The sequence below is a fragment of the Coregonus clupeaformis genome, chromosome 10 (assembly GCF_020615455.1).
Source record: "Coregonus clupeaformis isolate EN_2021a chromosome 10, ASM2061545v1, whole genome shotgun sequence".
Lineage (NCBI taxonomy): Eukaryota > Metazoa > Chordata > Actinopteri > Salmoniformes > Salmonidae > Coregonus > Coregonus clupeaformis.
Genome location: NC_059201.1, coordinates 24482235 through 24554323, shown reverse-complemented (window position 1 = coordinate 24554323; position 72089 = coordinate 24482235). Strand labels below are relative to the sequence as shown.

General features: G+C 43.5%; 1 protein-coding gene and 2 long non-coding RNA genes across 6 annotated transcripts in view; 1 reads left to right on the top strand and 2 right to left on the bottom strand.

Annotated features, from left to right (window-relative positions):
- The first annotated feature begins 20745 nt into the window (after positions 1-20745).
- LOC121574925 (complement decay-accelerating factor-like) lies at positions 20746-45274 on the top strand. Of its 4 annotated transcripts, XM_041887616.1 has the most exons (11): positions 20746-20932; positions 21115-21306; positions 21421-21523; positions 21648-21718; positions 22031-22216; positions 35888-35977; positions 36125-36175; positions 36262-36303; positions 38749-38800; positions 44804-44885; positions 45036-45274. In XM_041887616.1, exons 1-10 carry the CDS (start codon positions 20869-20871, stop codon positions 44865-44867), a joined length of 915 nt encoding a protein of 304 aa, XP_041743550.1. In that variant the 5' UTR covers positions 20746-20868; the 3' UTR covers positions 44868-44885; positions 45036-45274. The 4 variants fall into 4 exon arrangements, with proteins under 4 accessions (XP_041743550.1, XP_041743551.1, XP_041743549.1 ...); XM_041887617.1 differs by lacking the exon at positions 44804-44885; XM_041887615.1 differs by having other exon boundaries at positions 44804-45274.
- A 4448-nt stretch (positions 45275-49722) lies between these two features.
- Positions 49723-50622, bottom strand: LOC121575835. Its single transcript, XR_006002384.1, has 2 exons — positions 50492-50622; positions 49723-50390 (listed from the first exon to the last, which is right to left on the bottom strand). It is a non-coding gene; the product is annotated as an uncharacterized LOC121575835 (long non-coding RNA).
- Positions 50623-60251: 9629 nt separating this feature from the next.
- LOC121574924 overlaps positions 60252-72089 on the bottom strand; it is a 12987-nt gene continuing 1149 nt past the window's right edge. Inside the window, exons 2-6 of the long non-coding RNA XR_006002265.2 lie at positions 70012-70106; positions 69657-69802; positions 68337-68588; positions 67364-67469; positions 60252-60538 (exon numbers count right to left, since the gene is read on the bottom strand). This is a non-coding gene — a long non-coding RNA (uncharacterized LOC121574924). The remainder of the gene's footprint in view (positions 60539-67363; positions 67470-68336; positions 68589-69656; positions 69803-70011; positions 70107-72089) is intronic.

The window sequence follows — 72089 nt, the reverse complement described above, 5'->3', positions numbered from 1 at the left end:
CACACTATTTACCAAGAGAGTTTTCATCTATATTTTTCATAGCTGTCTATTTACCACCACAAACCAATGCTGGCATTAAGATTGCACTGAATGAGTTGTACAAGGCCATTAATCAACAGGAAAATGCTCATCCAGATGCAGCGCTCCTAGTAGCCGGGGACTTTAATGCAGGGAAACTTAAATCCGTTCTACCTAATTTCTACCAGCATGTTAAATGTGCAACCAGAGGGAAAAAAACTCTAGACCACCTTTACTCCACACACAGAGACGCATACAAAGCTCTCCCTCGCCCTCCATTTGGCAAATCTGACCATAACTCTATCCTCCTGATTCCTGCTTATAAGCAAAAACTGAAGCAGGAAGCACCAGTGATTCGGTTAATAAAAAAGTGGTCAGATGACGCAGATGCTAAGCTACAGGACTGTTTTGCTAGCACAGACTGGAACATGTTCCGGGATTCTTCAGACAGCATTGAGGAGTACACCACATCAGTCACTGGCTTCATCAATAAGTGCATCGATGATGTCGTCCCCACAGTGACCGTACGTACATACCCCAACCAGAAGCCATGGATTACAGGAAACATCCGCACTGAGCTAAAGGGTAGAGCTGCCGCTTTCAAGGAACGGGACTCTAACCCGGACGCTTATAAGAAATCCCGCTATGACCTCCGACGAACCATCAAACAGGCAAAGAGTCAATACAGGTCTAAGATTGAATCATACTACACTGGCTCTGACGCTCGTCGGATGTGGCAGGGCTTGAAAACTATTACAGACTACAAAGGGAAGCACAGCCGCGAGCTGCCCAGTGACACAAGCCTACCAGACGAGCTAAACCACTTCTATGCTCGCTTCGAGGCAAGCAACACTGAAGCATGCATGAGAGCACCAGCTGTTCCGGACGACTATGTGATCACGCTCTCCGTAGCCGATGTGAGTAAGACTTTTAAGCAGGTCAACATTCACAAGGCCGCAGGGCCAGACGGATTGCCAGGACGTGTACTCCGAGCATGTGCTGACCAACTGGCAAGTGTCTTCACTGACATTTTCAACATGTCCCTGACTGAGTCTGTAATACCAACATGTTTCAAGCAGACCACCATAGTCCCCGTGCCCAAGAACTCTAAGATAACCTGCCTAAATGACTACCGACCCGTAGCACTGACGTCTGTAGCCATGAAGTGCTTTGAAAGACTGGTCATGGCTCACATCAACAGCATAATCCCAGAAACCCTAGACCCACTCCAATTTGCATACCGCCCCAACAGATCCACAGATGATGCAATCTCTATCGCACTCCACACTGCCCTTTCCCACCTGGACAAGAGGAACACCTACGTGAGAATGCTATTCATTGACTACAGCTCAGCATTCAACACCATAGTGCCCTCTAAGCTCATCACTAAGCTAAGGATCCTGGGACTAAACACCTCCCTCTGCAACTGGATCCTGGACTTCCTGGCGGGCCGCCCCAGGTGGTAAGGGTAGGTAACAACACATCTGCCACACTGATCCTCAACACGGGGGCCCCTCAGGGGTGCGTGCTCAGTCCCCCTCCTGTACTCTCTGTTCACCCATGACTGCATGGCCAGGCACGACTCCAACACCATCATTAAGTTTGCCGACGACACAACAGTGGTAGGCCTGATCACCGACAACGATGAGACAGCCTATAGGGAGGAGGTCAGAGATCTGGCCGTGTGGTGCCAGGACAACAACCTCTCCCTCAACGTGACCAAGACAAAGGAGATGATTGTGGACTACAGGAAAAAAAAGAGGACTGAGCACGCCCCCATTCTCATCGACGGGGCTGTAGTGGAACAGGTTGAGAGCTTCAAGTTCCTTGGTGTCCACATCACCAACGAACTATCATGGTCCGAACACACCAAGACAGTCGTGAAGAGGGCACGACAAAGCCTATTCCCCCTCAGGAGACTAAAAAGATTTGGCATGGGTCCTCAGATCCTCAAAAAATTCTACAGCTGCACCATCGAGAGCATCCTGACTGGTTGCATCACCGCCTGGTATGGCAACTGCTTGGCCTCTGACCGCAAGGCACTACAGAGGGTAGTGCGTACGGCCCAGTACATCACTGGGGCAAAGCTCCCTGCCATCCAGGACCTCTATACCAGGCGGTGTCAGAGGAAGGCCCTCAAAATTGTCAAAGACTCCAGCCACCCTAGTCATAGACTGTTCTCTCTGCTACCGCATGGCAAGCGGTACCGGAGTGCCAAGTCTAGGTCCAAAAGACTTCTCAACAGCTTCTACCCCCAAGCCATAAGACTCCTGAACAGCTAATCATGGCTACCCGGACTATTTGCACTGCCCCCCCACCCCATCCTTTTTACGCTGCTGCTACTCTGTTAAGTATTTATGCATAGTCACTTTAACTCTACCCACATGTACATTTTACCTCAACTACCTCAACTAGCCGGTGCCCCCGCACATTGACTCTGCAACGGTACCCCCCTGTATATATAGCCTCCTTACTGTCACTTTATATTACTGTATATATAGCCTCCCTACTGTCACTTTATTTGACTTCTGCTCTTTTTTTCTCAACACTTTTTTTGTTGTTGTTTTATTTTTACTTTTTTTGTTTAAAATAAATGCACTGTTGGTTAAGGGCTGTAAGTAAGCATTTCACTGTAATGTCTGCACCTGTTGTATTCGGCGCATGTGACCAATAAAATTTGATTTGATTTGATTTGAAGACCACGCAGGAGTTGCTTCGGGACAAGTCTCTGAATGTCCTTGAGTACCCCAGCCAGAGTCCTAACTTGAACCCGGTCAAACATCTCTGGAGAGACCTGAAAATAGCTGTGCATCAACGCTCCCCATCCAACCTGACAGCGCTTGAGAGGATCTGCAGTGAAGAATGGGAGAAACTCCCCAAATACAGGTGTGCCAAGCTTGTAGCATCATACCCAATAAGACTTAAAGCTGTAACTGCTGCCAAAGGTGCTTCAACAAAGTACTGAGTAAAGGGTCTGAATACTTGTGTAAATGTGATATTTAAGTTTTTTATTTGCTAAAATTTCTATAAACCTGTTTTTGCTTTCTCATTATGGGGTATTGTGTGTAGATTGATGACGGGGAAAAAACTATTTAATCCATTTTAGAATAAGGCTGTAACTTAACAAAATTTGGAAAAAGTCAAGGGGTCTGAATACTTTCCGAATGCACTGTAGATCTACTTGTAACTAGCAAGCTACCTATATTACTTAGGTTGCTGTGTTCTAAGTTGGGAGTCATTTTACAGCTTACATTGATGGTGTCACGTGTCTATAACTAAATAGTTAGCTATAGTTAAATAAATAATACTTTACCTGATAGCAGTTTGTCAGACAGAGATCTCTCGAGATGGCTTCTTATTCTTCTCTGGTATAATGGCGGTCGCAACAATTGGAAGTCCATTCTGCCCCCCTACTGTGCGGGTGGATAATAAAAAGCCCAAAAAGGAAATAATGCAGGGTAAAAATTATACACAAGGTATCAAAAAGAAAGTTAAACAAAATCAACATGCTTTTCTATTAAAATCCAAATTCTAATCAGGTCTCTACACAGACTCAGAAGGATCCTGTGAGGATGGGACATTTTCTGGTGACAGTAGTTCTTGCAGTCCTTCTGCCGTGAAGTCACCAGCTCTCTACTACCTTAGGATACGGATTCACGATTTTAAGGACCAGCCATTGAAATAGGTTTAGAATATGTATTAAGGAAATTGAATGTATTTGAGAAGGAGTCAGGAGGGGAATGAGAATGGACTGGATGAAGCAGATGAAGGATCTGGGGGGTGGACTCTGTAGAGTTTGACTTGGAGTCTCAGGTAGACATCGTCAGGCCGTGGTAGTTAGGCTACTGTGGTGATGGCAATCCCCAAAAAGAGAACTCCAAATTAGTCAGACCCTGGAGAGGAAGTGAGGTGCTGAATGGTTGCCGATATCGTTGAGGTAGTACGGCACATGAATGAGATGCCCACGGAGTGACCCAACCTTAGACCCCAGGAGAGCAAGCAGAAAAAAAGCAAGAAAAAAAGAAAAAAGAAAAAACTCAGTTGAAGGAAGAAACCCTTGTGAAGAACCAGGCTCAGCTAGGAAACCAATCCTCTTTTGGCTGGTTGGGTTGGATTCGGTGCGTGAGGTAGATGGTGTCCCTGAAAGGAGGCAGGGACTAGAAGACAGTGCTTAGTTAATGTAGGTTCTGAGAGATGAGCATGTGGTGTGCTCTCCTGATGTTGTTGATGTCAGAGCGGATGTAGGAATGATAGGCTTGAGGACCAGTGTGCAAGGAGTTGTACAGTATATCTGGGATTCTGTGTCAAGATGCAATGGATGCAGCTCCGATGTGGAAGGAGTGTCCGGAGAATTGATCAGCAGGATAGCCATACAACAATAATATTTGTCCCAGATGGGAATGGAACCTTTGGCGAGGCGATGGAACCAGATTTGGTGATGAACAGTGTATCGGATGGAGAGGCATGTTGAGATTCTCTGAGCTGTAGGAAGTCGGTGAGTGTTGGTGAGGGCTGAGGGTAGATGTTAGGTGAAGAGGTGAAGAGGTGAAGAGAAGTCATCACTGGCAGAGAGGGTTAGCCACCGCTGGAGTGTTGAAGGCAAAGGAAGTCACCAGGTCATTGGAGCATGTGGGACGACAGCTTTCCCTCACCACAGAGGAGAAAGTCAAGGCTGAGCGTTGTCCAGAGGAAGGAAGGGAGGCGGATTGGAGCAGCAAGCAGAGGCAGTGCGGGGGATGCATCATGGGCTGCTGGCATCGGGGCAGACGGGATACAGGCAGGGTGGGATGAACAACCATGGGGTTCACAGCGATGGACACCCTGTGGGCGAAGAGGCGCCCGTAGAGCTGTCGAGAGCGCCCCAGTATGTGCTGACATTTCACTGCAGGAGCCTGAAGGCAGTGATAGAACCAAAAACAGGCAAAGGCAGTCATAGATTGTTGCGCCACCAAAACGAACGGCCAGATCCATAACGATGGAGTGGTAGTCATCCAAGCCTAGCGGCGAGAAGGGTGAGCCGAGCAGATGACATCTCTGTAGTATGAGAAGGTCAAGGACGGGGCCAGGGGGACCCGAGGTGGGGAGAGGTCGGCAGAGAGAGGGTGAGACATTGCTGGAGCAGCGGTCATAGGGCTAGCGGGACCTTGTAGGATCTGCTGGTGAAGCAAGGAAGAGACTGGATTTGAATTGAAGTGGAGGATGTTGGGTGAAGAAAGAGCCAGGGCGGCCGTCGAGAGGGAATGGTGAACCGGAGGGCAGGGCTGGGCTGCGGCCAGCAGTGAAAACTGGATCATCGAGGCAATTGGCTCTGAACAGAGAGGTCACAGCTGTGAGGAACAGGGGCAGAGCCACAGCTGGAGGAGCAGGAGCAGCAGGCACATATAGCTGTCTGAGCAGTCATCGCTGGCAGAGAAGGTGAGGCAATGCAGGGGTGGCGGTCACTAGTGAGACCAGAGGTGAAGATGGAGTTTGTCACTGGTTGAGAGGGAGGGTGTGTCACCGTGGGAGGAACAGTCACAGGCCGGCGGGGCCTGAGGTGGGGAGAGAGGTCATCACTGGCAGAGAGAGTGAGTGAGCCGCTGCCAGAGAGGCGGACATGGGGTCAGTGAGACCTGAAGGTGGGAGAGGAGCAAAAGGCTGTGATGATGGAGCCGGCAAGATAGCCGGGAGGCCAGAGCATAAAAGCGGAAAAACAGTTGTACCGCCAGCAGAGGCAGAACATGAGAGGTAGAGGGTGGAGGAAGCAGGATGCTGAGAGGTCGTCACTGGCAGAGAAAGAGGGTGAGCCGCTGCCAGAGCAGCAGTCACAGGGCCAGTGGAACCAGCGGTGGGATGAGCCGGAGGCAGTGAAGACAGAGCAAGCAAGGTAGCCGGGAGGTCGGTGAGACCCGAGGGAAAAAGAGAGGTCGGGCCAGTGAGACCTGAAGGTGGAAGAGGAGCAAAAGGCTGTGATGATGGAGCCGGCAAGATAGCCGGGAGGCCAGAGCATACAAGCGGAAAAACAGTTGTACCGCCAGCAGAGGCAGAATATGAGAGGTAGAGGGTGGAGGAAGCAGGATGCTGAGAGGTCGTCACTGGAAGAGAGAGGGTGAGCCACTGGGTCCAGTGGGGCCGGAGAGAAAAACTGTTGCAAGAGGCAATGGAGCTGGGGGGCCAGAGCAGCCGTTGGATGCATGTAGTGCACTGCCGGCATGGAGGAGACAGAGGCAGTGAGAGAGAGCAGGGGAGATAGGGGAGAGGGATGTGTACCTGTGTCAGGTATTAGAGAGAAGGCCTGCTGGGCCATCGGGGGGAGCTGTAGCTGCAGGGACTTAGGCTGTGTCGGATGCCAAGTTGTAATTTGAGGCTGGGAGAGAAACCAGGTCCGGAGCTGGTTTGGGGACCTGGGTCAAAGTCTTTGAGGCCAGATCTGAGGCTTGGAAGTCGAGTTGGTGGTCTTGAGGTTGTCATCATGGTGGCCCTCGTGTGCGTGGTGTCATCATGCAGTAGCAACATGGGTGGAGGTGGTTCTGGTCCTCTGCCAAGACATATATTTTAACTGTGCGTTATCTAGTTATAATGGGAAGACTGTGTGTGTGAGTGTGTGTGTATGTGTGTCTAAGCCCGAACCCAGTTGTCTCATGCTGTATTGAGTGTTAAATGAGGAAGGGCAGCAGAGGTTTAGTAGTAACTTGCTCCCTGCTTGGCCTGGCTGTATCATGGCAACTTACATTTGGGTACCTGTTTTGGGTTGTTTCGGGTACTTTGGGGTTGTTTTGGGTACTTTTAGTTTCTGTAGTGTACTTTTGGGTAGTTTTGGTTACCTACACTACATAATCAAAAGTATGTACATCTCATTCCAAAATCACGGGCAGTAATATGGAGTTGTTCCCTCCTTTGCTGCTATAACAGCCTCCACTCTTCTGGGAAGGCTTTTCACTAGAGGTAGGAACATTGCTGCGGGGACTTGCTTCCATTCATTTACATGCTACACGCATTCAGCCACAAGACTAGTAGTGAGGTTGGGCACTAATGTTGGGCGGTTAGGCCTGGCTCGCAGTCGGCGTCCCAAATTATCCCAAAGGTGTTCGATGGGTTGAGGTCAGGGCTCTGTGCAGGCCAGGCAAGTTCTTCCACACTGATCTCGACAAACCATTTCTGTATGGACCTCGCTTTGTGCATGGGGGCATTGCCATGCTGAAACAGGAAAGGGCCTTCCCCAAACGGTTGCCTCAAAGTTGGAAGCACAGAATCGTCTAGAATGTCACTGTATGCTGTAAGATTTCCCTTCACTGGAACTAAAGGGCCTAGCCCGAACCATGAAAAACAGCCACAGACCATTATTCCTCCTCCACCAAACTTTACAGTTGGCACTATGCATTGGGGCAGGTAGCGTTCTCCTAGCATCCGCCAAACCCAGTTTACACTGCTCCAGAGTCCAATGGCGGCGAGCTTTACACCACTCCAGCTGACGCTTGGCATTGCGCATGATGATCTTAGACTTGTGTGCGGCTGCAGGGCCATGGAAACCCATTTCATGAAGCTCCCGACTAACAGTTCTTGCGCTGACGTTGCTTCCAGAGGCAGTTTGGAACTCGGTAGTGAGTGTTGCAACCGAGGACAGGCGATTTTTACACGCTACACGCTTCAGAACTTGGCGGTCCCATTCTGTGAGCTTGTATGGCCTGCCACTTCGCGGCTGAGCCTTTGTTGCTCCTAGACGTTTCCACTTCACAATAACAGCACTTACAGTTGACCGTGGCAGCTCTAGCAGGGCAGAAATTTGACAAACTGACTTGTTGGAAAGGTGGCACGTTGAAAGTCACTAAGCTCTTTAGTAAGGCCATTCTACTGCCAATGTTTGTCTATGGCGATTGCATGGCTGTGTGCTCGATTTTATACACCTGTCAGCAACGAGTGTCGCTTAAATAGCCGAATCCACTAATTTTAAGGGGTGTCCACATACGTTTGTATAGATATTGTATTTTTTGGGGTTGTTTTGGGTACTTGTTTGTGGTTGTTTTGGGTTATTTTGGGTTGGATAAGTAGGACCCGGTGTAGCTGCTGTGGCCAGTAAATATTAAGACTTTCTTGTGTAATTTATCACCACTGACTAAAACTGTACATCCTATGATTCAGCATGCTGCTCTTTCATATTAGGAAGGAGGATTCATAAGCTGCTGTTACCATGGTGGCAGAGCTCCAGTTGTCATGGCAGCTGACGGCCTAGATGCTGGGAATGGAGAAGAGCTTGGCTGCTTACCTGCCTTGTGCAGAGGAGAGAGCTCAGAGGCAGCTCTCGCCAGAACTGTGTCCAGTACATCAACAGGGTTCAGTCTCAAAGGGCTGGCTGGATGCTTCAGGAATGTCTGATTTTTAATGAGAATGAAAGTGTGTTAGCCCATCCCTTTGAATCTGGATGGAAAACGGGTTTGAAATGCACCATGAAATGCTCTCCTTCACATATTGTAACTTTTCGGCTGCAGTCTATATTATAACAAAAATGGGCTCCAATAATGTTGTGTTCATAAACTTCCCATATCTGTTAGCAAAAGATCAAAGTGTGAAAGGTACAGATATGCTGAAGCTACTGAATATTGATTAAAAATAAAGAATTCTGACAATTTCTTGGCATATGCATTTCATGACTTATTTTCTATAATCCAATACACTGAGTATACCAAACATCAGGAACACCTTCCTAATATTGAGTTGCACCCCGCCTTTTGCTCTCAGAACAGCCTCAATACACACGGGAAATTGTTGAGCGTGAAAAACACAGCAGTGTTGCGCCTGGCACCTACTACCATACCCTGTTCAAAGGAACTTAAATATTTTGTCTTGCCTATTCACCCTCTGAATGGCACACATACACAATCCAAGTCTCAATTGTCTCAAGGCTTAAAAATCCTTCTTTAACCTGTCTCCTCCCTTTATCTACACTGATTGAAGTGGATTTAATAAGTGACATCAATAAGGGATCATAGCTTTCACCTGGTCAGTCTGTCATGGAAAGAGCAGGTGTTCTTAATGTTATGTATACTCGGGGGAATACTGTATATGTACTTCTCAGTACTTCTGTAAGATAATTTTCATTACAAAGAAATTGTATATTTTCATGATTATCCGGCCTCACAGAGATTCATACATTAAAGGAGGTCTGAAGTACATAATATTTAATCATATCACATTAACAATGTTGCAAAGATGTGAAATTCCATCACAAGTAAGCATCTTTGGTTTGTTATACACTACCAGTCAAAAGTTTGGACACATCTACTCATTCAAGGGTTTTTCTTTATTTGTCCTATTTTTTTTACATTGTATAATAATAGTGAAGACATCAAAACTATGAAATAACACATATGGAATCATGTAGTAACCAAAAAAGTGTTAAACAAATCAAAATATATGTTATATTTGAGATTCTTCAAGTAGCCACCCTTTGCCTTGATGACATCTTTGCACACTCTTGTGTATATTCACAAGAAGCCTACTGTAAGTAAATCTTGGCAGATAATGTGCTGCACTTTTAAGATTCCCCGTTATTTATGACATTAGTATTTATATATCCAAGCTTAGGTTGGACATTATATATCTCATCATTGGATATATACAGTGCCCTCATCAATCTACACACAATCCCCCTTTATGACAAAGCAAAAACAGTTTTATTGAAATTGTAGCTAATTTATAAATACATAAAAACTGTAAAATGACATTTACATAGGTATTCAGACCCTTTACTCAGTACTATGTTGAAGCACCTTTGGTAGCGATAACAGCATATAGTCTTCTTGGATATGACACTACAAGCTTGGCACACCTGTATTTGGGAGTTTCTCCCATTCTTCTCTGCAGATCCTCTCAAACTCTGTCAGGTTGGATGGGGAGCGTTGCTGCACAGCTATTTTCAAGTCTCTCCAGAGATGTTAGATCGGGTTTAAGTCCAGGCTCTGGCTGGGCCACTCAAGGACATTCAGAGACTTGCCCCGAAGCCACTCCTGCGTGGTCTTGGCTGTGTGCTTAGGGTCATTGTACTGTTGGAAGGTGAACCTTCACCCCAGTCTGAGGACCTGAGTGCTCTGGAGCAGGTTTTCATCAAGGATCTCTCTGTACTTTGCTCCGTTCAGCTTTGCCTCGATGCTAACTAGCCTCCCAGTCCCTGCCACTGAAAAACATCCCCACAGCATGAACCTGCCACCACCATTCTTCACCGTAGGGATGGTGCCAGGTTTCCTCCAGACGTGATGCTTGGCATTCAAGCCGAAGAGTTCAATCTTGGTTTCATCAGACCAGAGAATATTGTTTCTCATGGTCTGAGAGTCTTTTGGTGCTTTTTGGCAAACTCCAAGTGGGCTGTCATGTGCCTTTTACTGAGGAGTGGCTTCCGTCTGGCCACTCTACCATAAAGGCCTGATTGGTGGAGTGCTGCAGAGATGGTTGTCCTTCTGGAAGGTTCTCCCATCTCCACAGAGGAACTCTGGAGCTCTGTCAAAGTGACCATTGGTTTCTTGGTCACCTCCCTGACCAAGGCCCTTCTCCCCCGATTGCTCAGTTTGGCCGGGCGGCCAGCTCTAGGAAGAGTCTTGGTGGTTCCAAACTTCTTCCATTTAAGAATGATGGAGGCCACTGTGTTCTTGGGGACCTTCAATGCTGCAGAAATGTCTTGGTACCCTTCCCCAGATCTGTGCCTCGACACAATCCTGTCTCGGAGCTCTACGGACAATTCCTTCAACCTCATGGCTTGGTTTTTGCTCTGACATGCACTGTCAACTGTGGGACCTTATATAGACAGGTGTATGCCTTTTCAAATCATGTCCAATCAATTGAATTTACCACAGGTGCTCCAATCAAGTTGTAAAAACATCTAAAGGATGATCAAGTTATTTCAGTTTTTTATTTTTAATAAATGTGCAAAAATGTATAAAAACCTGTTTTCACTTAGTCATCATGGGGTATTGTGTTTATATTGATCATTAAAAAATACATATTTAATCCACTTAAGAATAAGGCTGTAACGTAACAAAATGTGGAAAAGGTCAAGGGGTCTGAATACTTTCAGAATGCACTGTATATATATATATTGAACAAAAGTATAAACGCAACATGTAAAGTGTTGGTCCCATGTTCCATGAGCTGACATAAAAGAGCCCAGAAATGTTCCATACACACAAAAACCTTATTTGTTTACGTCCCTGCTAGTGTGCATTTCTCCTTTGCCAAGATAATCCATCCACCTGACAGGTGTAGCATATCAAGAAGCTAATTAAACAGCATGATCATTACACAGGTGCTGGGGACAATAAAAGGCCACTCTAAAATGTGCAGTTTTGTCACACAACACAATGCCACAGATGTCTCAAGTTTTGAGGGAGCTTGCCAATGGCATGCTGACTGTAGGAATGTCCACCAGAGCTGTTGCCAGATAATTTAATGTTAATTTCTCTACCATAAGCCTCCCCAACGTCATTTTAGAGAATTTGGCAGTACGTCCAACTGGCCTCACAATCGCAGATCATGTGTAACCACGCCAGCCCACGACCTCCACATCAGGCTTCCTCACCTGCGGGATCATCTATGACCAGCCACACAGACAGCTGATGAAACTGAGGAGTTTTTCTGTCTGTAATAAATCCCTTTTGTGGGGAAAGACTAATCTGTGGGTGGGCCTATGCCCTCCCAGGCCCACCCATGGCTGCACCCCTGCCCAGTCATGTGAAATCCATAGATTATGACCTAATGAATTTATTTCAACTGACCGATTTCCTTATATGAACTGTAACTCAGTAAAATCATTGAAATGTAAGCATGTTGCGTTCATATTTTTGTTCAGTATATTTTTAGGATTAATAGTAATGCATTTGCCACTGTACAGTATGTAAGTGATCTAATGTAGCTGTAACACTATTACATCACCATGTTGTTTTTAGATATCATGCTTATAGAGGTGTTCTATAAGGTTCAATGTGTCATTGAAGCATGTTCATATATCCACATTTTGTTTTCCCATGTGGCCCGACTTGAACCACTGAAACTTTTAAAATGAGGATGTTATCTCAATGCATATGTATATATTTCTGTCTGCACTATCTCAATGTTTAGACAGTTGGGTTTTTAATTAAGATCCACTGCCTCCGGGAATGAGAAAAATAAGGCTTTGCCCAAGTGCACAGTTTCACAACAGATGAACTCAGAGGCAGATGATCTCAATAATTAATATCTAATTTAATTAGTTCAACTTCAGTCTTGTGATGAGAGTGCTGAGTTTGCACATTACGGACACAGGGAGTGATATCAATGGAAAGTAGTTTGGTTAACAGTTAACTTAATGTCACATTGGAAGGGTAGCATACATTGTGGTCCTCTGTAGCTCAATTGGTAGAGCATGGCGCTTGTAACGCCAGGGTAGTGGGTTCGATCCCCGGGACCACCCATACGTAAAAATGTATGCACACATGACTGTAAGTCGATTTGGATAAAAGCGTCTGCTAAATGGCATATTATTATTGATGACATCCTCGCTGACTCTTGACACATCCTAAAGTAGGCCCAAAAGCATAAGCCTTTTTTGTTATGTACCAAACACAAAATATGTGTCATTTACTATAGATAAGTGGGTTGATTACGGAAGCTACCAGAAAAAAGTACAACCATAGAATTCTTTATTGATTTATTACAAGACCTAAAAAAATGTGAAACAAATTGCTGAGAGAGGGCTTAGAATGAAACTTGAATGGAATATTCAATATACATTTTTATTTCAAACAGCTATTGAACTGATGTATTACTGACCTGCATATTTGGAACAACTTTATCACAAGTCATCATTTATTTTAAAGTACTGACACAGGTAGCCTACAGGGTTTCACATTTTTCACTGTCGTTTCATTCCACCAGATGTCACTGCATCTTAAAAAGTGAACTATTGAATTGCACTCAAATGCTGCGCTACTCAAGGTCATATCCAGTTCCAGTCCATTTATGTAAATAGGAGGTCAATAAGTATCAATGTCAGCAAGAAAATTGAAACATAACTGATGGTTCCAAAATTGAACTTCCTCATAATGGCATTGCAGCTACTAACAGTTGCATCCTCAGCATGCCTGAGCGTGGGTAATCCAGCTAGGCCTAGATTACACAAACCGTTTGGGTGGATGGGAGTTGATCATTTCACCACCACAGTATCAATGAGTAGCAACAGGCCCTGTCCTCACATCCAGGGCCAGATAACGGTGGTGGAGCAGTGTGCCAGCGCTCTATAGGACACAGAATGTCACTGTTTAAAAACGGACATTAACACAATGATGAAGCCTTATAAAGAGATTGGGATATATGTGTCATGAAAAGGTGAACAAGGGACTGTCAGCAAGGGAAGAGACTTTATGAGACAATAGAGAGACTGGTACGATGAATAAGTTCTGTCCAATAACAGTTTAGCATGTTATGTGGATAAAAAAAATGTATGCTGAAACATTATCTTGACAGTTTACTAATGACATTTTGTAGCATATTTCAATTTTAAGTTCATCACGTGGCAGCATGCCTTTGGGGAAGGTTTATAATGTTAAATACTAAGGGAGTGTGCCTAACTTCACTTAAAATAGTGAACTCTTTTCATTCCAGAGCTTCCCTCATGTGAGAGCTATCAACATACTGTATACACATTGCTCAGATTCTGTTGCTGTCGAGCCATCCCAAATACCTCATATGATACACAGCATGTAGTTCTTTATCAACTATTTTTGAGGCAGGTTTCTAAATGTAGGAAAGAGGACAACTGTCACCAATCTACTGAGGTTCTGAGTTTGGAGTTAACACCCTTACATTTACCCAGGGCTCGTTGAGGTAATGAGGGCCAACCCTCATGTTACTGTAAATGATGGAATGTTTCCATGACAGTGGAACCCACAACCTCAGAGAGTGACTCATAGCCAAAATAGTTGATGGTGGTATGAGAAGTGTGAGACACTGTAAGCAGAAAGAGACACAGTAAAATTCCACTACAATACCATTCCTGTTTACTGTTTTTACAAGACCTCAGTGTATGTCTTTGTATTCTGAGGCTAGTATGTCTCATAAGAGTCACCTGTGTAGTCAGGTTTCTCATCAACAAGCCTCCCACAGGTTTTGATGTATTCAAACAACTTTTCCTACATAACTACAGAAACAAATTAAATGTTTTACATTCCTTGGACCACAATATCAATATGCAGAACGTGTTTGACCTGTATAGGTTCTCGCCATTGTCATCTAGTTAGGGATGGATAAATATTATTTAACTTAATGGTAATTTAATTAATGTTGCAGTTTTGTGTTAGCCAACTACTTCTCTTTCAGTTTTCTGAATTTGGAGTGGAGATTGAACAGTGGCAGAGCAGTGAGATTTTAAGTGGATGGAAAGGAAATTAAACATGGACACATGAAAAACTAAATTATTCAGCTATAGAATTGCCCCTCTTTTTTCTTTTAGAGTGCTACAGGGAACACCCATGAGTGGCTCTTACGTAATGAATCTGTTTCTGTTTTTAAACACACAGAGTCCCCCTTCAGGGAGACTTCTTCTAAATACTATTTACTTACCATGGCAACGGTGATGTTTTGGAGACATCTCCACCAGTTTAGGGGAGGATCTACCGATATTTCTCAAACTGTTGGGAAAAAAGCTCAGCTATTCTAATGCAGGAAGTGGAAAATACAATATCATTGTCGTTTGATGTATTACTTGAAATGAATTGATGTCACTCAGAATGGAAGTTTGTATACTTGTTTCCATAGCCGCGGGAAGTAAGGGCACTGAGGGTACTGCAGAACCCCCTAATAAATCATAATACCAATATAGGCCTATGTCCATGCGTGAGCAAATGTTAATTACCATTGTAATATGCAAGTACTTTATATGACAGAGAGACTATAGGGTGTTTTGTTAAAACGATGTTTTAACCAAGCATGCCCAAATCCCTGACCTCTATCCTGTGCAGTTTCTAGCATAGGAAGCACAACAACACCTGTTGACAGATCCAGTGCATTCTTAATCTTCAGATGAGCCAACCGAAACTCAATATTAACCCTTGTCCATGGATCACAGGGCAGGGGAGGATGGAAACTGTTCAATGATGTGTTCAGTTAACTCCACCCATAGCTTTCTCCATTTCAGTGAAAAGTACATGAACTCGAGATCCAGACAGCAGCTATAATATGGCCAATCTCCATTTCCCATTATATGTTATCTCATTTACTTCAGAAACATATCCCACAAACTGGTTGAATCAACGCTGTTTCAATGTAATGTGTCAACGTATTGTGGTGTGGAATCTATGTGGAAAATACAATGGATTTGAAAAAAGTAATCAACGTGAACTGTTGTTTTGAAGGTGAAATTTCAACAACAGGATTGTGTCATCATGGTAACCAATTCTCAACATAGACAAACCTTGTATAAAATACGTTGAATTTGTACTTCGTCAGATCTTCAACATTATCTCCACGATCAGACAAAAAAATAAAATAGGCTGGGCAGCACCTAATGGAGAGTTGATCTAGCTACAGCTATTCATTTGGTCTCCCATCCAGGGTTTTAACCAAGCCCAGCCCTGCTTAGCTTTGACATTTGTCACTAAATACTACCAATGTGCTATCATGAGAATTATTATTGAGAGATCTCTTAATAACTTCACCAATCAGGCCTTTATGGTAGAGTGGCCAGACAGAAGCCACTCCTCAGTAAAAGGCACATGACAGCCCACTTGGAGTTTGCCAAAAAGCACCAAAAGACTCTCAGACCATGAGAAACAATATTCTCTGGTCTGATGAAACCAAGATTGAACTCTTTGGCCTGAATGCCAAGCTTCACATCTGGAGGAAACCTGGCACCATTCCTACGGTGAAGCATGGTGGTGGCAGCATCATGCTGAGGGGATGTTTTTCAGCGGCAGGGACTGGGAGACTAGTCAGGATCGAGGAAAAGATGAACGGAGCAAAGTACAGAGAGATCCTTGATGAAAACCTGCTACAGAGTGCTCAGGACATCAGACTGGGGTGAAGGTTCACCTCCCCCCCATTGACTTTAAAAGACACAGACTTAGATTTAGTCCTCTGTAGCTCAATTGGTAGAACATGGCGCTTGTAACGCCAGGGTAGTGGGTTCAATCCCCGGGACCACCCATATGTAAAAATGTATGTACACATGACTGTAAGTCGCTTTGGATAAAAGTGTCTGCTAAATGGCATATTATTATTATTATTATTTAACTTTGATTTTTGGTTGAGCTGGAGATGTGAATCCAACATATCATATCATGTAGATAAACAGGATACTGAATTGTGTTTGGTTGTCAATGCAACTAAATATCAACATTTGAAGGAGATGTATCTTCTGCCTAGATAGTTCCATCTGTGCCACTGACTTAGTCTGGCTTTAATTCCAGTTTTTCTACAAATTAATAATTTATATGTTGGATCCATGTCTCAATCAGTCTCCATCTCAACTAAAATGACTAAATCAAATCAAACTTTAAATGCACTTTAAATAAAGGTTGATTTGATTTAGTCCGGTTCTTTAACTTTGATTATTGGTTGAGATGGAGACATGAATCCAACATAAAAATTATTAATTTGGAGACTAACTGGAATTAAAGTCAGTGGTACAAAATATAAATCTCCTTCAAATGTTGTGTTGACAACCAAACACAATTTAATATCACTTTTGCAATACAGTAAATAGCCTATTAATTTGTCGACAAGTTAACAAATGATATGTTGGATTCACGTCTCCAACTAAACCAACATTAAAGTAAAGAATAGGATTAAGCCAGTGGCTCAGATGAAACTATCCAAGCATTAGATGTCCTTTAAATGTTGATATGTGGTTGCATTGTCAACCAAACACAATTCAATGTACTTTTGTAATACAGTAAATAGCCTAAAGTTAAGACTCTTACAAACTAAAGTAACAGTATTTATTCAACCTTAAAATGAGTAACACATCAATGACAACATTTTGAGGTTACAAAATATAAATATATTTTATGTAATCATAGAAAAAGTGCATGTTGAAGATAGCAAAGCCTGGTCTCAGAGCAAAACATATTATTTTTAATAATATTCACACTATTTAGTTTGATATGTTACTTTACGTTAGGTTATATTATTTGACCTGTTTAGCATGATATATAATAATATAATATGCCATTTAGCAGACGCTTTTATCCAAAGCGACTTACAGTCATGTGTGCATACATTTTTGTGTATGGGTGGTCCCGGGGATCGAACCCACTACCTTGGCGTTACAAGCGCCGTGCTCTACCAGCTGAGCTACAGAGGACCACCGATATATTACATTCGACTGCTTAGTATGATATGTTATGTCTGGCATGTTACATAAGACAGTACGTTACTTAAGGCGAACATCTAACAACTCAAATCTCATCACGGACAACTTTAGCATTTTAGCTAATTACTACTTTTGAGCTACTTTGCAACTAATTAGCATGTTAGCTAACCCATTTAGTATGATATATTATGTTTGACTGTTTTAGTATGATATGCTACGTTCGACTGCTTTAGTATGATATGCTACGTTATGTTAGGGGTTAGGGTTAAGGTTAGGAGTTAGGTTAAAGGGTTAAGGGGAAGAGTTAGCTAACATGAAGTAGTTGTAAAGTAGCTAAAAAGTAGTAAGTAGTTGCAAAGTTGCTAATTAGCTAAAATGTTCAAGTTTTCCATGATGAGATTTGAATACGCAGCCTTTGGGTTACTAGACATTCACGTTTGCACTTGATGTAACAACATACGCAGAGTGGTTCTGCCCCATAGAGATCTATGCTCTGCCCTTCCCCGAGCCAATGACGTGCAGTGGTGAGTAAATTTTTGTTACTCATTCCATTTCTTTGGAAAGATCACACCTATTTTTATTGAATCCAATGCCAAAGTCTAGACTAGTTGCTGACTAATTCACTACTCAAACACCATATAAAAGGGGTGTATCTGAATAATTTATAGGAGACCGAAAAACAAAGTGAAATGCATTCTGAGATCATCAAGACCCATGCCTCACCCAATTGGCCGTTGGTATAAAGCCTAATAATAATAATAATACCTTGAAAGTAATAACCAAATAATAAGTTATAGTTTTACATACTTATAATGAATCACAAAACCAGCTGGGCACATCACGTCGTTTCAATGTGGAAATGTGGGTAATACTTGGTTGAGACATTGATGAATTACATTTCAACCTTTATTCACCATTTAAAATTCCCAATGTGTTATCACTATATGCTTTTAGCCATCTAAAAGCACAACCAAATTCCAATGGAAAAACTATATCTGATTTTTCGTTTAGTTGTCAACTAAATGTGTTATCACTGCGCTTTCAACCATTTAAAAGCACAACAAAGTTCAAATGGGAATACAATGTCAGATATTTTGTATTTATACAACAACTTAATGTGTTATTATTTCATCTAATAGCACAACAAAATGTCCTGGATTGCAGTTGAGATTACATTAAAAGCACATAGTGCAAGTGATCAATGCTGTTCGAGATTCTGTGCAGATTATTATAGCAATTGTGAAGATCTCTACAGACTTGTTACCTTTGCATGTCCAACCTGGTCTCAGAGCAAAAGTATTATATTTGACAAATATTTGTGCCACTCCATTTATGATGATATTTTACTTTAGGTTAGGTTACATTACATAGGCCTCCCAATGTAATAGCGGTCGTACAATATAATACGAATTGTAGGACATATATTATCCTACATCATATCCTCCCGAGTGGCGCAGTGGTTTAAGGCACTGCATTGCAGTGCTAGCTGTGCCACTAGAGATCCTGGTTTCAAATCCAGACTCTGTCATAGCCGGCCGCGACCGGGAGACCCATGGGGCGGCGCACAATTGGCCCAGGGTATGGGAGGGAATGGCCGGCAGGGATGTAGCTCAGTTGGTAAAGCATGGCGTTTGCAACGCCAGGGTTGTGGGTTCGATTCCCACGGGGGGCCAGTATAAAAAATAATGTATGCACTCACTAACTGTAAGTTGCTCTGGATAAGAGCGTCTGCTAAATGACAAAAAAATTAAAATCTTGATTGCACCAGTTTGCTATGACCCATTTAGTATGATATATTACGCTCGACTGCTTTAGTATCATTGGAGGTTCCTTAGAGGAGGAAGGGGAGGACCATCCTCCTCAGTGAAAAAATTTAAGTAGTGAAACATTAAAGTTATCATTTTTAGATAAAAAATGGAAATAAAATAAAAAAATTAAAAATGCATTGTTGGTTAAGGGCTTGTAAGTAAGCATTTCACTGTAATGTCTACACCTGTTGTATTCGGCGCATGTGGCAAATAAAATGTGATTTGATTTGTCTAGCAACCCAATGGTTGGGTGTTCGAATCTCATCACGGACAACTTTTAACATTTTAGCTAAAACTTTGCTACTACTTACTACTTCTAACTACTTTGCACCTACTTAGCAAAATATAATACGTTTTGCTCTGAGACCAGGTTGAATAGCATGCAAGGTGGAAGGTCTGTAGAGATTTTAACAATTGCTATAATAATCTGCACAGAATCTCGAACAGCATTGATCACTTGCACTATGTGCTTTTAATGTAATCTCAACTGAAATATACTCCCGAGTGGTGCAGTGGTCTAAGGCACTGCATCGCAGTGATCCTGGTTCGAATCCAGGCTCTGTCGTAGCCGGCCACGACCGGGAGACCCATGGGGCGGCGCACAACTGGCCCAGTGTCATCCAGGGTAGGGGAGGGAATGGCCGGCAGGGATGTAGCTCAGTTGGTAGAGCATGGCCTTTGCAACGTCAGGGTTGTCGGTTCGATTCACACGGGGGAAGAGTATGAAAAATAAAAAAGTAATGTATACACTCACTAACTGTAAGTCGCTCTGGATAAGAGCGTCTGCTAAATGACTAAAATGTAAAAAAATGTTAAATGTAAATCCAGGTCATTTGGTTGTGCTATTAGATGAAGCACAGTCATAACATATTAAGTCGTTGTATAAATACAAACTCTGACATTGTATTCCCATTTGAACAGTGATAACACATTAAGTTGTTATATAAATACAAAATTTCTGACATTGTATTACCATTTGAATTTTGCTGTGCTTTTAAATGGTTGAAAGCACAGTGACAACACATTTAGATGACAACTAAACCAAAAATCAGAGTTTTTTCATTGGTATTTGGTTGTGCTTTTAGATGGCCGAAAGCATATAGTGATAACACATTAGGAATTTTAAATGGGTGAATAACGGTTGAAATGTCATTGATCAACGTGTCAACCAAATATTACCCACATTTCCACGTTGAAATTACGTGATTTGTCCAATGGGATATTATAATGAGTTACTATAATTATGTATTACTATAATGTATTATTAGGTTATTACTTTCAATGTATTATTATTATTATTATTATTATTATTATTAGGCTTAATACCAAGGGCCAATGGGGTGAGGAATGGGTCTTGATGGTCTCAGAGTGCGTTTCTCAGAGTGCGCTTTTTTCGGTCTCCTATAAATTATTCAGATACACCCCTTTTATATGGTATTTGCTCAGCAACTGGTAAGACTTTGGCTTTGAAATCAATAGAGGTGTGGTGTGTTCAAAGAAATAGAATGAGTAACAAAAATTCACTCCCTGCCGCACGTCACTGGGTCGGGAGGGGCACGCTGCACAGTGTTGCTAGGTTGCTAGAAAGTGAAACATCAACAGACAGTTGAAGTCGTCGATGGACTGGGACTGAGACTGATTAGCCAGCCAGCTATAGATAAAGTGAACAAGAATAGAGAGAAATTGTTAGATCGAGACACAGACTTGTCTTTACATGAATTCGATTTTAAAATGTTTTATTCAAATTCATGGACCAAGTGCTTGATTTGCCTTATCTTTATAACATGTGGAAATTGTGAGTGAGTTTCTAGCCATGGTAACATCGTAACCCTTTGCTAGTTAAGGTTGATACAAGTTTTTGCTGAAAATGTTTTGCTTAGCTAGCTAACGTTACATACTTTGCTAACTTGAACTGGCTAACGTAACTCTGTCATTGTGTGTGGAGTTTACCTATTTTACTTTATCATATTCTCACAGCTGAATGTCCCAAACCTCAAGTGGAGGGAAATCAAAATGTTGTTCTAACGAATGATGCGCTCCTAAAGAACGATTTTCCGGAGGGCTCGGAAGCCACTTTTGAGTGTGCCAACGGCTACATGAAAGATCAAGGATCTGAAAGTATCACCTGCACGAGTGGAGAGTGGAGCACGCTGGAATTAACCTGCAAAAGTAGGCAGCGAAATACTATTCCTTCTGTTCTTCTGTCAAGTGCGATTGTTATTGAGTGTTTACTGTTGGTTGATTGTTTGCTGCTGCCATTAGCTCGCTGATTATTGATTTCAGAGAAGGACTGCGGTGCACCCAAGGAGATGCCACATTTGACATATGAGTTTGGTGAGGAAGGGACGCTTTTTGGTGCATCAGCAAGAGCATTTTGTGAAAAAGGGTGAGTATGCTTCAATATCTGATGTATCATCAGAGTATGGGGGAATTATTTTGCCCAAAGATTCAATGCCAGACAACCTTCCCCCCACCCCACCTCGTCTCACATGCTCTCTCCCCCTCTCTAGCTATCAAGTTCAGGGGTCAAGTTACAGGCAGTGTTTTGCCACAGGTTGGAGTGGAAGATCAAGATGTGAAGGTAAATCTCACATATTTGCCGTTGACACACCTTGGACATCTAAGGCATTGAACTTGTTTGAATGAAGATCACAAATATTACTGCTGAGCGATTAGTGCTTTTTAGAGTCAGTTCTGTTTCGGTTCAATTATTTGAAAATAATCACGGTTTTTGGTTTGATTCTTTTTAAATAATGACATTAAAATGATTTTAGAACCAACAATAATGAACTTTCAATTGCAGAAACATTAGTTATTTAATAGCCCAAAAATTATAATTTGGTTAATCGCTCAGCACTAACAAATATATTGCACCCATGTATTTCTTCCTCAGTGGTAACTTGTGACGAACCTTTTGAGATAAAGAATGGCACGATCTTAGAGAAGCCTGACAAAGAGTTTCCAGAGTATGGGGATGTCATACAGTACTCCTGTGATGAAGGTTACACCCTCATTGGAAACAAATCCATTGAGTGCAATGAAGATGGTGAATACAACTCATTACCTCCTGAATGCAAAGGTATGGATTCCATTTATGTTTGATAAATTATCTGCCAACTGTGGGTTATATGCTTTACAGAGGATACATAATAAACTAAGGTAATGAATTCAGTGAAGTTCCACCTTCGCCCTACACTGCAGGCATCCCATCCCTAGACACTGCAGGCATCCCACTGGACACACGCTGGTTGAATCAACGTTGTTTCAATGTAATTTGTCACCCTATTGTGAGTGACGTGGAATCTACGTGGAAAATACATTTGAATTTGCAAAAAGTAATCAACCAGTACTGTTTCTCTTATTTCAACCAGCGTTGTAAACATTACAATTTGTTTAAAACTTCAACTTACATACAATTAATTACTTGACTAACAGGTTGTTACATCAATCAAATTTCAACATAATCATCAGAACTATGTTTACGTTGAAATTTGCCTTGAAAATTCCACGTAGAAATTGAATTTCTGTGTTTGCAAACATTGCCGCACGAGGGCGATGCGCGCAAGTTGGTGGCAGAACACGGAGTTCTTATAGAACGCCAGCAAAAAAAGCCTTTATTTACATGTTGCTTATGAGTGCATTTCACACTACTTTTGGATTATAATTGGATTTTAAGGCTCGTATGAATGTCCTGCTATATGTACTATAATGTTTGTGTCATCATCGCAAATCAACTGTATTATACTTAAAAAACACTTAAACTTCAACCAGTAAACTGGCGCTTTGGCTAGCTTTTGCTACAGCCTATGTCAATGAGCGTTAGCATTCTAGCTAACAACTGCTGCATCCAAAATAATTATTTAGCAAAGATCACAACCAAAAATGATCTTAGCGACTGTTCAAGCAAGAATCACGACATCATTGTAAGCGTATGAGAACCCCAAAAATTATTTTGTTTAGAAGTAATAAAAACATAAATCTAGGCTATGATGAATGGGCGCCAAGAGTTGTGAGCATCTGTGCATCTGGAAAAGGGTATATAGTCAATACTGGATGTTTGAAATTATGATTAATTTAATATTTGATTAGACATATTTTATTGTCCCAGGCTATGTTTGGAATATTTATTTATTGCACAGAATAGGTCAACTTTTGTACTATGGGGATAGTATATTGACATAGACAGCCTATGTCAATCTACTATCCCCCATAGTACAAAAGTTGATAGGCTAGTGCTTTTGCTGTTCGTTAGGCCTACTCATTCTTGTTGGCTCACGAAAAGTAAATGTGGACAGTCCTTCCAATATCGTCAATATGCGCCTCGGAATTGGATAAGGACGCATCCCCGATGTGTCTGTCTTAATTTAGCCTGTGAGAAAGACCCGATCACGTGACGGGCATTGGCTAATAAGAATTGAGATATCCGAGAGAGCCATGTGAGTGAGAGGTGCTTCGGAGCACGCAGCCAGGAGGGAATTATAATTATTAAATTCAGCCCAAGGGCACAACGGCCACTGGATTTTTTTAGTGGGCATTACGGCCACACAAAGGGGATGCTGCCGGGTAATTCGAGGCATTATCAAGTGCTTGTCAAATTGTGAATACGAGTCTGATGAAGTGTGTACAGCCTGCACAAATAACAAAGCAGAGCTCATGCCTTTCATGCGACTTTTTTCAAATCAACATTAGTCGCATCATGCAGCCTTAGAATGTATTAAAATGTATTTCATACAATCGAACCCAGAACCCTGGCGTTGCAAGCTACACGGGGCCCATACAGTATAAATATCCATAATTCTATTATGACCTTCCTCATCCTGAGAATAAATACAGATCATTATCTCAACGCATTCTTAATACTATTAATTTAGCAGTGTATATACCTCCTACCCAAATTAGCAAATTTAGATAACTCCAAATGTATTATCAACACAGCTAACCAAATCCCTTCCTTCCCCGGCACTTACATCTTCTGGCGTCTCTTCATTATGTTCTTCAGACAACTTCATAGTTCAAAATGAATTGCCCATGATAATGTCCCACCTTCAATGTCTCATCCGAGTCACCACCATCACTACACCCCATTGTGTCTTGTCCATTTGCCAACCATTATACCAACAACATCAAAAATGTTGTATTTGAACAGATCTTTCTCCATTCTCACTCAATGGTGGACTCCTGTCCCACTCCCTCTAAATAAAAAACATGAGAGAAAATCAGTTGATAGCTTCGATTGGCTGTTGTAGACCGGTTGCAGGTAGAAGTGGTGCTGTACAGGAACGTCTTCAACACCTCTGATGTTCATCTTCAGCCGGTTCAGAGGTTGTTTCTTTTTAAGGTTCACACCATTCTAGGCCAAATTATCCCTACTACGCATCAAGACACCATCTGTATTTACCTCAATAGAAGACAGAACATAACAGTTTAGTTGAGTTCATTCCTAATCCAAGAAATCCATATAAGCATTGACTATATGACAAATTATTATGTTTTACCACTTATTCTTAATACCAATTTCTAATATACTTCCCAATTTCTGTTAGGGAAACCCTCCACAGACAGAGAAATGAATGGTGTGAAAGTCAGGTGATTCTTGAAATTCTGGAAGATCTTGAAGTTCTTGGAGGTCTGTCCCTCCGCCTAGGGAATCATCCAGAACACATAGCTCATCAGTATCATTCCCCTTTCCATCGTCTCCCATCACCTGATTCTTGTCAGCACCAGCATCCTCAGCTCCCTCATCTCTAGGTCGTCGGTTTCCTCGTAGTACTCTGTTGTAGTACAGACACAAAAGAAAACAATGCTCCGCAGTGGTGTTTCCATCTTCCTCCTCTGGGTTGGAACACTCCTACAGTGGGACACATAGATGCAGGTATCTTTCTCTGCTACTTTCCCCTCCATCGAGGTAGCCAGCAACATCTAGTACTAACCTCCCCACCTGGGTTTTGTCCATCTCTTACTTCTGTAATCCTTTAGCGCATACAATGCCCAGATTCTCCTGTTAGGTTTGGCAGAGAAGCCTTCACCCGTGGGAAGAAAGTCTTAGCAACATTGTTAGGTGCGACACCGTATGCTACTATACCCTGTCTTCTTATCAGTCAGGAGAAGCCTTGAAAAGTGCCCATACTTGCAGCTTGTTATAGGTCACCAGTTTCATAGACAGGCCTCCTCTACATCCTGCCTTATACCACAAATACATTTTCACCTAAAACATTTCATCTAACCCATGACACATTATTTACTACTGCTCATATTCTTAATACAACTTGCATATTTACCAAAAAACCTCATGCGGGCAGTACTTCCCCCCTTTGGACACATGACTCACATCGTGATTAATGCATTCAAAAAACCAAAACAACAACATTGCCTGTTAAACTAAAATAATAAATGAAATTAAAATGACAACATTTGATAATACCTTAACTTAATTGTATCACATTAAGTAATTCAAGTAACATCAAACTTGACTAGCGCCAGGTGTTCCTCATTCAGGACTAGCTCTCTCACTCTGACCTTATTATGGTCAGAATCATAGATATGACTATTGCCAAATTATAAACTTCTTCAAAATTTTCAGTATTATAAATACCCTCAACTCTGTATAATAAATTACCATAAATCCCTCATCCCATGCCTATTGGCTTTCCAGTGTGGGTGATCAATTCACACTAGAAAGTCAGGACAGAGTTCAGAGGTCATTCAAACCCTTCAAAGAAGTGTTCCATTCTATAGTATAAACTAATCATTAACAACAGTCAAAACATTTCTTAAATGTTTTGTATCCCCAGTGTACAGTAAGTCCTCATAACATTTATTCTCGAAAGAAAGCACGTATTTACCCAAAACTCACTCATAAAAAAAAAAAAATCCTAAAATCAAAAATATAAACCCTATATAACCATTATAATAGGTGGGTTGTGTGTGGTTATCTGAAAAACCATATTGGAAAACAACAAACAAAAATGGCCAGACGTTATTTAATTCGGTAGCTCCCTCTTATGACCTAATTATAAGACTGCCAAATTTTACTAACTGCTCCACCTAGCCCACATACTTTTGAAACATCCCAATGAGAGATAAGGAAATCCCCATTTTCCTGGAAGAGAAAGTATATATTTAGTTAACATTCAATTATAATCAGCAATCCAAAAATATTAATTTCACACAAAACATGATGCAGATATACCCTGTCCTACCTCACATCAATAATTGTTTGTTTCAATCTAATTCCTCATAACTACTCCAGAAGAAGATTACATCAAATCTCTCAAAATATGAAAACCACTCAAAGTTCTCAGGGTTTACAATGAGTATTGTGAAATTATTACTCTTTATACCTCAAGTCTCACAATGATTATCAAACCCCCCAAATCGGCTTCATTTTATCCCATATCAAATCTTCATGGTATCTGTCACGATCGTCAGGGAGAGAAGTAGACCAATGCGCAGCGTGATGAACGAACATGTTACTTTATTTAATAAAGCACGAAACAAAACAACAAACGACTCGTAACGTCCTTGGTAACAATGACCAACACGGAACAAAAACCCACAAACACAAAGTGAAAAACAGACAGTTTAAATATGGCTCCCAATCAGAGACAACCAGCCAACAGCTGAACTCGTTGCCTCTGATTGGGAGTCACTCAGGCAAACATAGAAAATGAAGAACTAGAACCCCCAACATAGAAAATAAACACATAGAATGAACACACCCTGGCTCAACAAATAGAGTCCCAGAGCCAGGGTGTGACAGTACTCCCCTAAAGGCGCGGACTGCGACCGCGCCTCAATCACGAGCAAAACAGGGAGGGCTGGGTGGGCATTCCTCCTCGGCGGCGGTTCTGGCTCCGGGCTTGCCCACCACCCTCCAACAAACCCCCCATAGCGCCCCTGGTCTGGTCTGGCCCCGCTGACTGGAGCTGGACTGGACGTAGCAGGAACGGTTAGCTTCAACTCCTTAGTGGAGCCGTTGACCGGTACCTGGTTAGGCACCGGTGACCCAGGCACGGGTTGTGCCGGACAGACGACGCGCACCCCTGGCTTGGTGCGTGAGGCAGGAAAGGACCGGACCTGGCTGACGATGCGCACCCCTGGCTTGGTGCGTGGATCAGCAACGGGCCGGACCGGGCTGACGATGCGCACCCTGGCTTGGTGCGTGGAGCGGAACGGGCCTCACCCGGACTGACGACTCGCACCCCCTGGCTTGGTGCGTGGATCAGCAACGGGCGGACCGGGCTGACGATGCGCACTCCTGGCTTGGTGCGTGAGCCGAACGGGCCTGGCGACTCGCACCGTAGACTTGGTGCGAGTGGCAGGAACAGGCCGGGCCGGGCTGGCGACGCGCACCGTAGACTTGGTGCGAGTGGCAGGAACGGGCTGGACCAGGCTGACGACTCGCACCGTAGGCTTGGTGCGTGGAGCAGGGACAGGCCGGACTGGGCTGGCGACGCACACCGTAGGCTTGGTGCGTGGAGCAGGGACAGGCCGGACTGGGCTGGCGACGCACCCCGTAGGCTTGGTGCGTGGAGCAGGGACAGGCCGGGCTGGGCTGGCGACGCACACCGTAGATTTGGTGCGAGTGGCAGGAACAGGCCGGACCGTACTGGGAACACACACCACTGGCCCTACGTGGGGATCAGGAACAGGCCGGACCGGACTGGCAACACACGCCAGTACCTCTCGCCGTGCCTCTACAACCTCCTTCTCCCTGGTGACCAGTGACTCCCGTAACCTGGCGGCCTCCTGCTGCCCCGTCGTCCACGGCGTTAGCCCCCCCCTAAAAATGTATGGGCTTCACTCCTACCCGTGGCCAAGGCCTCCATCCCTCTTGCCAGACTCGCACTCATCTCCTCCCAAGTCCATCCTCTCTCCTCATCACGCTGCTTGATCCAGTTTTGGTGGGTTTTTCTGTCACGATCGTCAGGGAGAGAAGTAGACCAATGCGCAGCGTGATGAACGAACATGTTACTTTATTTAATAAAGCACGAAACAAAACAACAAACGACTGCATGCGTCCTTGGTAACAATGATCAACACGGAACAAAAACCCACAAACACAAAGTGAAAAACAGACAGTTTAAATATGGCTCCCAATCAGAGACAACCAGCCAACAGCTGAACTCGTTGCCTCTGATTGGGAGTCACTCAGGCAAACATAGAAAATGAAGAACTAGAACCCCCAACATAGAAAATAAACACATAGAATGAACACACCCTGGCTCAACAAATAGAGTCCCAGAGCCAGGGTGTGACAGTATCATTACTGGATGACTTACCCCTTAGATTGTTCCTGTCACCCCTCTAAATGTAATATTTGAGACATTCACAAAAATAATCAATTACTACGCGTAAATAATCAATGATATTAGATTCCAACCGTCTATTAAAATTTGTTGAGATGTGATCTCCTACGTCTTCCTTAACATACCTATTGGAGGGTACTTCCACCAATCCTATAACACATAATTATACTCAAAACTCATCAGATAATACCATGTTTAATTAAGTTGACTACACCTACTAATATAAACCTATAACCCCTTTTCGGTAATGTAATCATCTTTACTTGTTGCCTTGATGTTTTAAAATAAAAACCTATTGTTTAATAAATTCAGAACACAAAAAATGTTTACTTCTCCATCAGCCAAATAGTAAAAACGACCTCCCATTATGCAACACACCAGAAACAGATTATCGTTTTTAGGAATTAATTATCCGTCTGCATAACTCACTGGTGGTTAAACAAACTATAGAATTTAATAATAATAATTCAAAATTGTTAAAGAACGTTCCATATTCCACTATTCAGATATCTGCTTCACATTACCCTCTGCGTCCTTTACTTCCCGATATAGCACAGCAAGCACGACTCTCTTTCACCCGATTACTAAATCATGGCATTAGTAAATTATATCCACAAGTCACTACTACCTAATAACATATTTTCATTGACCTTACTAGAAATAATTATTTTAATACCAGTCTACTCAAACAATACAATGCAACATTTCTCATCTCCCAATTAACCTACTTTCCTTTTAAAACAGAAAACCCTCTACAATCTCTATTATCCTCTACCGCTGTCTTTCCATCTAACGGTACTTTAGCAGGTTACAAATGATTGTTAAGTTATAGTCAAAACATATAAAACCTCTATTCACAGAGATTCCACTTAAATTACTATGTTATCCTATACGCCATGGGTTGGTAGGACAATCTCTTCCGTATAATCTTATCAATTCACCCAGTGATCTAGGTCAACAGCATCAATGTAACAGTTTTGCTTCCTTCCCTACATGGGCTTGAACCAGGTACCCTCTGCACACATCGACAACAGTCACACTCGACGCAACATCACTCGTCATTCAACAAAAGGCGCGACCTTGCAGAACAAGGCAAACAACTCCTTCAAGGTCTCAGAGCAAGTTATGTCACCTATCGAAACGCTACTAGTTAACACCACTAACTAGCTAGCAATATCACACCGGTAACACTCACCACCCTTTGACTTCCTCCTTTTCCACAGCAACCATTGATCCGGGTACACCAAACTTAACCCATTATTTTTATTTAACCTTTATTTAACTAGGCAAGTCAGTTAAGAACAAATTCTTATTTACAATGACGGCCTACACCGGCCAAACCTGGACGACGCTGGGCCAATTGTGTGCCGCCCTATGGGACTCCCAATCACGGCCGGTTGTGATACAGCCTGGAATCGAACCAGGGGGTCTGTAGTGACGCCTCAAGCACTGAGATGCAGTGCCTTAGACCGCTGCGCCACTTATGACACTTACAGCTGGCTAACACCCACAGATCAACACCTAGAAACTCTCCAGACAACAAATAAAAACCATTCTCAAACAGCGTTATGCCTTTATCTCTATCGTAGGGTTTAAAAACTAACTTGACACCTTATATAATAAGTAATATTTCTGTAGTGACGTCAGCTACAAGTTCCTATATTCCTCAGTTAATGTTATCTTTCATCCTCTGCTTCCTTCCAACACTGCTTCATAATCCCTGGTGTTTTCTTAATACTCTTTTTATTCTCTTTGTCCCCTTGCTTCACTTCCCATTAAGATAAGACACTCGCTTCTCTGTGCGTCGTCCCTATACTATTATTATCAACGAAGATAATACCAATCCGCCATTACTAGAAGTCAGCAGATCTGGGTAACTGTCCTTTCTAAGTAGGCTACAAGTAACAAACCAAACACTTGCTGTAGTTGACAAGCATATATTGAATTTATATCCATATTATCAATATCCATTTAATTGATAGACATTACGCCACCATTCTCAATCGTTTAATCTAGCAAACCCTTATGCAACCCCAAAAAAATGACTACCTCGAAATCGTCTCGCTATTCCTGTTAAGTGATTCCTTCAATTTGAACCCCGCACGCTGATAAATCTTCCATTCTACATCACCAAAAATAAATACTTTGTAGTATCTGTCTAAGCAACACATACCAACAGTTGAATTACACTCAGAAACCCAGATTTTACTCTATGCCATTGAAATGACAAAGAAATCCCACAAATAGCCCAATTACACTGGTTTATCGTCTTACCATCTGATACAAAATGAAATTCCTTCACTTCATCACCTTAGCTCCACAATGATAATTAGTTGAATGGAAACCCTAAATTGGCTTTGTACTATGTTATACGTTACTTCTATAAATCCCACTCCTTGTTGGCAGTTCATTTCTTAAACCTTATCTCTATCAAATGATCCATCAACGTCTCAAACACAGAAAACCTGTATTTATTATTTCCCACCCTTGACGTACGTCTACGTTTGGTTGAGTAAGTTAATACATACATATTATTCAAATTATTACTGTATCACCTCTCTATTAATCGATTACACACATAAAATACATCCTATTTTCACATCGTCACATACTCCATATAGAACATTAGAAACTCCTAGGTACTCACAACAAACAATCCTTTCATGTTTTTTTTTACGATCCTCACAACACAAATCAACTTCTTCAAACATACTCCCAGCGGAACCAAAAAAACAGACTGTAGTTTCAAGGACACTGATCTTCCTGTCCTTGGATCATCACCGGTTCTCTAACCTTCAGGAAACCCTGTCAAAGTCAAGCCTCTCATTAAAACATATACAGTGGGGAAAAAAAGTATTTAGTCAGCCACCAATTGTGCAAGTTCTCCCACTTAAAAAGATGAGAGGCCTGTAATTTTCATCATAGGTACACATCAACTATGACAGACAAGTTGAGGGGAAAAAATCCAGAAAATCACATTGTAGTGAATTTATTTGCAAATTATGGTGGAAAATAAGTATTTGGTCACCTACAAACAAGCAAGATTTCTGGCTCTCACAGACCTGTAACTTCTTCTTTAAGAGGCTCCTCTGTCCTCCACTCGTTACCTGTATTAATGGCACCTGTTTGAACTTGTTATCAGTATAAAAGACACCTGTCCACAACCTCAAACAGTCACACTCCAAACTCCACTATGGCCAAGACCAAAGAGCTGTCAAAGGACACCAGAAACAAAATTGTAGACCTGCACCAGGCTGGGAAGACTGAATCTGCAATAGGTAAGCAGCTTGGTTTGAAGAAATCAACTGTGGGAGCAATTATTAGGAAATGGAAGACATACTGATAATCTCCCTCGATCTGGGGCTCCACGCAAGATCTCACCCCGTGGGGTCAAAATGATCACAAGAACGGTGAGCAAAAATCCCAGAACCACACGGGGGGACCTAGTGAATGACCTGCAGAGAGCTGGGACCAAAGTAACAAAGCCTACCATCAGTAACACACTACGCCGCCAGGGACTCAAATCCTGCAGTGCAAGACGTGTCCCACTGCTTAAGCCAGTACATGTCCAGGCCCGTCTGAAGTTTGCTAGAGTGCATTTGGATGATCCAGAAGAGGATTGGGAGAATGTCATATGGTCAGATGAAACCAAAATAGAACTTTTTGGTAAAAACTCAACTCGTCGTGTTTGGAGGACAAAGAATGCTGAGTTGCATCCAAAGAACACCATACCTACTGTGAAGCATGGGGGTGGAAACATCATGCTTTGGGGCTGTTTTTCTGCAAAGGGACCAGGACGACTGATCCGTGTAAAGGAAAGAATGAATGGGGCCATGTATCGTGAGATTTTGAGTGAAAACCTCCTTCCATCAGCAAGGGCATTGAAGATGAAACGTGGCTGGGTCTTTCAGCATGACAATGATCCCAAACACACCGCCCGGGCAACGAAGGAGTGGCTTCGTAAGAAGCATTTCAAGGTCCTGGAGTGGCCTAGCCAGTCTCCAGATCTCAACCCCATAGAAAATCTTTGGAGGGAGTTGAAAGTCCGTGTTGCCCAGCGACAGCCCCAAAACATCACTGCTCTAGAGGAGATCTGCATGGAGGAATGGGCCAAAATACCAGCAACAGTGTGTAAAAACCTTGTGAAGACTTACAGAAAACGTTTGACCTATGTCATTGCCAACAAAGGGTATATAACAAAGTATTGAGAAACTTTTTATTGACCAAATACTTATTTTCCACCATAATTTGCAAATAAATTCATAAAAAATCCTACAATGTGATTTTCTGGATTTTTTTTTTCTTCATTTTGTCTGTCATAGTTGTCGTGTACCTATGATGAAAATTACAGGCCTCTCTCATCTTTTTAAGTGGGAGAACATGCACAATTGGTGGCTGACTAAATACTTTTTTTCCCCACTATACTTTTCCACTACTCTAAAATAACCTCACGCTCTCCATACCACTCCTTGGTATTATATGATGGGCATTGATGTACGGAACCACAATATAATGTTATATCAAAGCTTATTATTGAAACTTATATCAACTTATCATACACATTCATATAATTTATTATGCATCCTTTCAGAGTAAAATTACTTTCTGCTCTTTGTTCATAAAATAGCCTATGTTGTTCCATATACCTCGATGCCATCTGGTAAACAAAAAATGGTTGCAGAGTTTCCTTAAAAGTTATCTTCCCATGAACGCCATAGTAGTTGTAGCGCTAACTATAAATGAATGTTGAAAATCCTCCAAATCAATTTGTAATGGGAGATCTATATAGGATCAATATGCGGCGTTCCACTAATTCTGATAGACTGGACTTTCTGATTACTTAAAGGACACCTTCAATCTTGTTGCCTTAAACATGACATAGTTGCCCCTGTATATATTAGAAATTGAATTATTTTACCAGATACACATAAACTTAACTGTGGTATTTCTAATGGGCTATCCGAAATATGCAATTGTGGTGCATTGATCATGTATTTAACCTCCTCCCTGCCTATCGGTGTTGTATGTCATTGTCCCCTTAATAGATTACCCGGCTTCTCCTCTCTAGGTTTATTCTGGGAATTAGGGTGCGGTTGGGCAAGAGTCCACTTTCCCTCTCTCTCCCTCGTTTATTATCGTTCCCCTGCTTCAACGAAAAATTCCATAATTGTATTTGCTAATCTATTGTTTAAATCAACATTTTGGTTTTGTTTGATTATTGTAAATATAATTTTATATTCATTTTCCACACTCTCTAGTATATCTAATTTTTTCAATGTTTATTCGTCCTGTATGACCTCTAAACCTTCTTTCTGCCGTTTCTTAAGCTCTACCAAACCTTTGTAACCACAATGGCTTGCATTCCTCGTGCCACCGTTTGACCTCAAAGTTATCTGTTTTAGCTATAGGAAACATGTATGTTGACCTGAGTTTAGGAATAGCCCATGTGGACGGACTCTTTTCATAAGGTAGATTATGTTGCTTCATTACCAAATTACGTAATGTCTTAACTGACTTTTCCTCCTTCCTAATTATATTTACCAGCCATTGTGCACTCATTAAATCCCATGCTTTAGACACCTCTTTCATATAATCTAAATCCCCTTTCGGGTTGCTTATGGCTGCATTATCAATTATATACTTTCGCGCTACTTGTAATTTATCCCTTTTAAAACTACCATCTTGAGGATAGTCATTATCTGTCCATGCTGATAAATCACTAAGATATGGTTCCACATAGAAAAATCCTAATTTACTTAACATCCATTTGCACATTGTCTGATTTTCACTACTTTTACAAGAGACTTGTTCTAAATGCAGATTTGTCTGTAATAATTTAGTCATTTCCTTTCTCTCTCTTCGAGGTAAATGAAGCTCTGATTTACTCTTAATGGTGACTGTTTTTCCAGATACCGGTCTACTAAGCTGGCCATCCATTACTTCTATTAGTTCATGCAATATTAGTAATCACATACTTGAATCAAATCCCCAACTTGATCTTTACTAAAATTTTGTTTGCCTATTTTGTCATTGGTGCTATGATTCACCATGCTCAATTGTATCTGCTCTGATCCCTTATGCAGTATGAGTTATTGTTCTCTCTCTTTCCTGACCGTTTTGAGTAACTTCACAAAGGACTCATTTTCTCATAGGGCTTTTATAACACGGTTGAGGCCTTGAACCTCTTCACATCTATCTCTTTATTCTGTTTCCTTGAGGACTGGAACCCTGAACAATGTTTATTCTTTCGTCATAGGACTTGAACCTATTTTATCTAGGACTTGAACCTCTGAACAATGTTTATTCTTTCATCATTGGACTTGAACCTATTTATCACACCTTATAATCTAGTCATTTTGAGGACTCGAACCTCTGACCTATTTTATAATGTGTCTTTTCACTTTATAGGACTCACACCTATTTTATAATGTCATACACTGTATAATCTCATCATTGTGAGGACTCAAACCTGACCTTATTATAATGTCGTACCCATTAAAAGACTCTACGCCCAATCTTGTTAAACCCATTTTCCTTCTCCTCTGTTGTTTTTAGTCATTACTCTGAACAAACCCGTCTTAATCATAGCACCATGTTATTGTCTAATTTGATATTTCTCCTTACATCTATTTACGTACTCTAATACCACTCATCTGTTCCCCTCAAAAATATATTGAATTTTAAACATTCGTTACAGCTCAGCTTTACCACAGATAAGCAGAATTTGACATATTAAAAAAAAAAGAAAGTCTGCTTACCTGTTAGTTCGGCTGTAAACTGCATCCTGTTCGTTTAGACGCCAATCTGTTATGATGAGTTTCAGGTATCGAGAAGTTCAGGATGCAAGAAAGTATTCGACCATTCAGATGGAGAGTTGATTCAGTCATTATTTAATTGTTACTGTACTGGATTCAATATGACAGGTGGTACGGACGTAGCCTCCTGTCATCTGAATGACTTCCATAGAAAATCTCTCAGTTTATATAATGCTCTCCGAGCTACTTCTGTCCATCAGCTGCCAACCATCATTGAGTGTCACTCATCTACTACAATAGTATCACCCTACATGGTATTGTGTGGCACCCTAGCCAGGCCAGTCCATCACATACTCCTAAGATTAGCACCAGTGGCCCCCAATCTATCTTGGCACACCGACCCTCTGTCACTCATCCATGACATCAATAACACATGGTGTGTCCTTGTCCTCTGTCCCTCACATACAGCTTATGAGTTAACATACATTAAATAATCTTGTATCAAAAAGTCGTCATATCAGCTAATTACCAGTAAATTACCGTGAGACCGGCAGTTATTTGTTTGACAATCACCAGCTGACAAAAGCTCATGACCGCCACAGCCCTAGGTGTACACTTATATAAAAAAATGAAAGCACTGCATGAAGGTGCAATACTGAATAACCATTGTGCAATTCTATTTCACAGATGTCAATGACATTCCTTTGAAACCAACAACAACTATATCAACAACATCAGCATCAATAACAACATTGACTGTTCCACCCACAATACGAGGTAGAACAAATCCAAGTAAATCTAGCCCAGTATAATCAAGGGCTTGATGATTAGTTGAATCAACTATGTTAGACTGCTCTAGAGTCTAGACCATGGTAATAACATTCAGTCCCTATCCATGATTCTATAATAATTTGGTATTTGCAGTTTCAGGGAAACATAATGACATTGGTGAACATGACACCAACGCAGCTACAGGTAAGTTAATTCAAGTCATTATTATTTTGTCGTTGTAGATTTTTCCAGCTCACATTTGACCAAACGATACTGAATCTCTCTTTCAGGGAATGCAGCAGTTGTGGGAAGTGTGATCGGCATGGTCATAGGTAAGAAATCTATCATTTGAAACAATCACAAATGAGAGGGGGATATTTGTGTCTGGTACACTTTTTGTCCAAGAAGCTTTTGATTTTAACATGCTGACTACACCTCCCCAGTTGCATGCGCGAGCGTTGCGAAATACATTTACAGATGTTATTCAAGCATTTCATCCAAACTGCTCACATGCGTCAACGAGCATCTGCATAGCCGGGCGCTAAAATAGAACTTGGTTCTTGCAAGTCCCGCCTCTCCCATCTCCTCATTGGTTTTTAGGAGCATATACCCACGTGGTGATTGAAAGATGAATGAGGTCCACACTCCAGTCGGTTGTGGTAATGCACCTTAAAGTTGGTTGCCAACCACCATATAAAATCCACAGAAGAAGACTGAATAAGGAGAGATTACTAGAAACTAACAAGGTTTCCCCTTTTATCTGTGGATTAATTGTCTGAGTAGAGAACACACAATGTGACTCAAAATGGGTCCGAATTCTACGAAGATCCAGCAAAAACAAAGGATCTTGTACATTTCAGATAAAATAACCCGATGTTTATATCCCAGGACAAATTAGCTAGCAACAGCAAGCTAGCTAGCTAAATGTCCATGAATGTTTCATAAACTCAGCAAAAAAAGAAACGTCCCTTTTTCAGGACCCTGTCTTTCAAAAATAATTCGTAAAAATCCAAATAACTTCACAGATCTTCATTGTAAAGGGTTTAAACACTGTTTGCCATGCTTGTTCAATGAACCATAAACAATTAATGAACATGCACCTGTGGAACGGTCGTTAAGACACTAACAGCTTACAGACGGTAGGCAATTAAGGTCAGTTATTAAAACTTAGGACACTAAAGAGGCCTTTCTACTGACTCTGAAAAACATCAAAAGAAAGATGCCCAGGGTCCCTGCTCATCTGCGTGAACGTGCCTTAGGCATGCTGCAAGGAGGCATGAGGACTACAGATGTGGCCAGGGCAATAAATTGCAATGTCCGTACTGTGAGACGCCTAAGACAGCGCTACAGGGAGACAGGACGGACAGCTGATCTTCCTCGCAGTGGCAGACCACGTGTAACAACACCTGCACAGGATCGGTACATCCAAACATCACACCTGCGGGACAGGTACAGGATGGCAACAACAACTGCCCAAGTTACACCAGGAACGCACAATCCCTCCATCAGTGCTCAGACTGTCCGCAATAGGTTGAGAGAGGCTGGACTGAGCGCTTGTAGGCCTGTTGTAAGGCAGGTCCTCACCAGACATCACCGGCAACAACATCGCCTATGGGCACAAACCCACCGTCGCTGGACCAGACAGGACTGGCTAAAGGTGCTGTTCACTGACGAGTCGCGGTTTTGTCTCACCAGGGGTGATGGTCGGATTCGTGTTTATCGTCGAAGGAATGAGTGTTACACGAGGCCTGTACTCTGGAGCGGGATCGATTTGGAGGTGGAGGGTCTGTCATGGTCTGGGGCGGTGTGTCACAGCATCATCGGACTGAGCTTGTTGTCATTGCAGGCAATCTCAACGCTGTGCGTTACAGGGAAGACATCCTCCTCCCTCATGTGGTACCCTTCCTGCAGGCTCATCCTGACATGACCCTCCAGCATGACAATGCCACCAACCATACTGCTCGTTCTGTGCGTAGTTTCCTGCAAGACAGGAATGTCAGTGTTCTGCCATGGCCAGCGAAGAGCCCGGATCTCAATCCCATTGAGCACATCTGGGGCCTGTTGGATCGGAGGGTGAGGGCTAGGGGCATTCCCCCCCAGAAATGTCCAGGAACTTGCAGGTGCCTTGGTGGAAGAGTGGGGTAACATCTCACAGCAAGAACTGGCAAATCTGGTGCAGTCCATGAGGAGGAGATGCACTGCAGTACTTAATGCAGCTGGTGGCCACACCAGATACTGACTGTTACTTTTGATTTTGACCCCCCCTTTGTTCAGGTACACATTATTCAATTTCTGTTAGTCACATGTATGTGGAACTTGTTCAGTTCATGTCTCAGTTGTTGAATCTTGTTATGTTCATACAGATATTTACACTTGTTAAGTTTGCTGAAAATAAACGCAGTTGAAAGTGAGAGGACGTTTATTTTTTTGCTGAGTTTTATGTGTTTCGACCTGTCCCAAAATGAATATAGTTCAGAGTTTATTTTTCAACCTGCGTGTCCTGATTGCGTCTGGTGTGGATGGACAAAATCAACATGCGCACGCAGGCGCATGCATGTGCCCGGTGTGGTCAGCATGTAAGGATATGTTCTAACTAAACTGGATACTTTGTTGTATACTGTACTGGGGAAAACATTCCCTTCACATTTGTTACACTAGTAGGCCTAGTCGAACTGCTGACTTTCCAATGTTACCATGTTTATCAGATTTGTATTACTTTCTCTTGACCATTTGAAGATCATACAGGGGACTCATGCTTGATTCCTTATCTTTTGCAGTTACACTTATTATTGTGCTGTTCATATTATATTGTTTTCATAAGAGGAAAGGGTGAGAACCTACATTTGATAATTTATCTTACTAGAAAATAGTGCACGATTAAGCACAATTTCACCTACAATGAAATCACAGCTATTATTTTCCTCCTACTAACTATACAGTGCATTCGGAAAGTATTCAGACCCCTTGACTTTTTCCACATTTTGTAACGTTACAGGCTTATTCTAAAATTTATTAAATTGTTTTTTCCCCCCTCAATCTACACACAATACCCCATAATGACAAAGCAAAAACAGGTTTTTAGAATTGTTTGCACATTTATAGAAAATAAAAAACGGAAATATTTACATAAGTATTCAGACCCTTTACTCAGTACTTTGTTGAAGCATCTTTGGCAGCGATTACAGCCTCGAGTCTTCTTGGGTATGACGCTACAAGCTTGGCACACCTGTATTTGGGAGTTTCTCCCATTCTTCTCTGCAGATCCTCTCAAGCTATGTCAGGTTGGATGGGGAGCGTCGCTGCACAGCTATTTTCAGGTCTCTCCAGAGATGTTTGATCGGGTTCAAGTCCGGGCTTTGGCTGGGCCATTCAAGAACATTCAGAGACTTGTCCCGAAGCCACTCCTGCGTTGTCTTGGCTGTGTGCTTAGGGTTGTTGTCCTGTTGGAAGGTGACCCTTCACCCCAGTCTGATGTCCTGAGTGCTCTGGAGCAGGTTTTCATCAAGGATCTCTCTGTACTTTGCTCCGTTCATCTTTCCCTCAATCCTGACTAGTCTCCCAGTCCCTGCCGCCGAAAAACATCCCCACAGCATGATGCTGCCACCACCATGCTTCACCGTAGGGAAGGTGCCAGGTTTCCTCCAGACGTGATGCTTGGCATTCAGGCCAAAGAGTTCAATCTTGGTTTCATCAGACCAGAGAATCTTGTTTCTTAAGGTGTCTTCTGGCAAACTCCAAGAGGGCTGTCATGTGCCTTTTACTGAGAAGTGGCTTCCGTCTGGCCACTCTACCATAAAGGCCTGATTGGTGGAGTGCTGCAGCGATGGTTGTCCTTCTGGAAGATTCTCCCATCTCCACAGAGGAACTCTGGAGCCATGTCAGAGTGACCATTGGGTTCTTGGTCACCTCCCTGACCAATGCCCTTCTCCCTCGATTGCTCAGTTTGGCCGGGCAGCCAGCTCTAGGAAGAATCTTGGTGGTTCCAAACTTCTTCCATTTAAGAATGATGGAGGCCACTGTGTTCTTGGGGACCTTCAATGCTGCAGAAATGTCTTGGTATCCTTCCCCAGATATGTGCCTCAACACAATCCTGTCTTGGAGCTCTATGGGCAATTCCTTCGACCTCATGGCTTCGTTTTTGCTTTGACATGCACTGTCAACTGTGGGACCTTATATAGACAGGTGTGTGCCTTTCCAAATCATGTCCAATCAATTGAATTTACCACAGATGGACTCCAATGAAGTTGTAGAAACATCTCAAGGATGATCAATGGAAACAGGATGCACCTGAGCTCAATTTCGAGTCTCATAGTAGTGAATACTTATGTAAATAAGGTATTTCATTATTTTATTTTTTTATAAATTTGCTAAAATGTATACAAAATTAATTTCACTTTGTCATTATGGGGTATTGTGTGTAGATAGATGAGGGAAACAAATAATTTAATCAATTTTAGAACAAGGCTGTAATGTAACAAATTGTGGAAAAAGTCAAGGGGTCTGAATACTTTCCAAATGCACTGTATATGCATTAACCACAGCTTCTGGCAACGGACTTTACACCGTCATTACACAAATGAATTATTTGGATAAACTAGCCATATGGCTGGCCAATTAATTGACCTAAACAATAGTGTTTATGGAATTTAACTTACATAACCCATGAACTAACATTCAGTCTGCCATTTCATATTTATGTATTCTCTATTGTCATGAGCCCTCTCACTCCACTGGGTTACCACCTTAAGTTGTTTCCACTCTGCTCACCACTCTCTCTCTACTCAGCCTAACTAGCTCCACCTGTCCCTGCTCTGCTCGGCTCTAATTACTCTGCCAGCTGCGCTGCATTACCCACTAACCTCTCCCAGTATTTATAGCCCTGTCTTTCAGCTCTCCTGTGTCAGATCGTCTGCAAAGCTCACACCCGGAACCTGTTTGCTCGCGCTTCTGGCTCACCCTGGTTTTGTGACCCCGGACCTGCCTGGTTTTGGATACTCTTCTGCCTCAGGAGATCCAGACCTGCTTCTGCCATTACGACTCCTGACTACTCTTCAATCCCGGTAACTCTGACCAGCCTTCTGCCTTGCTACTACGTATTTTGGATCTCCCTTGAACTGTACTGCTGCCTGGTTTCATTCCGCCCCGTTGTGTCTGTGTTTCCTCCCCCCCCCAGGACTTCTGGACCACCAACCACCGGCGTCATCGGACGCATCGCTGCCACTGGGGGGAGGCACAGACCCAGCACATCGGACGGGACAACCCCTGGAGCCTTCACTCACTCCCTACATCCCTTTCCCCTTAAGTTTAAATAAACTTTCTGGTGTGACGCAATTGTGGTCCTCTTGTCGTCTGTCTGAACCGTGACAGTACGATCTGACCATTATGGACTCAGCGCACACTTCCCCCGACATGGAAACCGAAGAACCTGAGCAACCCACCGCCATGCTACGCCTGGAACACACTGAGAGAGAGCTAGGCCGCATGAGCGGCGACATCACCTCTCTGCTTCAGGCCGGCTACCAACAGCATCAGCAGTTCCAGCAGCACCAGCAGCAGTCCCAGCAGCAGCAACAACAACTCGCCATGATCATTCAACTCCTCACCAACCTGACCCCAGCCAGTCTGCCCACCAGCCCTGCCCCCGAGTTACCTGCCCCGGTCATTGCAGCCGCTGCTCCGGAACCCAAGATTGGAAACCCCGAGCGGTTCAACGGCGATTCTACCCAGGTCCGGCCATTCCTGACTAGCTGCCGACTTCAGTTCTCCTTGCAGCCAAGGACCTTCGCCACGGAGGGGGCTAAGGTTGGGTATGCCATCACTCACCTGACGGGCCGAGCTCGACTCTGGGGAACAGCAGAGTTCGAACGTCAAACCCCCCGCATGTGCAACCTTCGACCGGTTTGCCGAGGAGATGCTGAAGGTGTTTGACCTGGATTCACCAACCGCAGAGGCGTCTCGTGAACTGTTCAGTATTCGACAAGGCAGACGTACAGTCGCAGACCATTCCATCGACTTCCGAACCCTGGCTAGACGAAGTTCTTGGAACACACCATCGTTGGTGGACGCGTTCTTCCATAGTTTGGCTGACTATATCAAGGACGAGTTGGTCTCCCATGAACTGCCTTCCACTCTTGATGAAGCCATCGCACTGACTGTCAGGATCGACAGAGGGATACAGACCCGTCGTCGTGAGAGGGGGCGCCAAGGTCCACCTACTACCGGCATTCGGAGAGATCCGACTGAGCTCCTGTCATCTACTGCCACTCACCCAGTTCAGCTTGATCAGTCTGAGCCTATGGAGATTGGGCGAGCCTCTCTCACTCCTGCAGAGCGCCAGCGACGCTTCACCTCAAACCTCTGCCTCTATTGTGGAGGTGATGGACATCGTGTGGTAACCTGCCCTTTAAAGGGCCGAAGCTCACCGGGCATAGGGGGAGTCCGGTTGAGTTCAATGACCATCCAGTCCTCCGACCGCAAACCCCTGCTGCAAGTTCACCTCCGCCTCCCTGACTCAACTCACACCCTGGCTGCTCTGGTGGATTCTGGCGCCGAAGCCAACATAATGGACATCAAGCTGGCACGCCAACTGGGACTGGAGAACCTCCGTTTGACACCTCCTATTCCTGCCCGGGCACTGGACGGACACTTACTCGGATCGGTCACTCATGTCACGGCCCCGGTCTCGATGGGTCTGTCCGGAAACCATCAAGAAACTATCCAGTTTCACCTGCTCCCCTCTCCAGGCCAACCCCTCATCCTGGGTTACCCATGGCTCCGCCCGGCACAACCCTCAGCTCGACTGGGTGACCGGGGTGATCAGGGAGTGGGGAGAGGACTGCCACCGAACCTGCCTGCTTGCCGCCGCACTACCCCCCTCGGCCAGTACCTACTAACTCCGCTCCTGACCCCTCCAAGGACCCTGTGTCGATTCTGCCAAGTCCCTGCATCGTTGCAGCTCTGACCTGGGCTGTTGAGGAACAGGTGCTGGAGGCTCTCCGTAACCAGCCAGGTCCCAGCACTTGCCCAGCTGACCGCCTTTTTGTCCCCGAAGACCTGAGGTCCCAGGTCGTTCAGTGGGGACATGACTCCCGCCTAGCTTGTCACCCTGGCTCCACCCGCACTTACAACCTGCTCGCCCAGAGGTTCTGGTGGCCCTCTCTGAGGAAGGATGTACGGGAATTCGTCCAAGCCTGCCCCATCTGCAACCAACACAAGTCGTCCTGCCAGCCCCCAGCCGGATTGCTGCAGCCCCTGCCTGTGCCCAGGAGTCCGCTGGTCCCTGCTGCGCCTTGTCCTCCTCCTCCACGGCTCGTCGATGGTGGTCTGGTTTACACCGTCCGCCGCCTGCTTCGGTCCAGACGGAGGGGTAGGGGTCTCCAGTACCTCATTGACTGGGAGGGCTATGGACCTGAGGAAAGGACCTGGGTGCCAGCTAGTCGGATTGTGGATAGGACTCTCATCACCGCTTTCCACCAACGGCATCCTGATCAACCTGCAATCCGTAGGGGCCGCCCCAGAGGGGTCTCTAACCGTCCTGCCCGCTCGGCTTCCTGTCCTGTGCCTGATCCTGTCTCGGGACCTGTCCCATCTCCCGACCACGGTCCTCCGGCTTCCTCCGAGGATGAGGACGTTCGCTCGGACCGTTCGGGGGAGTTCTAGCCCTCCTCCGGCTCCCCTCCTCCCGCCCGGCGTGGTGTTGCTCTTGGGACTTCTGGGGCCGTCCCTTGGGGGGGGGGTTCTGTCATGAGCCCTCTCACTCCACTGGGTTACCACCTTAAGTTGTTTCCACTCTGCTCACCACTCTCTCTCTACTCAGCCTAACTAGCTCCACCTGTCCCTGCTCTGCTCGGCTCTAATTACTCTGCCAGCTGCGCTGCATTACCCACTAACCTCTCCCAGTATTTATAGCCCTGTCTTTCAGCTCTCCTGTGTCAGATCGTCTGCAAAGCTCACACCCGGAACCTGTTTGCTCGCGCTTCTGGCTCACCCTGGTTTTGTGACCCCCGGACCTGCCTGGTTTTTGGATACTCTTCTGCCTCAGGAGATCCAGACCTGCTTCTGCCATTACGACTCCTGACTACTCTTCAATCCCGGTAACTCTGACCAGCCTTCTGCCTTGCTACTACGTATTTTGGATCTCCCTTGAACTGTACTGCTGCCTGGTTTCATTCCGCCCCGTTGTGTCTGTGTTTCCTCCCCCCCCCAGGACTTCTGGACCACCAACCACCGGCGTCATCGGACGCATCGCTGCCACTGGGGGGAGGCACAGACCCAGCACATCGGACGGGACAACCCCTGGAGCCTTCACTCACTCCCTACATCCCTTTCCCCTTAAGTTTAAATAAACTTTCTGGTGTGACGCAATTGTGGTCCTCTTGTCGTCTGTCTGAACCGTGACACTCTATGGTACCTGTGATTTGCATGATCAAACTTTTTGCTGGATACTTATTCAACTTGCTGCTGTACATGTGATGGTTGCCTTTGCCTGTTTTTGGCCATTCCGCTAAAGCTTTCAGTTTTTCCTGCTAGGTGTTGAAAAATCAAGGAAGTCAGGAAATCCTTTGCTAAGGCACTCTTGAACAGAGATAATGGCATTGAAAAAGATAATAAGAGTATGTTGTTCAAAAGGGTGTGGCTAGGATGCTAGGCCTACCATACACCGAGCTAAACTGACCAGCTGACTACCACACTGGAACACACAGCTACCAAACTAAACACTACTAAGATACTGAGGTTGGCATGCATAATCTACTGTATTTCCTTGCTGCACTATTATTTATATGTAAACATGATAATCCTGACAAAATGTCATTATTTGAAAATGTTGCATAGCTCGTACCAGACGGGAGAAGACCCAAGAAGAAAAGAGGAGTTATTACAATTTCTAAATAACTAAATTGAATGCCTACCCAAGGTATCTACATTTCGTACATGATTCTATTAAACCCATTATTTAAAAAATATGTCCCGTCATTTAACCAAAATCTCACTCATATGACTATACAGTTTGTGGTCGTCTTTGAGCTTGAGTAAGCTTTGTCTAAAATATCTCATTTCTTTTCAGGGCTAGGACTGCTCCTATCTGCTAGTCTGCATCTGTTTCCTTGAAAGGAAGTTTCCAGCAGATTGTCTCTCTGACCATTTTCTGGTTGGACAAACATGTACAGTGCCCTTTACGTATGTGGCATTACTGAATGGAAGTTATAATTGCACTTTTTCTATGAAGTTGTAAATATTTTTTGAAAGTCACCTCAATGTAAATGTTTTAACCCAATGTTAAAAAATGTTAGGGCGGCAGGTAGCTTAGTGGGTAAGAGCGTTGTGCCAGTAACCGAAAGGTTGCTGGTTCTAATCCCCGAGCCGACTAGGTGAAAAATCTGTCGATGTGCCCTTGAGCAAGGCACTTAACCCTAATTGCTCCTGTAAGTCGCTCTGGATAAGAGCGTCTGCTAAATGACAAAAAAAATAAAAAAAAATAAAAAAATAATAATAAAAAATGTTCTAAGACCGATATTTAAACCTGTCTTTAAATGTTTTGTTTTTATTTATATTGAAAACTGGAATATGCGTAATAAAAAGCTTTTTGCCTTTTCAACTACCATATGTCTACATGTTGCTAGTCTGCTGTATTGAGTGGGCAAAATGCCCTTTAATAAGATTAATGCACTAAACAAAATGTATGATCGAGGAAATCCCCTGGTTGATAATCCCTGACCATTCCTAAATGTGTGCGGACTGATTGCGGTTTACAGGAAAATAACAGGAATGGTTGCTTTCCCTGACCCAGGTTAAGCCTACTGTATTTATTTTCAAGTAGGCTTAATATGGGTCTGGGAAACCAGCTCTTCATGTTCATTTCTGGACCCCAAATGTCACAAATTAATGTCAATCTTATTTATTTTGAGGTTTTGTTCTTTGATTCTATAGTGTGTGATTTAAAGGAAAGGTTCGCCCATTTTGAATGTTATATTGTTTTTGTGCATCTCAGTGATGTTCAATCGATTCCCAGGGTCATTTCATGTTTTCATGTGTATCCGAGTTATTGACATTCAAGTAAGCAGAAATCTGGCTGGTATGACCGTGATAAAGTCGCTCTCACTACACTGAAAGTTAATAGGAATACTACTTTTAGATCGCGAAAATGTCTATCATACATGTCAGATTTCAATACTCGGGAGGATGTATTCTCTCGAATGAGCCATTTATCATATTTTTGCAATATTCCTACCTCAATAAATTTTTTCTTTTACGGAGGGTCTAGCACATTGTTCCTATTTGCCTCTAGTCCAGGGTGCATTGCATGGTGCGGTTGCCAGATATATTATCGAAAGGATATCCAATGAATGAAGAAACGTATATGCCCCACCCAGCAGACTGTCGACCAATCGCGTTCACGTTGTCATGTGACGTCACGCGGTTGCTAAACTAATCATCACGCAATCCCTTCTCAAAAAGTGTATATGTCAACAAACATGCCTATTTTCCTCGAAAGTAGGTAATGTCACGATTCCAAAGCTATACGCTACTACAGATAACAAGTTAATTATCTCACATCTCGGAAAATATTTGTAATGTTGTAATTCTTGTTGACGAAATTCGTGCTAATGTTGGGTTTTTGAGCTAGCGCCCAATAGACTCCCATTCACTCTTTGAAGGAGAGCGCGCCTTGTCCCAGAATCGCCCAGAATGCACCGCACGGCCCATTGGCGTAGTTTGATCAACGTTTCCCATGTCCTCAAAAGTATATCTGCCGTTGCGAATGTTAGACTCTACTCTGTGAGGCACATCCATCTGCAGGTTGAACATGGTGAGATCGTACACTTCTAAATTGTGTAGTGTAAAAAGTGTAGTTTGTTTTGGCGATTTTACAGTTAACTAGCTACTTCATATGCTGATATTGTCTACCCTGCCCAAAGAGCGTTGCATTGTGGATTTTGTAGTCGACTTGAGCTGCAACAGATTTCCACAACGATTTTCCATGTTGCTACCAACCTTATTATAAGGCCAAAATGAAACATTTGTTCACAAAAAAGATTGTTCTCCCGTATTAGTGTTATTTAACACTGTAAATTAAAGGAATGAGTGGTTTTGCGTGGATTTTTCCTTTAAGAGATCAAAATGTCAAGGTATTTTATGATAAACTGCTTTTTCTCCTTCTAGACACGTTTGTTTAAATATTAAAGTAGTATGTAAATGTTCTAATATTAATGGGGTTTGTTTGCTCAAGATACACACATTAGTTTTGGCAGCAGGGATTTGTTAAAGTAATAGTTATTTACTTCTGTGTAGCTCAAAAGCAGCAAGCTGCACAGTTAATGCTGTGGCCACAACAATAGCCATGAGAGATGAGATCAACCATGCCAGGCTGCTGCCTATGCTCTTAGGATCTGGAAAGAGATGTATTAAACACCACTTTCACAAAGGCTTGCAGAAATGACAAACATGTTGCATTTATAAACCATTGCAATTAAGGAATGTATGATAGGTCAAGGAATATGTCCGTTATGACAGAGGATGTAATGAAAGACTGAAGCATGTTAAGCCAGTCTAACAAAATAACAAAATCACTGCCAAATGAAGAAACTCAATAGATAAGTTCACAACCATGCTTACTGAGAAGAACCAAGCCATTATCTAAACCTGACTTTGAACACATGACCAGAAAAGCTCCTCGTTGCACTGTGCTCACACTGCTCCATTGTGCGTCCGTCCATGGTCTCAGAGCCTTGAACTGTGGCTCTTATGATTACTGGTCCCAGGATGAGGCTTCTGGTATCTGATGCAATGGAGACATTGAGGCAAAACATAAATAAGTAACGCTTCACAACATTTACATTTTACATTTACGTCATTTAGCAGACGCTCTTATCCAGAGCGACTTACAAATAGGTGCATTCACCTTATAGCCAGTGGGATAACCACTTTTTTTTTTTGGGGGGGTTGGAGTAAAGGGGGGTAGAAGGATTACTTTATCCTATCCCAGGTATTCCTTAAAGAGGTGGGGTTTCAAATGTCTCCGGAAGGTGGTGAGTGACTCCGCTGTCCTGGCGTCGTGAGGGAGCTTGTTCCACCATTGGGGTGCCAGAGCAGCGAACAGTTTTGACTGGGCTGAGCGGGAACTATGCTTCCGCAGAGGTAGGGAGCCAGCAGGCCAGAGGTGGATGAACGCAGTGCCCTCGTTTGGGTGTAGGGACTGATCAGAGCCTGAAGGTACGGAGGTGCCGTTCCCCTCACAGCTCCGTAGGCAAGCACCATGGTCTTGTAGCAGATGCGAGCTTCAACTGGAAGCCAGTGGAGTGTGCGGAGGAGCGGGGTGACGTGAGAGAACTTGGGAAGGTTGAACACCAGACGGGCTGCGGCATTCTGGATGAGTTGTAGGGGTTTAATGGCACAGGCAGGGAGCCCAGCCAACAGCGAGTTGCAGTAATCCAGACGGGAGATGACAAGTGCCTGGATTAGGACCTGTGCCGCTTCCTGTGTAAGGCAGGGTCGTACTCTCCGAATGTTGTAGAGCATGAACCTACAGGATCGGGTCACCGCCTTGATGTTAGCGGAGAACGACAGGGTGTTGTCCAGGGTCACGCCAAGGCTCTTCGCACTCTGGGAGGAGGACACAACGGAGTTGTCAACCGTGATGGTGAGATCATGGAACGGGCAGTCCTTCCCCGGGAGGAAGAGCAGCTCCGTCTTGCCGAGGTTCAGCTTGAGGTGGTGATCCGTCATCCATACTGATATGTCTGCCAGACATGCAGAGATGCGATTCGCCACCTGGTTATCAGAAGGGGGAAAGGAGAAGATTAGTTGTGTGTCGTCAGCGTAGCAATGATAGGAGAGGCCATGTGAGGATATGACAGAGCCAAGTGACTTGGTGTATAGCGAGAATAGGAGAGGGCCTAGAACTGAGCCCTGGGGACACCAGTGGTGAGAGCACGTGGTGCGGAGACAGCTTCTCGCCACGCCACTTGGTAGGAGCGACCGGTCAGGTAGGACGCAATCCAAGAGTGAGCCGCGCTGGAGATGCCCAGCTCGGAGAGGGTGGAGAGGAGGATCTGATGGTTCACAGTATCAAAGGCAGCAGACAGGTCTAGAAGGACAAGAGCAGAGGAGAGAGAGTTAGCTTTAGCAGTGCGGGAGAGCCTCTGTGACACAGAGAAGAGCAGTCTCAGTTGAATGACCAGTCTTGAAACCTGACTGGTTTGGATCAAGAAGGTCATTCTGAGAGAGATAGCAAGAGAGTTGGCTAAAGACGGCACGCTCAATAGTTTTGGAGAGAAAAGAAAGAAGGGATACTGGTCTGTAGTTGTTGACATCAGAGGGATCGAGTGTTGGTTTTTGAGAAGGGGTGCAACTCTCGCTCTCTTGAAGACGGAAGGGACATAGCCAGCGGTCAAGGATGAGTTGATCAGCGAGGTGAGGTAAGGGAGAAGGTCACCGGAGATGGTCTGGAGAAGAGAGGAGGGGATAGGGTCAAGCGGGCAGGTTGTTGGGCGGCCTGCCGTCACAAGTCGCAAGATTTTATCTGGAGAGAGAGGGGAGAAAGAAGTCAAAGCATAGGGTAGGGCAGTGTGAGCAGGACCAGCAATGTCATTTGACTTAACAAACGAGGATTGGATGTCGTCAACCTTCTTTTCAAAATGGTTGACGAAGGGGCTGTAGTTGGTGCAAATTCCTAAATTATGCGAATTAATTTTTCTGTTCTGGTTACATATGTAGTATTTCACGGATCATCTAAATAAATAAATGTACACACGTAGGCTACAGTATGTTATTGTACAACAAATACACTTGGGTTACCCTCAGTCGCTCGTCTAGAGATGCCCCTTCTCATCCTTATGTTTTCACATCCGGAGTCATAGCATTCACACACCTCATCAGCCCCATGCACAGGACCATGCTCTGATTGCGAACTGATGTCACATTTTACAAAAATTGTGGGTATTGAAGTGGTAAAACACATGTGAATGTAAGTACAAAACCTGGCAGGAAATTATGCTAAAAATACATCCACCATAAAGAATTGTCCCTTTCCTGTAGGTCAGAATGTGAATTATTGTCCCTCACCTGGATATAGACTGGTCATATGTGCGGGCTTGTTGACAGCAGTTATAGGGCTAGACGCAAAAGCAGCTCTCAGGGTACAGTTAATATAAACCTGCAACACAACAATAAGGCAACAAGTAACAGTGATAACTATGGCCATGGGTCTTTACCGATAGGCCACCACAGATTCAGTATATGACGTTAGGAGTGTGTGACTTTTTTTTCATTAAGAAAGATTTCATAATCTCACTGTAGATATGTCCATGTTTTGAAAGTGGAAGGCATCCAGAAGAATTTGCAGAGTGCTGCTGTCCTCTCTAGGGATGCTGAAGTCAGAGAGTCCTGCATTCTTCCATCTACAAAGCAACTGGAGAGAAACCTGTCCACATCCCAAAGAAAAATACATTCAATCATGGCAAGGAAGGAGGAAGAAATTGAGATTGATGGGAAAGATGTACGTGGGTACTCCCTATGTCTTACCCGTGGCCAGAAATGAAGGTATTGAATGAGATTGTTGCAGTTGGCATGACAATGCATTTGCCCACAAATACGGCAACTCCTTGGCAGCATAGCCAGTTACAGACGCCTTGATATAAATGGAGTCATCAAGAGTGTAGAGATTTGTCTCCCGCTCTGTAGTCCAGTCATCTATACTGAACAAAAATACAAACGCAACATGTAAAGTGTTGGTCCCATGTTTCATGAGCTGAAATGAAAGATCCCAGAAATGTTCCATACGCACAAAAAGCTTATTTCTCTCAAAAGTTGTACAGAAATGTGTTTACGTCCCTATTGTGAGCATTTCTCCTTTGCCAAGATAATCCATCCACCTGACAGGTGTGGCATATCAAGAAGCTGATTAAACAACATGATCATTACAAAGGTGCACCTTGTGCTGTGGACAATAAAAGGCCACTCTAAAATGTGCAGTTTTGTCACACAACACAATGCCACAGATGTCTCAAGTTTTGAGGGACTGTGCAATTGGCGTGGTGACTGCAGGAATGTCCACCAGAGCTATTGCCGGATAATTTAATGTTAATTTTTCTACCATAAGCCACCTCCAACATTGTTTTAGAGAATTTGGCAGTACGTCCAACCAGCCTCACAACCGCAACCACGTTTAACCACGCCAGCCCATGACCTCCACATCCGGCTTCTTCACCTGCGGGATCGTCTGAGACCAGCCACCTGGACAGCTGATGAAACTGAGGAGTATTTCTGTCTGTAATAAAGCCCTTTTGTGGGGGAAATCGTATTCTGATTGGCTGAGCCTGGCTCCCCAGTGGGTCGGCCTATGCCCAGTCATGTGAAATCCATAGATTAGGGCCTAATGAATTCATTTAAATTGACTGATTTCCTCATATGAACTGTAACTCAGTAAAATCGTTGAAATTGTTGCATGTTACATTTATATTTTCGTTCAGTATAGAACACAAGGCTTTCCGTTGGCAACCTACAAGTGTTGATAGTGCCTTCTCCTCCAGTATTATTAAATGATAAATGTGCTGACAGACCTGCAAGTAAGCAGAGCAAAGAGCAAGAAGGTCAGACTGGAGACAAGGGGTGTCCAGGCTGGCTGCAACCCCTTGCTAGACACTCACCCTCCTAGTAGAAAAACACAGTTAAGAGGTGGGGAAATGAAAGTAAATGTTTCTATTTTCATTACCTGTTAAATTTAGTTTCTCTTGATGGCCATTTTTGAATTTGATGACCTTCATCCATGATTGATTGCTGTTAATTTGAGCACTGTCTTAGCCATCTCTTCACAATTCCTTAACAATTTTCTTTTTAAGAGTGCTCTAACTAACTTAATCAGTATTTTTAGAGGACACCAACAGCTGTGCCCATAAAGGCAAATGTTGTTACAGTACAGCTGTGGTCTAACACTGTAGCACAGATGTACATAGATAAGTAGCTGGCTGGTGTGTTTACGGACATATTCAATCTCTCCTTTTCCCAGTCTGCTGTTCCCACATGCTTCAAGATGGCCACCATTGTTCCTGTACCCAAGAAAGCAAAGGTAACTGAATTAAATGACTATCGCCCTGTAGCACTCACCTCTGTCATCATGAAGTGCTTTGGGAGACTAGTCAAGGATCATATTACCTCTATCTTACCTGTCACCCTAGACCCACTCCAATTTGCTTACCACCCCAATAGATCCACAGATGATGCAATCGCCATCACACTGCCCTATCCCATCTGGACAAGAGGAATACCTATGTAAAAATGCTGTTCATTGACTATAGCTCAGCATTCAATACCATAGTACCCTCCAAGATCATCATTAAGCTCGAGGCCCTGGGTCTGAACCCCGCCCTGTGCAACTGGGTCCTGGACTTCCTGACGGCCGCCCCCAGGAGGTGAAGGTAGGAAACAACATCTCCACTTCGCTGATCCTCAACACTGGGGCCCCACAAGGGTACGTGCTCAGCCCCCTCCTGTACTCCCTGTTCACCCATGACTGCGTGGCCAAGCACGCCTCCAACTCAATCATCAAGTTTGCAGACGACACAACAGTAGTAGGCTTGATTACCAACAATGACGAGACCGCCTACAGGGAGGAGGTGAGGACTCTGGGAGTGTAGTGCCAGGTAAATAACCTCTCACTCAACATTAACAAAACAAAGGAGATTATCGTGGACTTCCGGAAACAGCAGAGGGTGCACCCCCCTATCCTCATCGACGGGACCGCGCAGTGGAGAGGGTGGAAAGCTTCAAGTTCCTTGGCATAAACATTACCGATAAACTGAAATGGTCCACCCACGCAGACAGTGTGGTGAAGAAGGTGCAACAGAGCCTCTTCAACCTCAGGAGGCTGAATAAATTCATCTTAGTACCTAAAACCCTCACAAACTTTTAAAGATGCACAATTGAGAGCGTCCTGTCTGGCTGTATCACCGCCTGGTACGGCAACTGCACCGCCCGCAACCGCAGGGCTCTCCAGAGGGTGGTGCGGTCTGCCGAACGCATTACCGGGGGCAAACTACCCCACCCTCCAAGACACATACAGCACCCGATGTCACAGGAAGGCCAAAAAGATCATCAAGGACATCAACCACCCAAGCCACTGCCTGTTCACCTCGCCATCATCCAGAAGGCGAGGTCAGTACAGGTGCATCAGAGCTGGGACCGAGAGAATGAAAAACAGCTTCTATCTCAAGGCCATCAGACTGTTAAATAGCCATCACTAGCACATTAGAGACTGCTGCTGCCTATTGAAATCACTGGCCACTTTAAGAAATGGAACACTAGTCACTTTAATAATGTTTATATATCTTGCACTTCTCATCTCATATGTATATACTGCATTCTATTCTATAATATTCTACTGTATCTTAGTTCATGCCACTCTGTCATTGCTTGTCCATATATGTATATATTCTTAAATCCCATTCCTTACTAGTTTTGTGTGTTTTAGGTATATGTTGTGAAATTGTTAGATATTACTTGTTAGATATTACTGCACTGTCGGAGCTAGAAGCACAAGCATTTCGCTACACCTGCTATAACATCTGCTAAACACGTGTATGTGACAAATAACATTTGATTTGAAGTATTTTAACAGCCCTACATGCAAGCTTGCACCAGCGCACAGAGTCAAATTGTCTGTGTTATAAAAACATTGCATCTCAAATCTGGGGTATATGCACTTCACAGGAAGCTGAGGTTGGGTTGGTACAAACAATAACTTCAAAACTGATGGAGCGTAGAACAGTGTGTTGAAGTAGATAAGAACCTCCTCTGTCATCTGGTTGGCTGGATGGAGGACAACATGTAGGCTACTGCATAGCAGTTGAAAGGTTAATGAAACAGAATAAATATTTGGTATTCTTGCCATTTTAGATAAATCAATGTCTGTCAATTAGACAGACTGATTAGACATTTTCTATTACAATACTTTGTGTTTGACGGTGACAGGCTTTGTTGCCTGTCTTTTCAGTGAAAGGCTGCCACCTTGTGGTAATAGTACGGCTTAGTGATAAATCTGCAAACTGCACTGCATTCCCGAGTTATGTTTCCAATGGGTAAGTAAAATAGATGATCCACTCGGGAGACAAGCAACCGATCCCACCCTTACGAAATATTGCAGTCAGAGTGCAGTATAACTGCAGTATAACAGATAGAGGAACAGAAGAACCGAGAGAGGTAACTCTGGCCAAAATCGGTCTCCTCCAGCAGGTGGCGTTTTTTCTGCCCACCAAGCTAGCCGTTTTTGTATGGAGGTCAATGAGTGTGTGGAGTTTGGGCAACAAAAAATGGAATGACTTCTTTGCTACGTGAGGCTTATTTGATCGAAAATAAGTTTCGTAATGCTGTCGTGACATCCCGGCAACTTTGAGAAAAAACACTTTATATCAGTTTTCCCTGTTGAAATTCGAGACGGTCTATGCATATTCATGAGGCTAGCATAGCATTTCACTCTCCATTGAATACAGGCGGTTGACGTAAACACCCCTCATCGAATATTCAAAAAAGTATTCAAATAATTAGTAGCTATCCACCAATCCAAAGAAAGGAATAAGCGGGAGCTTGACAGCCTGCGGTTCAGTTCTGTGGACAGGGGCAGAGACACGTTTCTTCATTATATCCAAATCTCTGGGCGGGTTTGAGTGGATCACTTTTGTTAAGTCGGTGAACATCGTTGGCCACCACCTTTCAAAGTGTATTGCGTTCTGGGGATAAAAATTTCTGACTTGCGCCTACATGTTGACTCCATAAACTTTACAGAAAATCATGTGATCAAAGGTCATGAAGTTTTGACTGCAGTCGACTGCAAGTTTCTGCAGTTGCTCTTCACCAACTTCATCCTGTAGCCATCGTCTGCATTGTGGAAGGCTCTATTGTCAACCAATCATTATTGTTTGTTTGACCCATGCGAACGTGACCAAAGACATGAAATAGGAACCAATTTGCTGTGATTTGTGTACAGTAGATATGTGATATGAGGCTCTCTCTCACTAATTAATTGTATCTTGTGTACACATAATATTATATTATGGTTTGTGTTTGATATGGGGGTTACAAACATTCAACATTATAAAGAAAACGTTTTATAAACAATGGCAACAGTGCCATGTTGATCTGAGCCTTGCTGTTGTTAAACCACATTAGTGTCCGACCTTCTGCTGCCGTAGAAGCACCTCCTGTGACGTCACTTCTCGACTTTCGTCTAGTCAGTTGCTTTAAGCCGAAACCACAGACGCAGTAAACATTTGCGTGCGAGAGTAGAGCGTGTCACATACACTGCATATAGCCTAGGCAGGCTACAGCTGGGAAACTCAAGGGACTCCGTTCAAGAGAGAATACTGTTATGTAGAAAAAACGAGACTAGCCAAATTCTTTATAAACTGCTAGGTTATGTTAGCCAAACCTATCCTCACATTCATGAGCCAACATAACAGGAGGCAGGTACGGTGGCTCCCATAGGACATAAGGGGACTCAAAAGGAACACGCAACAATAATTAACAAGTGGTACCACATCTAGAACAATGAGACAGATATTTCACCGGATGTATAAATGTGAAGCATCTGCTTGGCATTTCCACTCACTACCAAATATGGTAGTGATGGTAAGGAATAAGCGGGAGCTTATATGGTAGTGAGAGGTTGCCCAGTAGGCGGCAGTAGGAGAAGCTGGAACAAGATGGATTTTGGCTGACATTCTGCAAATTTTCTCATCTATGAAACATTTAATCTCAATATAGTTTTCTGTTCCCAAAACTAGAATCTGTTACGAACAGAGTGGACTAAGTTTGGTAGACTTTACCCTTTGCCAAAGTCTCAAAATATTGCGTTGTTTAGAAGGAGTGCTAAGGCGAATTGAGTTATTGCACATGCGCACTTCAGAGTAGGCATTCCCTAATGGATATATGCAAATGTATGTGAGAACGCGCCAATAGGATCTCGTTAGCTCGTGCTTGGCTCTGCCCACCTCCTAATTTGTTCTGCCCACTTTGACTCATTTGTTCCTGTTTGAAACGACAGGCTGCGGTCTATCTTGGTTTATAAAAAAATAATATTTGGTGGTACATAGCGAACATGACAAATACAACTGTTTATAATGGACTTTCATGACAATTAAGTTGGCATACGCTATGCAGTGTATGTGAATTGATGCTCTCTACTCTCACACGCAGATTTTGACGCCGTTGACTTCTCTCTGTGTGGTTTCGGCTTTAGACTTAATACTCAAACGCGCCCACTGCTTCAGAGCGAAGTGCTATCCCGACATGCACCGCGATATGTTTTCAGTTTGCTTAATTTGCTAAAAAAAGAACAGATGGGCGTGCCTAATTATATACCAGTCAGGAGTGTGTCCCGAAGTTGATAGGTTTATTAATCCCCTCGCTGCTTTCTGGAAGTCACCCTTGGAGTTTCAAATCAAATCAAATGTTATTGGTCACATACACATGTTTAGCAGATGTTATTGCGGGTGTAGCGAAATGCTTGTGTTTCTAGCTCCAACAGTGCAGTAATATCTAACAAGTAAAATCTAACAATTTCACACAAATCTAAAGTAAAGGAATTAAGAATATATAAATATTTGGACGAGCAATGTCGGAGCGGCATTGACTAAAATACAGTAGAACAGAATACAGTATATACATATGAGATGAGTAATGCAAAATATGTAAACATTATTAAAGTGGCCAGTGATTTCAAGTCTATGTACAGTGGGGGAAAAAAGTATTTAGTCAGCCACCAATTGTGCAAGTTCTCCCGCTTAAAAAGATGAGAGAGGCCTGTAATTTTCATCATAGGTACACGTCAACTATGACAGACAAATTGAGGGGAAAAAATCCAGAAAATCACATTGTAGGATTTTTTATGAATTTATTTGCAAATTATGGTGAAAAATAAGTATTTGGTCACCTACAAACAAGCAAGATTTCTGGCTCTCACAGACCTGTAACTTCTTCTTTAAGAGGCTCCTCTGTCCTCTACTCGTTATCTGTATTAATGGCATCTCTTTGAACTTGTTATCAGTATAAAAGACACCTGTCCACAACCTCAAACAGTCACACTCCAAACTCCACTATGGCCAAGACCAAAGAGCTGTCAAAGGACACCAGAAACAAAATTGTAGACCTGCACCAGGCTGGGAATACTGAATCTGCAATAGGTAAGCAGCTTGGTTTGAAGAAATCAACTGTGGGAGCAATTATTAGCAAATGGAAGACATACAAGACCACTAATAATCTCCCTCGATCTGGGGCTCCACGCAAGATCTCACCCCGTGGGGTCAAAATGATCACAAGAACGGTGAGCAAAAATCCCAGAACCACACGGGGGGACCTAGTGAATGACCTGCAGAGAGCTGGGACCAAAGTAACAAAGCCTACCATCAGTAACACACTACGCCGCCAGGGACTCAAATCCTGCAGTGCAAGACGTGTCGCCAGGACGACTGATCCGTGTAAAGGAAAGAATGAATGGGGCCATGTATCGTGAGATTTTGAGTGAAAACCTCCTTCCATCAGCAAGGGCATTGAAGATGAAACGTGGCTGGGTCTTTCAGCATGACAATGATCCCAAACACACCGCCCGGGCAACGAAGGAGTGGCTTCGTAAGAAGCATTTCAAGGTCCTGGAGTGGCCTAGCCAGTCTCCAGATCTCAACCCCATAGAAAATCTTTGGAGGGGAGTTGAAAGTCCGTGTTGCCCAGCGACAGCCCCAAAACATCACTGCTCTAGAGGAGATCTGCATGGAGGAATGGGCCAAAATACCAGCAACAGTGTGTGAAAACCTTGTGAAGACTTACAGAAAACGTTTGACCTGTGTCATTGCCAACAAAGGGTATATAACAAAGTATTGAGAAACTTTTGTTATTGACCAAATACTTATTTTCCACCATAATTTGCAAATAAATTCATAAAAAATCCTACAATGTGATTTTCTGGAGAAAAAAAATCTCATTTTGTCTGTCATAGTTGACGTGTACCTATGATGAAAATTACAGGCCTCTCTCATCTTTTTAAGTGGGAGAACTTGCACAATTGGTGGCTGACTAAATACTTTTTTCCCCCACTGTATATACACTGCTCAAAAAAATAAAGGGAACACTTAAACAACACAATGTAACTCCAAGTCAATCACACTTCTGTGAAATCAAACTGTCCTCTTAGGAAGCAACACTGATTGACAATACATTTCACATGCTGTTGTGCAAATGGAATAGACAACAGGTGGAAATTATAGGCAATTAGCAAGACACCCCCAATAAAGGTCTGGTTTTGCAGGTGGTGACCACAGACCACTTCTCAGTTCCTATGCTTCCTGGCTGATGTTTTGGTCACTTTTGAATGCTGGCGGTGCTTTCACTCTAGTGGTAGCATGAGACGAAGTCTACAACCCACACAAGTGGCTCAGGTAGTGCAGCTCATCCAGGATGGCACATCAATGCGAGCTGTGGCAAGAAGGTTTGCTGTGTCTGTCAGCGTAGTGTCCAGAGCATTGAGGCGCTACCAGGAGACAGGCCAGTACATCAGGAGACATGGAGGAGGCCGTAGGAGGGCAACAACCCAGCAGCAGGACCGCTACCTCCGCCTTTGTGCAAGGAGGAGCAGGAGGAGCACTGCCAGAGCCCTGCAAAATGACCTCCAGCAGGCCACAAATGTGCATGTGTCTGCTCAAACGGTCAGAAACAGACTCCATGAGGGTGGTATGAGGGCCCGACATCCACAGGTGGGGGCTGTGCTTACAGCCCAACACCGTGCAGGACGTTTGGCATTTGCCAGAGAACACCAAGATTGGCAAATTCGCCACTGGCGCCCTGTGCTCTTCACAGATGAAAGCAGGTTCACACTGAGCACATGTGACAGACGTGACAGAGTCTGGAGACGCCGTGGAGAATGTTCTGCTGCCTGCAACATCCTCCAGCATGACCGGTTTGGCGGTGGGTCAGTCATGGTGTGGGGTGACATTTCTTTGGGGGGCTGCACAGCCCTCCATGTGCTCGCCAGAGGTAGCCTGACTGCCATTAGGTACCGAGATGAGATCCTCAGACCCCTTGTGAGACCATATGCTGGAGCGGTTGGCCCTGGGTTCCTCCTAATGCAAGACAATGCTAGACCTAATGTGGCTGGGGTGTGTCAGCAGTTCCTGCAAGAGGAAGGCATTGATGCTATGGACTGGCCCGCCCGTTCCCCAGACCTGAATCCAATTGAGCACATCTGGGACATGTCTCGCTCCATTCACCAACGCCACGTTGCACCACAGACTGTCCAGGAGTTGGCGGATGCTTTAGTCCAGGACTGGGAGGAGATCCCTCAGGAGACTATCCGCCACCTCATCAGGAGCATGCCCAGGCGTTGTAGGGAGGTCATACAGGCACGTGGAGGCCACACACACTACTGAGCCTCATTTTGACTTGTTTTAAGGACATTACATCAAAGTTGGATCAGCCTGTAGTGTGGTTTTCCACTTTAATTTTGAGGGTTACTCCAAATCCAGACCTCCATGGGTTGATACATTTGATTTCCATTGATCATTTTTGTGTGATTTTGTTGTCAGCACATTCAACTATGTAAAGAAAAGTATTTAATAAGATTATTTCATTCATTCAGATCTAGAATGTGTAATTTCAGTGTTCCCTTTATTTTTTTGAGCAGTGTATATATATATATATATTTTTTTTTTTTACCCTATCCCAAACCTTAACCTTTTAAATTTGACAGTTTTTTTTTTTTTTTTTTTGTCATTTAGCAGACGCTCTTATCCAGAGCGACTTACAGGAGCAATTAGGGTTAAGTGCCTTGCTCAAGGGCACATCGACAGATTTTTCACCTAGTCGGCTCGGGGATTAGAACCAGCAACCTTTCGGTTACTGGCACACACAGTTGGGAGAAATGGAACAATACCGACCAGGTGTGAACTCAGGGTGTCAAAAACGCTTCAAAATGTGATGTTTGGAGCAACTTCGAAATTTGACTTTTGGAAAAACGTGGATAAACATCTAATTCTGCAGTGAGACTGCGAGAGCCTGTTGCATAGGCATCTGTAATTAGTGAATAGAGCAATTAGTTATGAGGCCATGAGGCTACCTATAACAAGTGTTTTTCATCTTCTGTTCAGATGATATTCCCCCTACATTGTAACCGATTTCAAATGGTGCTAGAAATAGAGGAGACTCTAAACACCAAAAGAAAAGGGTCAACCTTGGCAAGAGGGGTCATGGAGTGGGGGCGGCAAGGTGTGATCCTGAGAGGGGGGTACATATGACCTTAACATCATTGGACACGGAATGCAATGTTTTTATTGTAATGTGTTCCAGCCAAATAATTATGTTAACAATACCCGCCATGCCAAATGTGTGAGAAATTATGAGACGGCTGTAGGCCTACTGTATGCCTTCATCCATCCTGCTTTAAATTGTGTCCTTCTTACACCAAGAACACTGATTTCAAATGGTGCTAGATATGTTATTGATACTCTAAAACACTGTCTGAAACCAGTTTTCAGGGGAAGTTATGAACAGGGCTGTGCATGAGTCTGCATTGGCCTCCCAAGTCATCCAGTCCTGTAGAAGTGTCAGAATAAGAATTGTTACTATCAAGTGTTGAATAAACAGTGGGTGCTGTCAGTGCATTGCTTTCAGTCCTTATTGAACAGTATCAGCCACAGTTGCATAAAAATAGGTTTAAAAGGCAAGTGCAATATATCATAGCATGATGCCAATCATAAGGGCTAAAAAGTGCATAGACAAACGTTTCAGTTACTCTATCATCAGGTCATCAATATATCACTTTTAGCATCATGCAGAAATACATATTATATATTTTTGCATTTCTCATCTCTTCTTTTGGATTTGTCAAAATTATGACTAGTACTATCATGTACAGTGCATACGGAAAGTATTCAGACCCCTTGACTTTTTCCACATTTTGTTACGTTACAGCCTTATTCTAAAATTGATTAAATTATTATTTTCCCCTCATCAATCTACACACAATACCCCATAATGACAAAGCAAAAACAGGTTTTTTGAAATGTTTGCAAATGTATTACAAATAAAAAACCGAAATATGACATTTACATAAGTATTCAGACCTTTTACTCAGTAATTTGTTGAAGCACCTTCTTGGGTATGACGCTACAAGCTTGGCACACCTGTATTTGGGGAGTTTCTCCCATTCTTCTCTGCATATCCTCTCAAGCCCTGTCAGGTTGGATGGGGAGCATTGCTGCACAGCTATTATCAGGTCTCTCCAGAGGTGTTAGATCGGGTTCAAGTCCGGGCTCTGGCTGAGCCACTCAAGGAAATTCAGAGAGCCGTCCCGAAGCCACTCCTGCGTTGTCTTGGCTGTGTGCTTAGGATCGTTCGTTGTCCTGTTGGAAGGTGAACCTTCGCCCCAGTCTGAGGTCCTGAGCGCTCTGGAGCAGGTTTTCATCAAGGATCTCTCTGTACTTTGCTCCATTCATCTTTCCTCGATCCTGACTAGTCTCCCAGTCCCTGCCGCTGAAAAACATCCCCACAGCATGATGCTGCCACCACCATGCTTCACTGTAGGGATGGTTCCAGGTTTCCTCCAGACATGACGCTTGGCATTCAGGCCAAAGAGTTCAATCTTGGTTTCATCAGACCAGAGAATCTTGTTTCTCATGGTCTGAGAGTCCTTTAGGTGCCTTTTGGCAAACTCCAAGCGGGCTGTCATGTGCCTTGTACTGACGAGTGGCTTCCATCTGGCCACTACCATAAAGGCCTGGAGCTTGGCGCCGACGAAACTTTGCGGTATTTTGTTTTTTTATGTATTATTTTTTACATTATTAGCTCAGAAAGTGTTTTGTATCATTACATACAGCCGGGAAAAACTATTGGATATCAGAGCGGCGGTAACTCACCAGCATTACGACCAGGAATACGACTTTCACGAAGCAGATCCTTTGTTTGCTCTCCCCAGGGCAATTGAACTGATTCCAGCGGCTGACCCAAAACATCGGCGGCGTAGGAGGCACTCGGAGCGGCCTGCTGGTTCGACTTAGGAGGCGCACACACCAACCACCGCTTCCAAGTATACTACTCGCTAATGTTCAGTCTCCAGTTAACAAAGTTGACGAGCTCCGGGCAGGGATTTCTTTCCAGAGAGACATCAAGGCCTGTAACATACTTTGTTTCACAGAAACATGGCTCTCTGGGGATATTCTGTTGAAATTGGTCCAGCCAGATGGGTTCTCAGTTTATCGCGCAGACGGGAATAAATATCACTCTGGGAAGCAGAAGGGCGGAGGGGTGTGTTTCATGATTAACGACTCATGGTGTAATTGTAGTAACATACAGGAACTCAAGTCCTTTTGTTCACCCGACCTAGAATACCTCAAAATGAAATGCCGACCGTATTATCTCCCAATATAATTTTAATTTGGTTATAGTCACGGCCGTGTATATCCCCCCTCAAGCCGATAACACGACGGCCCTCAAAGAACTTCACTGGACTTTATGCAAACTGCAAACCACATATCCTGAGGCTGCATTTACTGTAGCTGGGGATTTTAACAAAGCAAATTTGAGGACTAGGCTGCCGAAGTTCTATCATCATATCGAATGTTGTACTCGCGCTGCTAAAAAGGCCCTCCCCCGCCCTCCTTTTGGCAAATCTGACCACGATTCCAATTTGCTCCTCCCTTCCTATAGGCAGAAACTCAAACAGGAAGTACCCATGCTAAGGATTATTCAACGCTGGTCTGACCAATCGGAATCCACGCTTCAAGATTGTTTTGATCACGCGGACTGGGATATGTTCCGGGTAGCTTGCGAAAATAATTTAGACGAATACACTGAAACGGTGACTGAGTTTATCAGGGAGTGTATAGGTGATGTTGTGCCCACTGTGACTATTAAAACCTACCCTAACCAGAAACCGTGGATAGATGGCAGCATTCGCGCAAAGCTGAAAGCGCGAACCACCGCATTTAACCATGGCAAGGTGACTGGGAATATGGCAGAATACAAACAGTGTAGTTACTCACTCAACAAGGCAATTCAACTGGCAAAACATCAGTATAAAGACAAAGTCGAGTCACAATTCAAAGGCTCAGACACGAGATGTATGTGGCAGGGTCTACAGACAATCACGAACTACAAAAGGAAAACCAGCCACGTCGCTGACACTGACGTCTCGCTTCCAGACAAGCTAAACACCTTCTTCGCCCGCTTTTTGGACAACACAGTGCCACCGACGAGGCCCACTACCAAAGTCTCTTTCTCCGTAGCCGACGTGAGTAAGATATTTAAGCATGTTAACCCCCGCAAGGCTGCCGGCCCAGACGGCATCCATAGCTGCGTCCTCTGAGCATGGGCAGACCAGCTGGCTGGTGTGTTTACGGACATATCCTTTCCCAGTCTGTTGTTCCCACATGCTTCAAGATGGCCACCATTGTTCCTGTACCCAAGAAAGCAAAGGTAACTGAACTAACTATCGCCCCATAGCACTCACCTCTGTCATCATGAAGTGCTTTGATAGACTAGTCAAGGATCATATCACCTCTACCTTACCTGTCACCCTAGACCCACATCAATTTGCTTACCGCCCCAATAGATCCACAGACGATGCAATCGCCATCACACTGCACACTGCCCTATCCCATCTGGACAAGAGGAATACCTATGTAAGAATGCTGTTCATTGACTATAGCTCAGCATCCAACACCATAGTACCCTCCAAGCTCATCATTAAGCTCGAGGCCCTGGGTCTGAACCCCGCCCTGTGCAACTGGGTCCTGGACTTCCTGACGGCCGCCCCCAGGTGGTGAAGGTAGGAAACTACATCTCCACTTCGCTGATCCTCAACACTGGGGCCCCACAAGGGTGCGTGCTCAGCCCCCTCCTGTACTCCCTGTTCACCCATGACTGCATGGCCAAGCACGTCTCCAACTCAATCATCAAGTTTGCAGGCAACACAACAGTAGTATAAAAATGTATGCACTCACTAACTGTAAGTCGCTCTGGATAAGAGCATCTGCTAAATGACTAAAATGTAAACGTAGTAGGCTTGATTACCAACAATGACGAGACCGCCTACAGGGAGGAGGTGAGGGCTCTGGGAGTGTGGTGCCAGGAAAATAACCCCTCACTCAACGTCAACAAAACAAAGGAGATGATCGTGGACTTCAGGAAACAGCAGAGGGTGCACCCCCCTATCTACATCGACGGGACCGCAGTGTGGTGAAGAAGGTGCAACAGAGCCTCTTCAACCTCAGGAGTCTGAAGACATTTGTCTTGGCACCTAAAACCTTCACAAACTTTTACAGATGCACAATTGAGAGCATCCTGTCGGGCTGTATCACCGCCTGGTACGGCAACTGCACCGCCCGCAACCGCAGGGCTCTCCAGAGGGTGGTGCAGTCTGCCGAACGGATTGCTGGGGGCAAACTACCCGCCCTCCAAGTCACCTACAGCACCCGATGTCACAGGAAGGCCAAAAAGTTCATCAAGGACATCAACCACCCGAGCCACTGCCTGTTCACCCCGCTATCATCCAGAAGGTGAAGTCAGTACAGGTGCATCATAGCTGGGACCGAGAGAATGAAAAACAGCTTCTATCTCAAGGCCATCAGACTGTTAAATAGCCATCACTAGCACATTAGAGGCTGCTGCTGCCTATTGAAATCACTGGCCACTTTAAGAAATGGAACACTAGTCACTTTAATAATGTTTACATATCTTGCACTACTCATCTCATATGTATATACTGTATTCTATTCTATAATATTCTACTGTATCTTAGTCCATGCCACTCTGTCATTGCTTGTCCATATATGTATATGTTCTTAAATTCCATTCCTTACTAGATTTGTGTGTATTGGGTATATGTTGTGAAATTGTTAGATATTACTTGTTAGATATTACTGCACTGTCGGAGCTAGAAGCACAAGCATTTCGCTACACCCGCAATAACATCTGCTAAACACGTATATGTGACAAATAAAATTTGATTTGATTTGATTGGTGGAGTGCTGCAGAGATGGTTGTTCTTCTGGAAGGTTCTCCCATCTCCACATAACTCTGGAGCTCTGTCAGAGTGACCATCGGGTTCTTGGTCACCTCCCTGACCAAGGCCCTTCTCCCCCAATTGCTCAGTTTGGCAGGGTGGCCAGCTCTAGGAAGAGACTTTGTGGTTCCAAACTTCTTCAATTTAAGAATGATGGAGGCCACTGTGTTCTTGGGGATCTTCAATGCTGCAAAAATGTTTTGGTACCCTTCCCCAGATCTGTGCTTCGACACAATCCTGTCTCGGAGCTCTAAGGACAATTCCTTCGACCTCATGGCTTGGTTTTTGCTCTAACATGCACTGTCAACTGTGTGACCTTATATAGACAGGTGTGTGCCTTTCTAAATCATGTCCTATCAATTGAATTTACCACAGGACTCCAATCAAGTTGTAGAATCAATGGAAACAGGATGCACCTGAGCTCAATTTCGAGTCTCATAGCAAAGGGTCTGAATACTTATGTAAATAAGATATATTTATACACATTTGCAAACATTTCTGAAAAACCTGTTTTTGCTTAGTCATTATGGGTTATTCTGTGTAGATTGCTGAGGAAAATTGTTTCATTAATCAATTTTAGAATAAGGCTGTAACTGAATACTTTCCGAATGCACTGTATCAACAGGTTTTGATTTAAGACATATTTATTCCTTTGCAGGATGGTTACCAAAGCCAAGGTGCACATGCACCATCATCATGGATACCTTACAAGGAGGAAGATGCCCAGTGTCACCAATTGACCAGTTGTCCATCACCCTGGTAACAGCTGGTCAGGTACAACACCACCACCCCATTAACAATATCTTATATGTTCAGTACTTTCCCCTTTCCATTATTATAGCATGTCCAATTAAAGATCACGATTGAGCCGTAAATATATAATTTCCTTTATCTTAACTCTATTTGTTTAACTGCATTGTTGTTTAAGGGCTTGTACGTAAGCATTTCACGGTAAGGTCTACACCTGTTGTATTCGGCGCATGTGACAAATAACATTTTATTTTATTTGATCTTGTCAAAGAGGAGAGAATATGCCTGTAAAGACTTATCTTGGATGCCTTGTACTTTTGTTTCTGTTGACATGCATTTGTGACAATTCCCTCATGACATGTAAAGCCTGTGATTTATTGTGTGCATACTCAGGCGTAAGAAACCATTTGGGCAGATCAGCTAAATACACATGAAATTCTACTTACTGTAAATGAATTGATGTAAACATAGATGGGCGATTCCACGCCATACTTTTGTGGGTGTTCTAGCTATTCTCACATAATAACTTCATTGGGAGGAAGGATGTTTCACATGCTTTTTATATTTGTATCGAAAAACATTTATTTGAAAATCATGATGAAAGTGGCCATTTTAGGTCCATTTTAGACCTATACATGTCCTTTACAGGAGGTAAGACCCTATGTTCTGTGAACCGATACAGACAACATATTAGTGTCATTATACTCCTTATAGTGTTCTCTCAAATATTGAGTATGTCTAGATTCTGAAATAAACATTTTCACATTAATTTATTCAACATTAAACATATTAATAGTAATATCTCAAAATAACCCTTTTTGATTTAGCTTATTTTTAGACAGATTTTTTGTAACAATACAATACGTCGAATTTGTAACAACACGTACAATTTCAAGAATGGGCTCTCTGTTACTTTTAATGATGAAATTGACATGATTGGTTAATGACCAATCACAGCCCTCCTTTAGAATTGCACATTCAGCAAATCACCAGCAGAGGGAGTTCCCTTTGAATCCATTATCCCATTCACTGTGTTGGTGGTGCTCATAAAATGTATCATACCTTCAGAATTAGCAGAGAGCCCACTCTGGAATTGTTATGTCCTTGTTCCAAACAACATCTTAAAATAAACAAAATCAAAAAGGGTACTTTTGAGATAGTAATATATATATATATATATATATATTTAAATAAATTAAATTATTATTTTTCTGTATCATGTACGACCCACAGATCATAGGCTCTTACAGGAGGCACGTGTAGGTCTAAAAAGGGCCTAAAATGGCCCCTTTCATCATAATAAAAAAAAAGGTGTATGATACAAATGTAAAAAGCATGTCAAACATCCTTCCTCCCAATTTAGTTTATGTGAGAATTGCCAGAACAATCTGAGATACCAGAAATAATTTTGGGCTATGCTGGCATGGAATCTCCCAGATATGACGACGAGAGACTTGAGACTATTTAGCCAATCAAACTGTAAAGGCCTTTTGGAGTTAACTAAATCGCAGGTTCATGGTTTGGAATCATGTGTAGAGTCCACTTAGTCTGTTGGGAAGGTTGAATTTGATTTCAGCTCCAAGTTGTATGAGAGAACATTTGATTACCTTGTACAGATGCATGTTGTCAAGTAGAGAACTGCAGGCCCATCTCTCCGCTTAATAGCATTCTGGGATGCATCCCATCTCTTCTGGCCACCATAGGGTCTCAGCACTGCAAGAGACAACATAAGAGAGATGAGTGTCATCTTCACTGTTTGAGTGAGTGTGTGTTTCAAGGAATGAGTTACTGTGTTGGTTAATTAGTTTATGCAGAATTGGAGAGAGAAAGAGGATAAAAGTATCTAACTGTACGCAGAACTAAGAACACAATATATGGGTTAAAATAGTAACAGTCTTCCTCAATCAACATTGGATAGGCTACATTATAAAAGATCTCTCCCATACAACAACAAAAACAATGCCTATAAAGCCAATCAGTACCAATCTTCCACTTCCTTGTTGTCATCCAATAACAGGACACAGGGTCCTCCCTATAGACTAATAGGGGAAAAATGCATCCAGTCCCCTGTAACTCAGTTGGTAGAGCATGGCGCTTGCAACGGCAGGGTTGTGGGTTCGTTTCCCACGGGGGGCCAGTATGAAAATGTATGCACTCACTAACTGTAAGTCGCTCTGGATAAGAGCGTCTGCTAAATGACTAAAATGTTAAATGTTAACTTAGCCTGTGGTCCAGTTGCTGCATGAAAGTATCCCATCCGATTACGAATGCTGCGAGCAATTTTAATGACTCCTCTCATATGGAGCCATGATATACAGGACTCTGTGCTGCCGCTTTAAGAGGGAAGCTCTTCCAGGAAGCACAGCTTGGATCCCTCCCCTGACTGACTGACATGGGATTGGAGCGAGAGAGAGAGGCATGGAGAAAGCGAGAGAGACGAAGGAAGAAAAATGCACCGATCCAGCTTGTCCCTCTGCTGGCACACTGAGGAGGAGAGAAATAGAGATCACTGCGTCAAGGCATGGGCCTTCAGGAGCCACACAGCAACTAATTTCCTGGCAGGAGAAGTACACCACTCACCCCAGTGCTCACTGCAGAAAAAGCGGCTAGGGAGGGCAGGTGCAGCTGGCTGGCACCATGGATGAACCCAGACCAGGGTAAAAAAATGACCTCTACCCATGTCTCTTCATGGTCTCCTGCAGATTTCCTGAAAATCAACACGTGCCTTGTATTCTCCCCTGAGCCTCCCTCTGTCCACTCAACATGCATGCAATCTTTTGGCCCATCAAGGTTTTCACTGCAGGTGTAAGAGTAGTTAATTGGAGAAATGATCTGGAATGAGAAGAAAACACAAATATCTCTCACTGCTGGGATATTCATTCCAAAGAAGTACATCTGAACATCTGGCTGCAACCCGGGTAATGTGCGCCACATAATCAGCATCCTACAGTTTATCCACACTCTTCCCTGGATGAATACAGAATCTCAAATGACAATGCAGTAGAGCACAGTTAATGAATACAAAATTAACGGCAAGGTAAACCCTCAAGGTAAACCCAGGCTTTAAAGTTCTGCCTGATCTAAAATAAAATTGCCCTGGCCTCAACATGCTGTTGCCCTGCGGATGTGGAAAAACTGACGTAGCAACTAATTCCAAAATCTCCTCCTCTGTCTCCCTCTCACAATTTCCTGTCTCTCACCCATCTGGCCATATTCTCACTACACAGACTGCTACAGTTGTTTTATTTTCTCACGTCAACAATACACGTTTAGTCTGACAGTTAGCCTCACACACAAACAGAAGCTCTTAGACCAATGTGCAAGCTCCAATGAGGTGATGCAGCTGTTCTTTCTCCAGGCATTCCCCCTGTATACCCAAAACCAAATGCAGCTTCTTGAACTACTCAGGCTGGCTGACTCACCGCTACAATCGTCATCTAGTTTTAGGGCCACCGCGAGCTCCTCCTCTCTCCGCTCTCTTCCCTCTCCCTGTTTTTGCTCTTCTCTTTCCTCACAGCTTTAACATTGTGATCCGTGAACTGGGTCTCTCTCTCTCTTTCTCTCGCTCTCACTCTCTCTACTGTTCGCAGTTGCTCTGTTTTCTGCTTCAGAGCTGAGTTTGCTTCTGCTTACCAAGTCACCTGACTGTCTACTGCTTTTAAAGGCACATCGTTCCCTTTTAAACCAAAACAAAGGCCTATTTTCGTTTTGTGAGGCCGTTTTGTGGCCCTTTTTAGGCTGTCAACAGTGTGCCAGTTGTTATTGCAAAACCTATAGTTTTAACTACTGCACTGTTGGAGCTAAAAACAAAAGCATTTCACTGCACCTGCGATTACATTACCTGCGACCAATACAATTTGATTTTATGTGATTTGATTTGATTTGATATAGGGTACGTACATTGTTTGTAGAGCCATTTATAATTTCTAGGACATCCCATCGCCTATGATGAGGCAGGAGTGGCTGATGTTGAGAACGGGAAAGGCACTGGTACAGGTCATTCAAGGCTAGAGCATTTGCATGGGCTTCTGATGTAACATGGAGGGCTGGGTGGAGGGGGCAGGTGACAAAAAAGCATAGACAGATTATCCTCTTATAGATGAGATGATGGAGACTACAATAACATTCAAACATGTACATTCAAAAGTTAATCCTATGAAACAATAAGATTAATATATCTCCATGTTTTATATGTTGTATACTGTAAGAGGGAGGGGGCACATTGATTTATATGCTAGATTGCAGAAATAGCTACCATCTCTAGACATCAGCCACTCTGCAATGAAGGAGAGATGGTGTAGCAAAGCTTTGCTGTCTACGTTGCTGAGGTGCAGTGATACACCAGGGGCTCTGGAAGAAAAAGCAACAATTTGAGATATTCTGTGAGAGATGAGATAGTGGACAACCTGCTCAGGCTGCTGAGAAGCGTGACATTGTGTTTTGCTGGCAGGAGGGTGGGGTTAGCGGCGAGACTATTGACGGAAGAGTTGGCTAACACCCTGTACACTCTGTTCCACCTCTTGCTATGTCTGTAGTGAAATGTAAGCTGCACGTCACATGTCAGTTCCCGCTCTGCCCAGTCAAAGCTATTCGCTGCACTGGCACCCCAATGGTGGAACAAGCTCCCCCACGACGCCAGGACAGCGGAGTCACTGACCACCTTCCGGAGACACTTGAAACCCTACCTCTTTAAGGAATACCTGGAATAGTATAACAGTAATCCTTGTTGTAAAGGGTGGTTGTACCACTGGCCTAAGTTGAATGCACCAATTTGTAAGTCACTCTGGATAAGAGCGTCTGCTAAATGACTTAAATGTAAATGATCAAAGCAGTGGTTTGTGTGCCTCACAAAGTGAAAGACAAATTATCTGCAGTTTTTTGCCTATGAGGTCTTTCTGTTTCATACAAATACTTTGTAGTCTATGAGTTCACTAGGCTTATCATGAAAGTACTTACTGCTGTATATGCAGAGAATTACTGGAATGGAGTTGTGCATCTCACTGACGTATTGGAAATAATGGTATTATTAACAGGGACAATAACAAAGCAATGCACATTTAATAATATGGGCGCAAGAGGTTTTTCCCCTCAGCAGCACTTTAAGTGCATAGCTGCTAATGATGCCTGTGAACGAACACCGCTTCTTCCCACTTGTCTATTTATACATCATCATCCAGCAGGCAGTGGGGTTTAATTTTAGCACTTTCATCTCTCAGCAGTATTCCACCTCCCAAACTCTCATCTCCATGTAGGAGGGATAAGGCTCCGTTGTAAAGACAAGTGCCAGGGTCGCTGTTTTCTCTAAATTGAATTGACAGGTTATTCAGTTCCTGCAGTAAACTGCAACATTTAGTTTGGATGTTTTCTTGCCATTGCTACAGACTGAGAGATACTGAGTATTGGCAGACAAAAATAGCATTTGCTATTGCTAAACTCAATTTCGTTGCACATGTTTTTCTTTCATAGTCCTCAACAAAAACATTGATGTTAGATGTCAAAATCAAGCTTTATTTATACAGCACATTTCAGACATGGAATGCAACGCAATGTGCTTTACAGGAAAAAACTAATACAAAACAATGAAAATAAAAGCTGAAATATTTACTACACAACAAACATAAGATAAAAGATATGCATGTGTGTCCGCTTCTTTTTGTTTGGCTGGAACAGCAGCCTCCCAGAAGAATAGAAAAACTGCTACTGAGGTCACGTATTTTCCTTTTCTCTGAAAGTGGGTCAGTTCATAAACTGGTCAGTAGAGGGAGGATATGGTAAACGTTTGCATCATTTGTTATGAAATGCCCATTTTGGGTTGGTTTTTATATCAAAATGTGAAGACATTGAGTCCAGAGTCTACGACATTTTGCAAGCTTTCAATGCACAGATGCTGAACGCATATTTCTATTCGGAATATAACATGGGAAGTTCTTTTAGCACACCATTATTTTTCACATACAAGATTTCTAGCCTGAGGTGGCAGATCTACTTGGCGGGGGTGGTCAGTGATCGTCTGTACTGTGACTGTGAGTCATTTTCACCTGTGTAGTTTCATGACCTGCCCCCCAGGGTGAAGCAGTGGGAAGGTGCTAGACATCGACTGTTAGGGTCATTAGCCAAGACTGGGAAGCTTGTGGCTTGACTGTCAACAATAGTGGCATCACAACAGGTGTGTCAAGCTCCTATTGTGAAAAGGGCTTTCTCTGGCAGGTGTAAGTTTTATTCTGTTCCCAATAGACACGAGCCGAGCCAAGCCTGCTAAATAACTTTACCTGTTTGGATGTCCCGTCATGCCCCCAATACAGAAGGGGAGAAATCTAGGGGTTTAGCTTCTAT

Coding starts and splice junctions, on each gene's coding strand:
- LOC121574925 (XM_041887616.1), top strand. CDS start 20,869: ATGTTTTATTCAAATTCATGGACCAAGTGCTTGATTTGCCTTATCTTT. Junction 36,176..36,261: donor TGACACCAACGCAGCTACAG/GTAAGTTAATTC, acceptor TCTCTCTTTCAG/GGAATGCAGCAGTTGTGGGA. Junction 36,304..38,748: donor TGTGATCGGCATGGTCATAG/GTAAGAAATCTA, acceptor TATCTTTTGCAG/TTACACTTATTATTGTGCTG.